Genomic DNA, 67,091 nt, shown 5'->3' on the forward strand with positions numbered 1-67,091 from the left:
GAACAGCTCCAAAACACCTTTTTTCAAAGAATCAAATATATATGTGTGGTGGGTAATAGATTCTAAGATGTATAGTAGTAGTAGTACTTAATTTATGATATGATAAGATGGGCACGTGATGTCGATTAAGTAGCAGCATCATTAATTAACATGTAATTAAGTTATATATAAGACAAAAAAAAAAAAAAAATATTTACCGAACTTCCAGCGGGCCTGCACGAGGCCAATTTGGGGGTTGTGAACAAGGAACGGAATGGTCCGGTGCAGGAAATCCGGCTCGGGTTGGAAATCCGCGTCGAATATGGCCACGTGGTCGCATTCTTTGACGTAGGATCGCTTCAGCCCTTCCTTAAGAGCTCCGGCTTTGTATCCATTTCTATTGTCCCGAATTTCATATTTAATATTTACCCCTTTACTCGCCCATCTCTGGCACTCTGTCTCCACCATAGTCTGTGTGAACACAATTGCAAAATTCAAGTCAATGCTGCTAGTTGTTAATTAAAACTAAAAAATATATTACAATTATTCCACTACATTAGTGTAAAAAGAGTACTGAAATCACTATATCAGTCTCATGGGCCCTTCCTCCTATTGCCAATTGGTTTTAGGATGGAACCCATAGAATTCTATCACGTCTGCATTCAGACAGTTGTTATGAATTTTGCGACAAACCTTGATGGCAGGGTCGGTAGAATCGTCGAGAACTTGAACAATGAGGCGGTCGGAAGGCCAGGATAGACAGCATGCAGCTCCGATGGAGAGCTGGTAAACCTATTGACACAACTTTTAGCGCAGTCTGTAAGGTAGAAAAGATAGATAAGGCAAAACATGCACATTTTAACAGACCTCTCTTTCGTTGAACATAGGGATTTGGACAAGAATCATGGGAAAGGCGAGGTTCCCCTGCTCCAAATCCTCTTGGAGTGGCTCAAATTTGTACCTGGTGCCCGGTTTCCGGCCCGAGATTTTAACAATGGCAATAACGATGGCCATGTAGACGCGTTCGACGAATAGCATGACCGACATTATCAAGCAGACGGCCATGGAGATGTCGAGCAACGGCACCAATACCTTGGACGCCTTCACCTGCCCCAAGACTAGCATCAATTGCTCCTCCGCGCCGGAAATCGCTACCTTCGAAACCCACTCCATTTTGGTGGATTTCTACACTCGAAATTCCACTTTTTTCTTTTTGTTTCAACCACAGCTGTTGAGGAAATCTAGATCTATTACCACGGTGTGTGTGTATATATATAGTGTTTCTTTTTTGTGTTTGGGGAAAGTGTCACTTTCTTACAAAAATGAAATGGGGAAATGAGCTGGAATGTCAGAAAACACTAGCTACAAAAAAGTCAGAAAGAATGAAAAAAAATGAATTGACTTAATAAGGATATAGCTCAATAACTACGACGGCACACACACACGCACTCACTTTCTCTCACTGAAAATGAAACGAAGGGAAATAATTTAAATAGAGGTTAAATGAAGATTGAAAGAAGATAGAGATAACCTACTCATACTAGTAATTGTTTTTGTCTTAAACTACCAATGAACTTTGCTGTTTTTTCCACGAGGCAGTTGGATTGTAAAAAAAACAATTATTGTTCGGACACAGCAAAAAATTGAACAATTTGAGGGTGGTTGTTGTAGCTGTCAATTTAGTGAACACAGCAAGATGGGTTTGTGCCGTTTAGGCTCACGTCCACTACAACATGTTTAATAACAGTACTCTCTCCGTCCCCTTCAAATGTCGTTTTCCTTTTCAGTCTGTCCACACAATGTCACTCTCTATGTCTAGAAATAAATCTCTCTTTTCTCTATTTCCTTATTAAAATATTCAATTATCATTTTCTCTTTACTTATTCTATTTAACAATTTATCCTAAAATCTCGTGTCACTCAAACATGTAGACATTTTGAGTGGGACAAGAGAGTGGTATAAATATCGGAAGCATTCTTGAAAACAAAAATAGGCAACTAGACATGGCGAGTGGGAAATGCATTACACATGACAAACGGGACCTACGCTAACACAAGTTCTCGGTCGCTATTCGAATATTCTTCTCTTCTTTTCTAATTACGTCCTCTTTAGTTACATTCATGGAAAGATAGATAATAGTATGACTAAAATTACCGAGACAGCTTTATTTTGATATGTTTACCCATTCCAAAGGAAGATTACATTATTTTGTATGGAATGAGTTGTAATGAATTATTAGGTGAGTTTATTGATGTGACATCCTCAGTCCATTATTTAAAGAGTCATTTTGACTCGGCACGAATTTTAAGAAAATGTTTGATTTTGATAGGAAAAGTAAATGGAGAAAGTAAATGGTATATGAGATCCATTTTTAATACTCTCTTCGTCCCATAAAATATATGCACTTTTCATTTTCGTTTGTCCCAGAAAAATATGAGCATTTCCATTTATGGAAAGTTGCCTACAACTCATTACACACATACATCAATTTATTTACAACTTATACCACCATAACCCACTATTACAACTCATTAAACACTTGGCATCGTTAGATAGCTATGTCATGTTTTGACTAGTCATGATACAACCATTGATAGTTATCATAGTTTCAATTAGTTAACTTATCTTAATTGGATGTTTGGTAGCTAAAGATAATAGTGTGTTATCCTATTTAGACGTTTGATACAACAAGTTATAAATAAGAAAATTAATTATGATTGTTTAAATTATCCTCATTAATTTAACTTAATGACTAAATTATCCTCGTGTCTTGCCCAAATATTTTTCCTACATGTATTTGGATATTTATTGGAGCTATAATAAAGTTGATCAGTAGAATGAATTCAGGCCATTCAATTTTGATATAGGTTGAAGCTGATATAGTAAGAACAAAAAATGATTTCTATGGCAAAATTTAAAATACTACTAGCATTTTAAAAAATAGAGCATTAGAAAAATTCATTATTCATGGCATGGAGCAGTCGATACAACCAGAATTAAATGAATACAACACAAAATAAATCAACAAAAGAATCAATAGAATATGTTATTGCAAATACAACAAAAAAATTGAAGTAGTAGAATGCGATATTGCAGATACAAGCAAAATATGGTGCTTGAGTGTGCATATACAAACATTCAAAATATCTGCTACTCCTATAATTTAGCTGAAAACTGAAGAGGAAAACAAACATTCAATTGCTGAGAAAAAATCTAATGCCTCTATCTGTCTCACTTGAGTAGGTTATCATCGTATTCCTTTATAAGTACTATACAACCAAATGGTATTGCAGTACATACAACCAAAAATTGAATCTATAGAGAATGAGATAAGAGCTGATTTATCAATTAAAATTCAGCTGTATTGCAGATAAATGGTGCCTACTCTTTTCGGGTATTGCAGATAGATACAACCAAAAATTGAATCAGTGGAATGATATGAGAGTACATATATTAATAAAAAATAGTCTTCGCGGGTATTGAAGATAAATGGAGCATACTCTTTTAGGTGTTGCAGATACAGAGATCAATTTTGTGTGGGTATTGCAGATAAATCATCATAAGAGTCGATATAGATTATGATCCATTAACCCAAGATTTATACTAGTCGATATAGATTATGATCCATTAACCCAAGATTTATACCTTTTGATGATATTTGATCTGACAATTGAACATAAAAACAATAAAATGATAGGGTGGATCTAGCCTCCAAAAACTAGAACCAAAATGATTTGATGGGAGATAAGAGATGAAGAAAGGTGAATTGGATATTAGCCAAATCCATTTATGAAGAAAACAACTCTAAGCAATATTCAACATACTAGATTCAACAAATGACTCCACTACTCAAAGGAATTCACAAACCCTTATGCATACCTATATATGATCATATTTTATTGGATCAATTGATGATCAAACAACCTAAAATTAGGAATTGGATAAAAAGCCTGAAAGGAAAAACAAACTCTCAAGCATCTAATTTAATAAAAAGCAATGAATAAAATGGGAAAAAGTGTTATTTATAGTTTAAGCTCAAAATTCAAGGAAATGACCCACAAAATCTAGGTCCGCATGATTCGCCCGGTCGGTTGTAAGGCGCAAAACGCCCGCCCGAGTGAACTTTTTGCCCAAACGTGCAAAACGCCTGCCCGGGCGTTTCCATGCCTCATTTTTCCTGGCCGCACGATTTCTATGGACTCACCCTCTCTTCTGTCTGACTTCAGTAAATCGTCCATAACTCTCTCCACCGGACTCCGATTAAGGCGTGCAAGGTATCCACGCCAAGCTCTTTCGAAGACGAAGATATTGGTGGTATTTTCAGAGCATTTGGAAGTCATCATGGTAGGCTGATCACTGTTTGAATTCCTTTGTATGTAAAATCCTCGATGCATGGCTTCCATGATCGTATCATGGAAGAGTATTGCAAATAAATCGAGTATATGTTTGGAAGAGTAATTGCAAATTGTAGAACATCATAATCTTTTCCAAGATTCAAAAATGGAATCGCCGGAAAGAGAAATCAGAAATGTAGTAGCCGAAAATCACCGTCAGCAGACAGATTGAGAAAATAACGAAGAGGTCTCTACCGCAAGTTTGAGAGGAAGAAGAGAAATCTAATTACGTATTGAGACATTCTTGTTCTGAATATGGTTAGACAATGGGTAAAAAAGTATTTTCCTAAACCTAACTTGGTAGACCATAGTTGTAACTTAGTAAATAAGTAAGTTATATTGTTGGTTGAAACATAGGCTTTTGAGTGGACTTCATGCGGGCTGGATATGAAACATGGATCACACAGATATGTAACATAGCTACCAAACACACAGATTAACATGGATAAACCTCATTATCTAGCTGTAACATAGCTACCAAATGGTGCCTAATAATAATGTGGGTCATATTATCTACTAACACTACTTTAACTATCATCTCTCTTACTTTACAATTGTGAATTAATTTATGTGCTATTTCAAATGACCATAGTGTATAGATATTTAGTCATTTGTCGTGGAAGAATATTCTTCTTTACCAAAGTTTCAAATTTCCTTGGTCACACAGGGCTTGACCCAGCCAGCCTGACTCAAACTCGAGTTATCTCGAGTCCTAATCGAATATGGGTCATTCAGGGCCCGACTCATCCACCTTAGCTTTGTTACCACTTGTTAGGATCGTCTACTGCACTTTGTTGTTGGTGGTAAAGTTTAGAGACAAACATATTGTCGACTTGATAAATAGTGAATGGATGTTTGATCCTTCGTTGTGGATGTTATAAGTGTTGGAACATATATACTAAAAAGCATATTTCGAGTTTATTATAAATTTGATAAGTTTCTTGTACATTGTAAACTCTCCTTATTTAATGAGAGTAGTAAATGTTTTCTTCATAATGTGTATTTTACTTTAATGAGCATTGACCGTCTTTAATTATATATTTAATTATATATAATTAAAACACCGGAAAGTAAAGTCAGTCTAAGTCTTCTACATTGAAGGCAGGGTTGTGGAACAGGTCATCATAGTAGGTGACTCAGCGGAACCTTGTAGAAGTAACTTTTTCACAACCTAGATAGGCTTTGGCTACCTATCGCGAAAGGTTGCAGTGTCCATCCGAAAGTAATCTTTACCTTGAAAATGACTAGTGACACCGGTGTTGTATAGCATTAAAAGGATCTAAAGTATAGAAACGTCTTTATTGCTATCTACTGAAAAACGAGTTCTTGGAGATTTAATATTTCTTAATCATTATAATAATATAGGACATACGTTATTAATCATACGTTGCTTTGACTTGTCAGTAGGTGCGGGTTTTTTGCAACCCAATATTCATGTTATCTTGGTTAGTAGTAATTAATAACTAGTACGGTGTCAGTTTTATTATTACATTGAATCATGTGCTTTCGCGGTTTGACTATATCCCCAAGAGGTGGTCGAGAAAAGTTCTATTATTTAGAAACCCGGTCGGTTTGGATTTAATCCAAGAATAATAGTAAAAGCAAAGTATATTATTTAATATACATCTCGTACTAGACAAACTGTTGGAAATAAACATATTAATTTATTTAAAGTTCATTGCAAACTACAAATTAATTAATGGATAGAAAGTAAACACTGGAAATAATATTTTAAAGAGGTTAACCCGAATTGCTTGCAATAACGGATTAGATGAGCGGTCAATATTTCTTCTATAGTGGCACAAGAAATATTTCATTGGCCTTATATTGAATTATGGGTTATAATTTAATAGTAAAAAAAGTCCAATAGGTGAGGCCCAATCCAAGCCCCATATATCACTAACCTAGCCCATAACAAACTCTATAAATAGGGATGAAAGAGGTGTGACAAATACACATCACACAAAATCTAAATCTAGCCTCTACACTTGAATTTTCGGCCCTCTCTCTCTAATAGAGGAATTCGTAAATTCCTCTTTGTGTGTTCTTGGTGTTCTTATCTTCTTCTTCACGATCCTTATAATTTCTAATAGATTCCTCCTACAAGGAAGTTAGATCTAGAGTTGGGTCATAGATTAGAAGATCTTTGGTCTTGCAATAAAGCTTCAAGATCTATACGTGGAGAAGTAGCAAGCCACTTCGATTCTTTGGAGAATCACAATTGTAAGATTTAATATTATAATTTAATACACTCTCTGTCCCACAAGAATATGCACTTTCTAATTTTGGAAAGTTTTTTCTCTCTAATGAGGTGAAACTCATTCTCCACTAACAATACTTTAATTACTTTTTTTCTCTATCTCTCTCTTACTTTACTAATTTTACATTAAAACACGTGTCGAACCCAAAATGCATATTCTTTGGGGACGGAGGGAGTATAAAATTATGTGTTTAATTTCGCAATAATTTGTCCTTGTATGATGAAGCATGAAATTGAATCGATTCACATAATCTCCTAAATAGATTTTTTTGTGAATTTATTTAATTTGCAATTTCCGTTGTGCAAACCCCAACAATAAGGGCAATTGAATGAACATTCTTCTTTACCAAAATTTCAAGTCCCCTTGGTCACACAGGGTTTGTTCCAGCAGGGCCCGAATTGAACTCGAGCCTGTTAGAGTTTAGTATACTGAAAGCATCTTTCGAATGCTTGTATATGTAATAACTCTTTTATCCATTTTTACCATTTAATGAGAAAGATTATTTTGTTACAATGTGTTTTGCTTATGTATTGCTTATGTATTTATGAGATGTTGAAATGTGTTTTCCATTTAAATACATAGTTTAAGCAAAATGAGTCTAAATCTTTTGCATAGTAGACGAGTTGTGAGCGGCGTTCACAGTAGGTAACTTGTCGGTTCTTGTAGAAGGAAAACTATTTCACAACGTAGATAGGCTTTGACTACGTATCGTGAAAGCTTGCGACGTCAGTCCGAAAGTTTCCTTACCTAAGGAAATGAATGACGTCGGTGTGGTATAGTACTGAAACGATCAAACAGTGAGATAAGTCTTTCTTGGCTACTTACTGAAAGACGAGGTCTCGGTGATTGTCGTTTCTTAATCATTGTTGACATAACATTGAGCATACAATACTAATTGAAAAGTACTTTGACTTATCAAATGGTGAGGGTATTTCGTTGCCCAAGAATCCTGATAGACTGGGTAATGATCATTAATGTCTAGTGATGCTAGTATTGTTATTGCAATGAATTGTGTGCTGGGAGAGGTCAGTATGATAATATCCTCAAGAGACGTTTAGAAAAAGATTTTATTATTTAGAAAACTGACCAGTTGGAATTTATTTCATGAATAATAAATAATATTTCTAAACTAGACCATTCTTGGAAAAAGAAATTAATTAATAAAAGCCAGATAGCAGACTTGATATTAATTAATGGATATTTAGATCTTAAACACGGGAAATGATTTAATTGAAGAGGAAGTCATGGAATACTCGTAATTTCGGTTTGGACGGATAGTTAATATTATATCTATATTGGATGATAATAATATTTAAGTTTGGGTTTAAATTAAATTACTTTTAATTTATTTAGTGAAAGCCTAAATTGTGGCCCAATCTGATCCTCCACGGATCCCTGGTCTGGCCCAAAATAATTAACATAATACTCCCTCCGTCCACGAATAAGAGTCCCATTTTTCCATTTTGGTCCGTCCACGAATAAGAGTCCCGGTTCATAATTACCATAAATGGTGAAGAGACCCCACATTCCACTAACTCATTCCTCTCACATATCATTTAAAACTAATATATACAAGTGGGACCCCTATTCCACTAACTTTCTTCCACCCACTTTTCTTAACATTTCTTAAAACCCGCGCCATTTAGAAATGAGACTATTAATCATGGACGGAGGGAGTATAAAATAGAGAAGAAGAGAAGACAAACGTAATTTTACTCATTTTTTCATTCTCTCTGCAATTACAGAGAGATTGAAAATTAGCAATTTCTAGGGTTCTTCAACCTAGAGATTTCTGTCTTCAATTCTTCTCCGGATTTTGAGGATTTGACGAGCTTTGCCCACACAAAAGTCAAATTCGAGTTAAAGGGAACATATTAGAAGATCTGTGGTTGAGATCTATTGAAGAAGGTGATAGAATTCAACTCTTGAATTCTTATGGTACATTGTATTTAATTGCATATATATTCAGTATGATTTGTGATTATATGCTTATAAACATGTTTACTTGTTTACCATCTAAAAAAGCATGTTTAGATGCAAATATTTCAATCAAACTAAATAGATCCGCTGCAAAAACCAACATAGTCATCTGGGCCCAATCGAACATGGGTAATTCAGGGCCCGACCTAACAACCTCAGCTCTGATAACACTTGTTATGATTTTTGACTGCACATTAATTTAATATTGTCCGTTTTGGGTTAGGTTAAGCCACGTTCGCAGAATTTGTTTTTTGATCACTCCAAAAAATCTCAAACTAATTGAAACTAGACTTAAATTTTTATATAGCTTCCAACTTCTTTCACTCATTCGATATGAGATGGATTCATAACCCGGGTGATAAAATGATCAACTAATTGGATGATTATTTATAACAGATCTAATTATATAAATTAAATTTTATTACATTATTAAATGAAACTACCTCATAATGATATGTGAATACAGAAGTTTTTTTTTATGGAAAATGATGTCTTCTTATTCATTGCAAACACGTGGCAGAGTGAGTTCTCTTTGCTAAATGCTATATAGCCGTTGTTGTCGTAATTTCCATGGTATTTAATCCTTGTTTTAACGGCTATTTTATGTTTAGTGGAGTAGTACTTTTTGGCATTTACCAACAAACTGGATTAATCATATTTGAGCACTTTAAAGATATAAGTGGTAACGAAATAATTAGCTTTGTTAGTTATGTTATGTAGTTTTGACCCGTCTCATTAAAATAACAACTTTTAATTTTAAAAACTCTTTCTTCTCTAAGTTAGAAGCTCCGATCAATGCTTCAACACTTAATGCTCTAGTTATTTTGTTGTCAAGCAACTCTATCTCCGCTTTAATTCGTGCTTGTTTTCAAATATGAAATATAATCTAGTTTCTTTTTTTTTTATCTTTACGTAATTCTTTTTTGCTTAGCACGTCCACTACAACTTTTTTATATTTAGGTTTGCATCATTGCATGTTTGTTGAATTTCACATGTTATCTTATTTTTGTTCAAATCCGTATGATGGGGAGATTGATTCAAGTTCAATTTGTTGTTTTTGTTATTTCCATTTGGTTAATAGTTGTTGCTCAATTATTATTATATTCCTAGCCCTGTTTTCTGTAAAAAATTCCAGATCTTCTTCGGAGATTGAGTTTTAAAATTTTTGGATTTTGAAAATACGGAGGGAATTTTTGTTCATTTTGAAAAACTTGTACACTAAAACCATTAAGATCATATTTAGACCGTTTAAGTTTATTTAAAAGATTTGATTTTGTTAGTTCATACACACTTACAATTTATTTAAAATAAATTAAAATGATCTTAAAATAATCCTATTTTTGAATGAACTAAAACGCCTTTTGAAATCATCTCCATGTTTAGAAAATCAGCTTAATCTCATCCTTCCATTTTTTAATCTAATAATTGAGATTTGATCTATAGTTATAGTTATGCATTACGATGTGATTATTTTCTTATCACTTACCACATAGTAGATTTGGACCCATGCACTTGGGTTCTTTTAACTACGGTAATTAAAATCCAATATTAATTATTAAAACCCAAAAGTTATAGTCCTTACTATTTTTCAATCTTTCATTTGGATGTTCCGGAATAGAGTAGGACTTTTATCATATATAGTTTGAAATTATTTTTTAATTATACAATAATTAAAGGGGTCTATAATCGGTCTTGAACCGAGTAAGTGCGGGGAATAATATGTATTTTGTGGCCCATGTATTAAAACCTATCATGTGATGCACCTTACCTCCGTCTATGATTATGATTTAAAAAATTCTCTTGTGTGTTTCCATTTTACACCACATTATGCATCTTTTATTCAACTTGTATTTAAAGGATATAAGTAGCGTGTAGAATAAACTACGACAAAAACTTATTCGAATTCTTTCTCACCATGAATTTTAATAAAAATAATGTATTTTGTAGACGAAATTAAAAAAGTGATTTAATGATATTTTGTAATTGTGCTGATAGGAATAAAGTAATTATTATTATGCATAAAAGTAACAATTTGTTTTAGATAAGAAATACTCCAACTGATCTTAATAAAAGTGATAGTACTAGTTTTTAATACCAATATTTTAAAAAAATAATATACCAATAAGCAAACCATTTAATTTATCAATTTGTGGTTCAACTGATTGGACTGATCCGATTATTGGTCCAACCGAAATACTATAAATATATAATTAAATATATATTTATGAAAATTATTAAATTTATTTTTAGTACTTTATACTTAATAAATAGCCACTTAATTTCACAACTACGTAATTAGGCCTGCTTGTTTGGCTGGTTTCGGTTCTAACTGGACCGGTTGATCGTTTAATCGATTTTAATTTTTTGTAAATCCTAGAACCGGAACCGGAACTGGAACCGGTCGGTTCCGGTTTGGAACCGGCCGATTAAGAACTGGTCGATTTCGGTTCCGAACCGGAACCAAGGTGTAATTTTAATCCGATATTTATAATTTTAAATAGTTCATTACTATAAAAATAATAATTCAACATCTTGAATATAACAAATAATACCTAAAAATTCAAATAAATACATGATGAGTCTCGTTCTAGGCCTTGGTTACTGGTCAGTATAACGTGCTTTATTTGATAATATCTGCAAAATAGTTGCTAAAGTGTGCAGGTTGAGGTACTAAATTAGATGAAAAGGATTAGAAGGAATTCGGGTGAAAAAGCAGCAAAAGTGTGCAAACTGGTCAGTATGAGCAGAAAAGGTACAAACTGGCTAGGATGGATGCTACGGAACTGGACACGAGAAGGAAGGACTTGCTTGGAACAATCAACTACTAAAGAGGAGCAAAATTGTCATTTTGCGTGAAGAGGCAGCCCTAGAAATTAGGGCAAGCCACCCTGTAAATAGGAGCTGAACATAAGGGGACTTATCATATTTTTTTTACATCACTAACAACTCATATTTTTGGGGAGAATAGCTCCATTGGCTCTAAATTCCACTCTCTAAATCCAGCAGCCTGCCATGAAGATTCCGGCCACCAGCCGACGGGGAGTCATCATGCCTGAACCATTCCAACCGCCATAGTTCCAAAAGTTCTTCCATTTTCAGTTTCCGAGGAGCCAAACAATCTTTTACTTGCTTTGTCTTTAAGATTTATTTGCTCAAGTACTTGTTTTTCTTGCATTTGACTTGGATTCAAGTAGCTACTTTAGTTGGAACATCTTTTGGGTGATAATCTTGAATGCAATGAAGTTTATTGTGGTTTTATTTTGTGTTTCAGCTTGCTTAAGATTTCATCCTGCCTACCTTAGTTAGATTTAGTCTTTCCTTGAGTTTTACATGTTTTAATCGGTTTAAATCTCTAAAAAATGTATGGAATTCGTTTCTACTTGTTTATGCCACCCTGTCCTATTGACCAGTATGCGTAAATTTCAGTTTTTCTTGCTTTCGTTCTCAATTTCAAGTTAAATATTGCATTTACGAATTTTTGAACTTGAGCATTCATCAATGGAGTTTGTTAGATCTGGTTAGTTTAGCTTGGTCAAGAAGAAAATGTCACAATCAAAGATATGTTGCTTTTGTTACTTTTGGCTTTTGTACTTGCACTTTTTTCAGCTTTTCTGCAAACCCAGCCGTCAGTCTACCATCATGTACTTTGATTCCCTTTACCTTTTGTCTAGCCATTTTTAGTAAGTTTCGTCTAGTAGCTTCTCATATGCATAACTAGGTGTCCAACTTTCACATTCACGTACACATCCAGTAGCATTAAGCATTTAATTACCTACTGGTCAGTATAGGTAGAGTCTCATTTTAATTTTACGCTCAGGTAGAACTCAACCCCAAAAGCGTGGTAGCTAACCAACCCTTCCAAAATGTCTTTGCAATTGCACTTCGCCTACATCCATCTATGTGGGATCGACCCTTACTCCACTATACTAACCAGCAAAAGTGGATTGAGGTATTTTTGTTGACAAGAGGTTTTAGGCATAGACCCAACGACACAACTAGGTCTAGGTACCCTTCTGGCCAGTTGACACGCACACACAAGAGTCGCCGCATAAAAAAACCTCGTTTGTCAATACACAAAAAATACAAACCAACAATATAATAATATTCATGTATGGGTACAGTGATACCAAGTGTAGTAGGCGGACAAGTTTGTTTTTTAAAAACATAGAGGAGTTCTATAATTTAGCAATTTTTTTAAAAAAATGAGTTTTAAAATTGAATTCCATTTTTCCTTTTTTTTTAATTAGACAAATATTCAATGGAATTTCTAATACTAATTGATCTTGTTGTGACTTTTTGGTTTATAACGGAACAGATAATAAATTATTCACAAATAAGTTAAAATTGTATGTAAATTGAATTGTTACGTAAATTTATTATAAATTTAAATTTCTATTATATGAAATGATATTGTATTTGTATAAGTTCTTTTGGAAATTAAAAAAAAAATTGATCTTGTTGTGACTTTTTGGTTTATAACGGAACATATAATAAATTATTCACAAACAAGTTAAAATTGCATGTAAATTGAATTGTTACATAAATTTATTATAAATTTAAATTTCTATTATATGAAATGATATTGTATTTGTATAATTTTTTTTTGGAAAATAAAAACAAAATTATGATATTCTAATCATAGTTGTTAGTTCATAAAAAAATGGATTGGGTAAATAATTGTAGATTCAATGTATCATGGTTTAAATAATCAATATACTTTAGAAAACAGAGCTCACAAATTGGACACTGTTTAAATCTAAAAAACATTCAATGTTTTAAATTATTTTAATTCATTAAGTTAGATTTATTAGTATATTAAATTATTAAAAAAATAAAATTGAAATATAATCCGGTTCCCGGTTAGGAACCGGTCTGTTCCAGTTAGAACCGGAACCGGTTTTATTTTAAAAGTTAGAACCGATACCGGAACAGAAACCGGTTTTCTGGTTCCCGGTTCCCGATTCCTCAATTAAACTACCGGTTTTGGTTTCGGTTCCGGTTAACCGAGGACCGGAGAACCCTTTAAGCACCCCTATACGTAATACTCATGTCTAGATTATTTTATCAATTTGAGTTGAGTTTGTATTGCAATAGTATTACATTTTTTAAAATTTTGATACAATTGTTTACCGTTAAATCCATTTAGGGTTTTATTATTTCCGAAATTAATAATTAGTTTTGCATACAATTATTGAATAGCAGTTGGCATCTGCCGAAGTAATTAGAAACCTGAATATAAAGTGCAAAGGCACCTTAGAAATGTACATGGAATCATTTTTAATCTCGATAGCCAACAATTATGATTACCGCTTTATAATTATGATTACCGCTTTATGAACAATAAAGCCATCTTCTTGGGTACCACTAATTCTCTTTTATCTTTCTAATCAGACAAGGGCCCCCTCTCGTAGATTTTTCTCATTTGGATGGAAAAGGACAAGCTTCTTTATTTCAAAGATACCCAAATGCAACTAAACGAAATAAGGGATGATCATCTTTTACATACCTTTTCCCATAACATGTTTCACATTGCTTGCAACAACCATACACCCATCAAAGTCGACCCAAGGTCATGCTCATCTTCTGTGAATTTTGTGCAAGGTTTAAAAACCTACTTAAATATTACATTAACAACTGTAACATTCGTGCGATGCATGGATAGGAAAATATGAGAGAGGAAAATGTAAACTCTAGTTGAGGTGGAGAGAGTAAAATATGAGAGAGGAAAAGGTAAAGACATAAAGAGAGAATAAAGTAAGAAAGAGAATAAAGTAAGAGAAAGAGAACTAAATAAGAGATGGTTGAAGTTTTGATTTTAGCTAAAAAAGGAAATTGATGACTTGTGGTGGAACAACTCAAAATGAAAAGTTGATCACTTGTGGTGGGACGCAGGGAGTATACAACAATAATTTGTTTTGTATTGAATAATACTCCCTCTGTTCCACAGTAGTTGAGTCATTTTTCTATTTCGGGACGTTCCATCATAGTAGAGTCGTTTCCCTAGTTAGCAAAAACTAACACTTATTTCCTCACTTACTTTATTCTATCTCTTACTTTATTTCTACTTTTCTCTCTTTCCTACTTTATTATCTCTTCACTTAATATATTTAATATCTCTTTCTCTATAATCTCCGTGTTATAGATCTTTGATCTATCGAATTGATCACGTTGATAATGAGAACAGAAGGAAAATAAACCCTAGTTGAGGTGCTAGGGGGCGATTTCCGTCAGAACCAAAATTAAAAATAATTTGTTTATTATTTTTTGATAAATCAAAATACTATAGATTTCTATAATTTATAGAATCCTAAACCTTAAATCGTATCTTGCTAATCAAGCAAGATAATTAAATAAAAAGATAACAAAAGATATGGAATAAGATATGAAAATAGATAAAGTCACAATAGTTTCTGATCATCATCTATAGATAAAGGGGCAGGCCCCTTTTGGGTTCGGGCTGGACGATTCACTAGTGTTGGGTGGGCTCCAACTTGCGGACGAGTTGTGCACATGTCGGGCTGAAGGGGTTGGTAGCGGAAGCGTGCATCTCATATAAATCTAATAAAATTGCGATATATTTAGCAGATTATTTAGACAAAATCAATTTGCATAATTTTCACTTGTATCATGCTCATAACTTGAATTAAACATGCTTTAAGTATAATTGAAACCTAAAACATGATTTTCTACGGAGTGGGAATAATACCTTAATGATTCTCTAAAGAATCGAAAATTGCACGCTACTTCTCCTCGTGAAGATGTCGGGTACTAGACCATAAATCTTCTGGCTGGTACCCAAACTACATTCTGATATTAGTGTGGGCTGATCTCACCGGGATACTGGGATTTAAATAAAGGAGACAGAAAAACCAATCTCACGGAGGAGAGCTGAGAGAAAAATCGTCCTCATATATGTGCAGAGGTGATGCACTTTTTATTAGCATTAAATAAACCTGCAAGTATACACAGTATATATAATATAGCTAAAAGTTAGTACCAGATATCGAACACGGGGAATAAAATCACAGACTGACTACCTTATACTAAGCTTCTTTCACTATTTGGTAAATATAGAATTTTGAAGATTTTTTAAAATAAGAACAACTTGAAAGCAAGTAAACAACTAATTGCGAATAATTAAAGAGGTAAAAATATGAGAGATAAGAGAATTCCAGGGATGTGCGTTCATAGTTATGGTTATACAAATTCCAACTACAATACCCTAGCACAGTTTATACTTCGATAGAACGAGTCACACTAGTTTTGCCCATGCGGTACAAGCGTAGATTAATAACACTAGGGTTGTCAATCCTAGATCCGTAACTCCTTAAAGCTCCTAAAACCCTTAAAAAGTCCCCACTCTCAATTAACAGTGCCATTTTAAGGGAAGCTAATTGTAGTGTCGACTAAGTGGATCTAACTCGCTAACCTCCTCTCACGATTATGTAGCAAGTTATATTAAATCATCATCGAATATGTCACTCAAACATGAAGTATTACGGAACAACTTAGGGAAGAAACGAAGAAAAAACAAAATGGATATTAAATAGAAAACAAAATTGTATAACCAAAGTCGTTACTAACACATCCCTAGAATCCTACGAATTTAGTAACACATAATTGAATAAGTTAAAAATATAGAATGAAGGGAAAACAAAGTGAACATAAGAACTAAAGCAATAATATCCAAAGGTTTAATCCTTGTAGCCTTGATCTTCTCTTGATTCCTTCTTCAACCTGTTGCACAACGAAGAACTCTCTCAATTTCATGCTCTTGAATTATGAGGCAAAAAGAAGATTCAAATGAAGAGGTTTGACGAGGTAAATATAGAGGAAAAATCGAGCTCCTTGAAATAAGGTAAAAAGTGGCTAAGTTTTGTAAATCTTGGGGATAAAGTAGGTCAAATTCGTGCGCCGCATTTTCGCAGTGGGCCACTGCACCTTGGCCAGCGGTCACTGCATAATGGTCTGTAACCTCTGACTTTTGGAAAGCGGTCGCTACACTATGTTGCAGCGGTCGCTGTGAATATTCCAGTAGCTTCGGAAACTCTTCGAGCGATCATTGCGCACTCCCCAGCGGTCACTAGACGTGTTCTTCGTTTCAGCACAACTTTCTCCGGTGCGGACCACTACTGGTACATCGGTCGCTAGGCTCCAGCGGTCGCTGTGCATGTTGCAACGGACCGCTGGACTTCTTGAACGCTCCAGATTTCCAATTTCGACTTTTTCTTGTCTTTTAGGCTCAAATATGCACAAATCTCACAAAACACGTTAAAATGCCAAAATAGAGAAAATATGCAAAATATGGATATGAATTGTGATTTTGGCATTAAAAACAGACCAAATAAAGGTCTTAAAACAGTGCAAAATCCGAGTGTATCAACTCCCCCAAACTTACATTTTTGTTTGTCCTCGAACAAAACACAAAAGAAACAAGAATAGACGCACGGAATGCACAAGGACTAGACGTCGTAATTGCCTCAAAAGATGAAGAATAGATTGAGCATGAATTAACGCAATCAAATCAAGCAAGGCTTATTAGTGCACTTTCATTACTAACTCATGGAACAACTTGAATTTGTGCACTCAGATGTGGCAAACTTCCAAATATGAGAAGTGTTCTTTCTCTCACTTCTCAAAGTGTATAAAGATAAAGTGTCTTTCGACCGCCGCAACACTTCCGGCAACCGCCGGCGCTTAGCGGAGACAAAGACACGCCCGGCGACCGCCGGGAAGTGCGTGGCGACCTCCACAAGGAGTCAGAAGCTACTGGACTGCGCGCGGCGACCGCCGGCCAAGGTGCGGCGGCCCGCCACATAAACGCGGCGCACGACAGCTATCTTCAAACTCAATTTTCCTGCGATCCTGAAGTCCGATCGGAGCGTTCTACACACCATTTTCTTTGTCTTGAAAAGATCTTCAAGTTGGTTCAATAATCAACTGAATCGGAGTTCTTTGAAGAAGGAAAGAAGATATTACCTTGTGAAAGCCAAATCTTTTCCTTCTACGTGAGAGTGAGGACTTTTCAAGGGTCTTAGGAGCTTTTTGGAGTTACGTGTTAGGATTGACAACCCTAATTTTGTAATCAACGTTTGTATCGCATGAGCATAAGCTAGGTGACTCGTCCTTTCAAAGTATAAACTGTGCTAGGGTATTGTCGTTGGAATTTGTATAACCATAACTGTGAACGCACATCCATGGAATTATCTTATCTCTCATATTTTATCTTTGTGATTTAATTGCATTTAGTTGTTTGATTGCTTTTAATTGTTTTTCCTTTCAAAAAACCAAAACTTCTCTTGTTTCTCTAGATAGTATTTGACGCTTAGTACATAATAGCCAGTTGCAACTATATTCCTCGTGTTCGATATCTGGTACTGACCTTTAGTTATACTAGATCTACCCTGTATACTTGCAGGTATTTTTAGTGCTAATAAAAAGTGCATCAAGTTTTTGGCGCCGTTGCTGGGGAATATTTTTGCTTTAAGCTGATATTGTAGAAAGGTTGATTATACTAATTTAGAGTGTAATATTATTTTTCTTTTGATTTTTTTTGAGGTACTTGAGGAGAGCAAGGAGCCAACAATGGATGCGTTTCAATATTGGAGACAGCCGACATGGGCATACACCACCAATGATGAATCCGAGCAAAGGTGTCGTGGACTTGAATTCATAGTACAAGAACTTGAAAGACATAGAGAGGAGAGTTTACAACAAGGAATTAGAATGGAAAACACGATGAAGTCAATGAAGGACTTGAAAACATTAGCAAGAGGATCACTGAGGCGATACTTCCATGTTTTGAAGAAAAACCAATCATTGAAGAAGAAAAGGAAGAACAGCCCCGCACCAATTGGGAGGAACGGTTAGAAATTTGCATCATCGAGGTACAAGAAAATAGGAAGGTGACCAATCAGAGGTTGATGAATTTGGAAAGAAACACCAACTTTTTAGAGCAAGGATTCGCAAGTCTTGTCGCACAAGTGGGGGAATGGGACTACAATGTGGGGAATCTAGCCACTGCAATAGGGAGTAAAGATAAAGAGAAGGAACAAACTGACCCCTCACCTGCCGTTGATCATCCTCAGCGGCCCGCTACACATCTTCACAGCGGTCCGCCGGGAACGTCACAGCCATCCGTGGCCGATTCGGACATAGATGCAGAGCAGCCGCCGGCAGCCGCTGCACCACTTTGCGGCGGTTCGCCGCCTAAAAGTCAGTCCCCAGAGTCGCAGGTTCTTAACGCTGACACCATGACCATGCCTTCCCATGAGGTTGAAGAAGATGAGACAAATAAAACTGTGGTTAATTCTTTCAAACCCTCTCTCTCTATAATGTTAATTCCTTTTATTGCTGACAAAGCTGATTTTGGTGAAGATTCACAATTAAGTCATGCATGGAGGAAAAGTTGGAGCAAAACCGAAAAATCCAAGTTCAAGCTAAGAAGTTGTCCGAAATATCTGAGGTACGATTTGTGTGGGTTCAATCTTTTGTGTCCATTGTCACATTCTGTGTTCGCACAATCTTCTGCTGCAACACTTGATAAGCTCCGTAGAGCATGGGTGAGATATAAAGTCCAATGTTGATAGCTTTCTTGTTTTTAGTAGTTTCTAGTTTTCGCTTTGTTTTAAAATTTTCGTTTTATTATATTATTTTTCGTTTTAAAAAAAAAGATTTTTTCTTTAAGTTTATTTTCATTTTACTCAAAAAAAAAAATTTATAATAATATTCTGGAGCAGTGTTAGCGGTCGCCGCGTTAGTTGCGGCGGCCCGCCGAAAGAAGAACAGTAAGGACAGACCATCCACGGCGGTCCGCTGAACTGCAGTCAGCGACCGCCGCAGCGTGTTAGACGCGAGATTTTCACATAAGGTATGGTATGTTTCTTCTTTCCTTCTTTCATTCTTTTTCTTTCTAACCCTAGCATCCACTTTCTCCCCTCTCTTTAAATTCTATTTCTCCACATTGTTCACACACCCACACTCCAAATTCACATCACTCAATTAAATTCTTTGGATTCTACCAAATTGTTCTTGTGCTCAATTGTCAACCTACGCAAGGTACGTTCTTCTTATAATTTCTGAGCTTTGATCTTGAATACTTTCATTGGATGACTTTGTTGTTTGTATATATTTTGGTAGTTTACCATGGAGTTTGATGGGGGATGATATACTTTTGATAATTTGTTGGTGAATTTGTGAGTTGGATTTATTGGAATTGATCATTGTTGGGTGTGCTGGAATTAACTTCTTGTTGTGGATGAAATTTGAATACACCGTTGATTTGATTGTTGATACGCATAGTTCATGTTCATAGCATTGTGAGGCTATTTTATCTTGCATGACTTGTGTATATACTTGAGCTTATATTGTTTTGCATGTCTTGGTCTATTGTTGAAAATTCTTGCAAATTAGTGGGGGATAGAGATCTTGATGGGGGATGATTTTTGAATCAAGGTGGATTACTTGGTCTTGCATGTGATTATCTTACACCTTGATTTGGTTCAAGTTTGGGGGATTGCCAAATACTATGTGTTGTATCCTACTATAATTTTCTTCATTCTATGCTCATATTGCGAATTTGTAGGTACAAAGGCATCCCAAAGGAATTCCCATGATGGGGGATAACATGAGCTTCAAAGAACGTCAAGCTATAGACGAAAAATAAGCGCTTCTTGGGAGGCAACCCAACCATTTATTTCCAGTTTTTGAATACTTTTGGTTTTTGTTTCGTTTTCTGCTTTGAGAAAAAAAATTTCGCAGGTTCTAACCCTTACGTGGCGACCGCCGCATGCGCTGCGGCGGTCCGCCACCTGAACGCTGGAAGAATTTATTCACGTGCGGTGACCACCGGCCAGGCCGCGGCGGCCCGCCACCTGGGCACAGTATCCAGCGCGATTTTTCGAAATTTTCGAATTTTCACCCCGTCAAGCCTCTACGCAAAATTTTTCAAGGTATGTTTTCTTTTTAGTAGTTCACTCACGTCCCTACCAACTCTACAAACTTATTTTACACTTTGTTGTAAATAAGTTTGGGGGGATGAAGTGGTGGTCCGTGAGTTTATGTTTTTGTTTTAGGATTTTCTTTTTGTTTTAAAGCTTTTTTGCTTTTGTTTTTCAAAAAAACCCGTAGGAGAATTTTGTTGTCTAAAAATATTTTCTTGAATCCATGTCGTGAACTCAAGATGAAGAACTTAGAAACACGCATGCTTAGGGACACACTTTAGATTGAGTTGCCGATGATATTACATTCCATCTATGTTTAAGTGTGGCTTAACGTTTTGATTTGATGGTTTAGTGAAAAAGTGCATAATTAGTGAATTGCTTGTTCGCCTTGAATCGTACTTTCTTTTAATATGAAGTGACATTTCTCCGAATTAAGAACAAGGTTAGTTTCTACACATCTCTGCAAGATCTTAGGCAAGTTTTCAAGATAGTGATAATAAGACTTTCCAAAAACAGAAAAATCATCCATAAAAACCTCTATCACTTTCTCAATCAAATCATGAAAAATGACCATCATGAATCTTTGAAAAGTAGAAGGAGCATTGCATAAGCTAAAAGACATCTTCCTATAAGCGTATATCCTATAAGGGCAAGTAAAAACAAACTTATGTTGATCCGCGGGGGCAATTGCAATTTGATTATAACCAGAATAATCATCTAATAATAATATCCCCCTAATATATTGAGCATTTGATCAATAAAAGGCAAAGGGAAGTGATCTTTCCTAGTGGCTGCATTTAACATCCTATAATCAATGCAAACTCTCCAACCTGTAGCTACTCTCATGGCAATCATCTCACCATCATTCCTGGGCCTTACAGTCATCCCCCTTTCTTAGCTACTACTTGTGTAGGACTCACCCATTCACTATCTGATATGACATAGATAATCCCTGCATCTAGCAACTTAATTACTTCTTTTCTCACTACATCTTGCATGATAGGGTTAAGTCTACGTTGGTTTTGCACACGAGGTTTATGCCCTTCCTCAAGTAAAATCTTATGCATGCATGTGGTTGGACTAATCCCTTTCAAATCACCAATAGATCATCCTATGACAGACCTATACTTGTTCAACACACATAACAACTTTTCACATTCTTTGTCACTCAAGGCTGCGGACACGACAACATGGTAAGTGTTCTCTGGCCATAGAAATGCGTACCAGAGGTGATTCAAGAGTAGCTTCAATTCTACCTTAGGTGGACCTCGCGGTTTCCTAATGCCTTCTTCCTCTCTTCTTCTTCTTCTTCTGGGGTGCGCAACAGCAAGAATGTGTTAGCCTTTTGAGGAATTCTTTCGGGAAGAACCTCGAGTTCTGCAATCATAGCACACACATTAGCATCACAAGTAGATGAATCAGAAGTGGGAGTGAAAGAATTTATAAGACAAGATTGTAAGGGGTCCTAGGTTTGATGGTATGTGACTTCCACTTCCCCCACACAATCTGTGACTACTTGGATGACGCTACATTCTTGATAGCCTTCTGCTCCTTCCTTCCCATGGAATTTCAAAGCATCATAGATGTTGAAAGTGATACTCTCATTATGTAACCGCAATGTTAGCTCAACCTTGTACACGTCTATCATGGCTCCCTCGGTGGCTAGAAATGGTCTTCCAAGTATTAAGGGCACCTTCTTATCCTCCTGCATGTCCAAAACAACAAAGTCAGCGAGAAAAATGAATTCTCCTACTCTTACCAAAACATCTTCGACAATCCTCCTTGGTGGTGTTGTTGTTTTGTCTGCCATTTGCAAGGTGATGCACTTTTTATTAGCATTAAAAATACCTGCAAGTATACAAGGTAGATCTAGTATACCTAAAGGTCAGTATCAGGATATCGAATTTTGAAGATTTTTGAAAATAAGAACAACTTGAAAGCAAGTAAACAACTAATTGCAATTAATTCACAAAGATAAAGTACGAGAGATAAGAGAATTCTAGGGATGTGCGTTCACAATTATGATTATACAAATTCCAACTACAATCCCCTAGCACAGTTTATACTTCGATAGAACGAGTCACATAATTTATACCCATGCGGTACAAGCGTAGATTACTAACACTATGGTTGTCAATCCTAGATCCGTAACTCCTAAAAGCTCCTAAGACCCTTGAAAAGTCCTCACTCTCAATTAACAGTGCCGTTTTAAGGGAAGTTAACTGTAGTGTCTACTAAGTGGATCTAACTCGCTAACCTCCTCTCACGATTATGTAGAAAATTATATTAAATCTTCATCGAATGCGTCACTCAAGCATGAAGTATTACGGAACAACTGACGGAAGAAACGAAGTAAAAACAAAACGGATATTAAATAGAAAATGGAATTGTATAAACCAATAAAAGTTACTAACAGATCCCTAAAATCCTATGAATTTAGTTACACATTAAATAATAAGCTAAAAACATAGATTGTAGGGAAGTCATAATGAAAATAAGAACTAAAGCAAATAGAATCCAAAGGTTGAATCCTTGTAGCCTTGATCTTCTCTTGATTCCTTCTTCAACCCCTTGCACAATGAAGAACTCTCAAATTTATGCTATGGAATTAATTGGCAAAAAGATGAAGGATGAAAGATTAGGGTTGGAAGAGGAGCTTATGAAAGCTCCCCTTTTTGGGGGCTATGGAAGGGTGAATTCTATGAATTAGGTTATGGGATATATATAGGCTTAAGAAGGATTTAAATTAGATAAAAAGTCTCCTCCAAGCAATAGAAAAGATGGAATTTTCGTTCCCCATAGTACAAGGAAAAGATTTGTCTTCACAAGTCCGAAAGATCTTTATTTTTTGTTGTGGCCAAAACTCTCATGTTGTATTCTAACTCCCCCACTTGTGCGGCTAGACTTGCCAATCCTTGCTCTAAAAGGCCAGGTGTTACTTTCCAAATTAAACAACCTTTGATTAGTCACCTTCATATTTTCCTAGATCTCGATGATGCAGATTTCTAGTAGTTCCACCCATTTGGAGCGGGTTTGCTCCTTCATACCTGCACATGTTTCAGAATTATTATCAGCATAATGATCATGTGCATCGTATGAAAAAATCAGAGCAGTCTGGGTAATAATACGATCCCCCTTGGTCGGGGCTGTAGCACTCTTCGTAGTACTCTCCTTGCTACTCATCATTGTATGGATTCTCCTTTCCTGTGAAGAAATCCATTAGACTAAAAAGAAAAAGAAAATAAAAATAAAAATAAAAATCCAAAGTAACAAATTCGTCCGTTTGAAGATATCAATCACAAAGTGAAAATACTCCCAGGCAACGACGCCAATAACTTGATGCACTTTTTATTAGTACTAAATAAACCTGCAAGTATACACAGTATATATAGTATAGCTAAAGGTCAGTACCGGATATCGAACACGGGGAATAAAGTCACAGACTGACTACCTTCTACTAGGCTTCTTTCACTATTCGGAAAACCGAAAGTTTGAAAGATTTTTGAAAACAAGAACAACTTGAAAGAAATACAAGAACTAATTGCGAATAATTAAAGAGATAAAGATATGAGAGATAAAGAGAATTCCAGAGATCTGCGTTCACAGTTATTGTTATACAAATTCCATCTACAATACCCTAGCACGGTTTATACTTCAATAGAACGAGTCACACTAGTTTTGCCCATGAGGTACAAGCGTAGATTACTAACACTAGGGGCGTCAATCCTAGATTCGTAACTCCTAAAAGCTCCTAAGACCCTTGAAAAGTCCTCACTCTCAATTAACAATGTCGTTTTAAAAGAAGTTAATTGTAGTGGCTACTAAGTAGATCTAACTCGCCAACCTCCTCTCACGATTATGTAGCAAGTTATATTAATTCATCATCTAATGTGTCACTCAAACATGAAGTATTACGGAACAACTTAGGGAAGAAAGGAAGTAAAAACAAAACAGATATTAAATAGAAAACAGAATTGTATAACCAAAGTTGTTACTAACACGTCTCTAGAATCCTATGAATTTAGTAACACATAATTGAATAAGCTAAAAATATAGAATGAAGGGAAAACAAAGTGAACATAAGAACTAAAGAAATAAAATCCAAAGGTTAAATCCTTATAGCCTTGATCTTCTTTTATTCCTTCTTCAATCTCTTGCGCAATGAAGAACTCTCTCAATTTTATGCTCTAGAATTAAGAGGCAAAAAGAATAAAGAGGTTTGTGTTGGGGATAATCGCAGCGGAAATTGCAAAATAAATAAATCCACATAAGAATCTATTTAGGTGATTATGTGGGTCGATTCAATTTCATGCTTGAACATGTAGAAATATATAATTGCGCAATTAATCACATAATTTAAATTAAATTATGTTATTGAATACTTACAACAATGATTCTCCAAAGAATCGAAGTGGCTTGCTACTTCTCCACGTGTAGATCTTGAAGCTTGATTGTGAATGCAAGACCAAAGATCTTCTAACCTATGACCCTTAACTCTATAGATCTAATGGGAGGAATCTCTTGGAAATTATAAGAATCTTGAAGGAGAAGACAAGAAAGCCAAATGTGGAGGCTAGGGTTTGTGATAACACCTTTGTCTCCTCTCCTTACATTCTTATTTATAGAGTTTATGATGGGCTAGGTTAGGGATCTATGGGGCTTGGATTGGGCCTCCCCTATTGGACCTTCTTTACTAATTAAGTTATAACTCATAATTTAATATAAGGCCAACGGAATATTTCTTGTGCCACTATAAAAGAAATATTGACCGTCCATCCAATCCGTGATTACAAGCAATCCGGGTTAACCTCTTTAATATATTATTTTCCGTGTCTAAGACTTTCTATATCCATTAATTAATTTGTAGTCTGCTATAGACTTTAAATTAATTAATATCTTTTTATTTCCAAGAGTTTGTCTAGTACGAGATGTATATCAAAATATACTTTTCCTTTTCTATTTATTCTTGGATTAAATCCAAACCGGCCGGGTTTCCGAATAATAGAACTTCTCTCGAACACCTCTTGGGGATATAGTCAAACCACGCAGGCACACGATTCAATGTAATAATAAAACTGACACCATACTAGTTATTAATTACTACTACCCAAGATATCATGAATATTGGGTTGCGAAAAACCCGCACCTACTGATAAGTCAAAGTAGCGTATGATTAAATAACGTGTGTCCTATATTATTACAAAGATTAGGAAATATTAAATCTCCAAGACATCGTCTTACAGTAGATAGCAACAAAGACGTGTCTATACTTTAGATCCATTCAATGCTATACCACACCAGTGTCACTAGTCATTCTCAAGGTAAAGACGACTTTCGGATGGACACTGCAACCTTTCACGATAGGTAGCCAAAGCCTATCTAGGTTGTGAAAAAGTTTTACTTCTACAAGGTACCGGTTGGGCCACCTACTGTGATGACCTGTTCCACGACCCAACCTTCAATGTAGAAGACTTAGACTGATTTTACTTTCCGGCGTTTTAATTATATAATTTAATATATAATTAAATACGGTCAATACCCATTAAAGTAAAATACACAGTATGAAGAAAACATTTATTATTCTCATTAAATGAGGAGTGTTTACAATATACAAGCAATTTATCAAATTCAAAAATAAACTCGAAAAATGTTTTTTAGTATATATGTTCCAACAGTTTGTTGGGGGGTATATATATAGGAAAAATCGAGCTCCATGAAATAAGGTAAAAAGTTTGCTAAGTTTGCACCTTGGCCAGCGGTCGCTGCATAATGGTCTATAACCTCTGACTCTTGGATAGCGGTCGTTACACTATGTTGCAGCGGTCGCTGTGAATATTCTAGTAGCTTCGGAAACTCCTCGAGCAGTCGCTGCGCACTCCCCAGCGGTCACTGGATGTGTTCTTCGTTTCAGCACAACTTTCTCCGGAGCAGACTGCTACTGGTACAGTGGTCGCTAGGCTCCAGCAGTCGCTGTGCATGTTGCAGCGGACCACTGGACTTCTTGAACGCTCCAAATTTCCAACTTCGACTTTTTTCTGTCTTTTGAAACACGTTAAAATACCAAAATAGAGAAAATATGCAAAATATGGACATGAATTGTGATTTTGACATTAAAAACAGACCAAATAAAGGCCTTAAAACTCAATTACCAAAATATGGACCGCTGGACTTCTTGAACGCTCCAGATCGTATTAGCTATCTTCTAAAAAAACTCAATTACTATCTGGACAACCGAAAGACTTTGGGAATTTTTGAATACAAAAAATAATTGAAAGCAATAAACAACTAATTGCAAATAAATCACGGAGATAAAAGTATAGAGATAAGAAAATTTCAGGGATGTGCGTTTACAGTTATGGTTATACAAATTCCAACTACAATACCCTAGCATAGTTAATACTTTGATAGGACGAGTCACTTGACTTATGTTCATGCGATGCAAAACTTGATAACTAACATTAGGGTTGTCAGTCCTAAATCTGTAACTCTTAAAAGCTCCTAAGACCCTTGAAAAGTCCTTACTCTCAATTAACATTACAGTTTTAAGCGAAGCTAACTGTAGTGTCTACTAAGTGGATCAAACTCGTCAACCTCCTCTCACGATTATGTTACAAGTTATATTGAATCATGCATAATTGTGTCACTCAATTATGAAGCATGAAGAATTACTTAGGGAAGAAACAAAGTAAAAACAAAACGAATATTAAATAGAAAAAAGAATTGTATAACCAAAGTCGTTACTAACACATCCCTAGAATCCTATGAATTTAGTCACACATGATGTAATAATCTAAAGACCTAGATTGAAGGGAAAACAATTGGAACATAAAACTAAAGCAAATAAAACCCAAAGGTTGAATCCTTGTAGCTTTGATGTTCTTGACTCCTTCTTCAACTCCTTGCACAATGAAGCACTCTAACTTTTAATCTCTAGAAAATATGTTGTAAAAAGAGGAGTTAGATGAAGGATTAGGGTTGGAGGAGGAGCTATGAATTGGTGAATATTATGAATTAGGTTATAGGGTATATGTAGGCTTGAAAAGGATTTAAATTTGGTAAAAAGTTTCCTCCAAGCAATAGTAAAGATGGAATTTTCATGCCCCATAGTAGAAGGAAAAGATTTGGCTTCACAAGGTAATGTCTTCTTTTCTTCTTTAAATTTCCGTCACTAACTCTACACTTGACAGCTTTGCGCGACTTTGGTAGAACGGTCATAACTTTCTTCACAGAACTCCGATTGAGATGATCTCTGATAGAACCCTGCATGTCTCGAGAAACTTCTCGCAGCCTTCTCGTTGGATGGGGTCGGAATCTCTCAATGGCCGCAATCTTGGCTTTATCAACCTCTACCCCTGCAGAAGACACTTTATGACCTAGAACTATACCTTCTTACACCATGAAGTAACATTTCTCCCAATTAAGAACAAGGTTAGTTTCTACACATCTCTGCAAAACCTTAGCCAAGTTTTCAAGACATTGATTATAAGACTTTCCAAAAACAGAAAAGTCATCCATAAAAAACTTCATCACTTTCTCAATCAAATCATGAAAAATGGCCACCATGCATCTTTGAAAAGTAGCAGGAGCATTGCATAAGCCAAAAGACATCTTCCTATAAGCATATATCCCATAAGGGCAAGTAAAAGCAGACTTATGTTGATCCTCGGGGGCAATTGCAATTTGATTATAACCAGAATAACCATCTAAGAAACAGTAGTAATAATATCCTCCTAATCTATCGAGCATTTGATCAACAAAGGGCATGGCTGCATTTAACATCCTATAATCAATGCAAACTCTTGTTGCTACTCTCGTCGCAATCATCTCACCGTCCTTTCCGGGCACTACAGTCATCCTCCCTTTTTTAGCTACTACTTGTATAGGACTCACCCATTCACTATCCGATATGGCATAGATAATCCCTGCATCTAGCAACTTAATTACTTCTTTTTTCACTACATCTTGCATGATAGGGTTGAGTCTACGTTGACATTACACGTCTTTCTTTATGACACTTTTGAGTGTGGACTAAAGCATCTATACTCACACATAATCTCTTATCACATTTTTCAACCTCACACTTGCTATAATTGCCATCATAGAGCTTCAGGAAGTGTTATAATGTCGAAACTTCAAAATTCTTATCGAAAGCCATTAAGGATAAAATAGTTTTTGGACACTAACAAAGTACATATCAAATGAAGGAAAACTACCTTGTCACTGATGCTATTCCTACCGTTTGAATTAAACTGCATTATAATAATGGGATCGTATTGAAGGACAGCTGGATTATTTCATGTTCTTCTTCTTTCTATGATAGGAGGTGGTTAAAGGTAACAAACAAGAGACTTTGGTCCAACAACAATTAATGCAACATAAGATTTCACATACTGATTGTCCAGTGCCAAGTATCATCCAAAAACATCCTATGTATTAGTCAATGCCTTTGTTTATACTTTATATGTATGCAAAAGACAACCCATAAGCAATTGTAATGATTTGGCATCTAAAAACATCCTACGGAGCATTAGACAAGGACTTTGTTTAATATATATTTACAAATTACAATAACAACTGATAGCAAGTAGTTGCAATGTTGCATATCACAAGAGCTTGGTAATAAGCTGTATTGGCATAATACTCAGAACAGTATCGCAAACCTGAAACGAGTAATCACTACTCAGGATCCAAAAGGAAAACATGACAAACAATTTTCAGTTTATGACAAGTTTGACATATCTAAGATATTTGGCCACATTAAAGAAATCTCTAGACACACAAAACAATACACAAACAAAGAAAATTTGACAACACATAATCATAATAGCATTCGAACGTATGGACTAACACCTAGGCAGGATTCGCACACAATTGGAAAATCCACCCACCAGCTTCTGAGTCCCTCATCAGCCTGTGAGTCATTCTCTCATGAGTTTGAAATTATTCATCCTGAACGGAAGCAATAGAAAGTAAAATCAGTTAGAGCCCTAATCACAAAATCAAATGGTGCACATGAAAGAATCAATCTCCAAAAACCACAAAAATGCTAAAATTGGAATTGGGCAGGGGAGAGTGATAGAGTTGGGCAGGGGAGAGTGGAGGAGATTGTGCGGTTTCATCACACCCATGTTTAGCGCTAATTTTTAATTTTTTTGCCTCTTATCCCTAATATTCTAATCAATGGCGCTTATTTCTTTTCTTTTTGCCGCTGATTTTTTTGCCACTTATTTGCCTAAACAAATCCTTTTAAACTTTAAAATACTACTACTGTGATAAAATATTTTGAAAATATATTGTATGTTTACTTCTATATTGTATAGTAAAATAAAAGCATCAAGCTGCATTGCCAAATATCATTCGTTTATTTATATAATAGTACTACTAAATATCGATTTAAAAATAATGATTCTGATTACTTTCTTAACTAATTCAAATCTAAAGATATAATTAAATTTAGTCGGTAGATTATCAAATCTAAAAAAAACTTCAGTGAATAAAGTTAAACAGAACTAGGTCTCATTTTACATAGTAGTATATCACTCTATTTATATATTCATTTTATATTTTTGGTTTGTATATCTAAATGAATAATGAATTACTTCAATTATTACATGACACTGAATAAAAATGCCAAGCAAGGAGTCCTATTACTGCATGCATTTTAAAGTGTGGTATTAGGAATTGATATAAACGTGGTAAATGGCTGGTGTATGGACTGAGTGTCTGTATTGGCACTTATTATGAAGTATCATAACGTAAATGTCATTTAATGTCAATTTTCTAGTAGTACTTGGCAAGGACGTTTGTCTAAGCCCTAGGCTTTCTAGGGATAAATTCTTTGTTAGGTTTGTGATGTACACCGGCTTGATATAAGCCCTTAAATATGCCCAAGTTTCGGTTGTACTGTGTTTTTTCTCCATCCCGGCTCGCTAGTTTAATTAGTTGGTTGTATCCCTCGGGTATACCCGTGTACTTTCATTTATTTTATTTTATTTATTTAAACACCAAAAAAAAAAGAGAGGAACCGCGGCTTGGCTATGCTATCTCCGTCCCTGCCTCCCTCCTCTCTCTGTCCCCCCACCCCCACCCACCCACCCCAAAAAAAAACCCAAAAACCAAATTGGCTAATTTAAAAATACAAGTAATAAATTTTGGAGTGCAATTTGCAGGTAAATCTGGTGGGAAATGGCTGAAATTATGTTGTTAATTAATAATTGAAAGAGAAATCATGTAGTGTATGAATATAAGAAGAGCATACACGTCTTTTCACTCATATAAACAAATCATCTCATTTCATATCTTAAGCTATCAAACACTAAGGTTAATTTGTATTATCTTACAAAATTAAGATAAATCATCTCACTTTGAGTTATCACATGTTATGACATATAGCCAACCAAACACCCCCTTAAAGGATGATTGCCCTATATCACTACTCTATCTTTATATCTTTTAATATTTCTCAAAACTATTTTTACTAATTTAATTTATATAATATTTTAAAAATAATAAATATTCATCAAAATAATTAAGATTTATTAATTCTACAAAGTTAAGATAGTTTTTCTTAGAATAAGATTTCAAGAATTTATTCTAATAAATTACTACAACATTTTATAGAACCTAAAGTAAAATAAAATTTAATTGATTACAAGCAAATAAAGACTAATATATTAAAATTCAAAAAAAAACAAAATACCAAACCTAAAATTTCAAAAGTTATCGATTTTAACTGTAGTAATATTTGAATATTTTGGACATAGTATAACATATTTATTGAGTTAATTCCCAATTAATCTAGAAATTAAATAAGGTTTGTATCACTAATTTTATGTAATTACAGAAGTTAATTCCTTTATACTGCATTTAGTAAAATAATAGTTTGAATGTTCATTTTTAGGAATGAAGCTCATTTCAACAATACATAGTTAACCTAATCGTCTACAAATTGATATTTCTTCATCTTCTTTCGAGAGTCTTCCTCTATTCCTCGCAGAATAAGTACATTGCTCTCTTTCCCTATTTGAAAATATACAAATAAATAAAGATGAAAACACAATTTTCATAAAAAAAAATTGCAAAAAAAAAAGAACAAATTGGATGCATTTTGCAGTACCATTGGAACTATTTTCAACATTAAAACTGAGTTTTAATAGCGCAGATAGGCAGCGGCGATACTCACCTCCTTCGCACTCGCACTCGCACTCGTGACCGATGACGATGGTTCGTGCCTTTCTTAGAGTTGCACGTCCATTTCACTCTGTAGTTAAGTCTAAACTTTCAAGGGTAAAACACGTCCATTTCTTAGAGAAATAATGAAATTCAAATACAGCCTCAAAACTTTGTTCATGTGTAAATTCTCAAGAGTCTCGTTGATTCAATTGGCCCTTATTACTTTTGTGTTAATTAACATTAATTGTAGAACCCGAAATTCCCTTTTTATATCAACTATTCAAATCCATATCCAAAATTCATAAATATTCAATATTAACCCAAAATTCGCCTTTTATATATGTATAGAATCTTAATTAAGTTCGGTGAAAAGTGGCGATGTGAGGTATGTGCAGCGGCAGATCCAGGTGGAGTCGAGCGGGGTTGGCCGACCCCACCGCCGGCTAACTAAGGCACGGGGAACTCCCTTAGCCGACCCCACGGTGCGCCGGAGCGGGAAAGAGAGCAGCCACAATTCTTGGTGGTCATATGTATGTGAGACCAAGAAATTTATAGACAAAGGATTTGTTTGAATATTTGAAAAGAAGAATTTAAAAAATTGAGTTGCAGAGAGTGAAAATGGAGTTACACACAAGTGAGGAGAGGAGGGAAGAAGACTATTAAAAATCGAAAATGAAAAATTCTCATTGCGAGACCCAAAATACTCCTACGTGTACAAAATTAATTAAATGTGATAGACACTAGTTTCAAATTAGTACCTAGAAATTTAATTACTATTTTTTCATATAATAGATATCTTTTCATATAATGGATTGCTAATTATTTATATAATGGATTGATAATTATTTATACATATCTATCTTATTTATTAAAAGGAACAAAAATACATGATTTTATAATATTAAAAAGTTATGTTTAACAATTTCATAAAATTTTAATTAGTTATGAAAGGCATCATATTATTAAGTCTCATTTAAACAATATAGTTGTCCATCTTAGTACTCTTTTTCCAAAAGACTTCTTATCGAGTTTATAATTTTACATTAACAATGAAGTAATAACCGGATATAATGTTATTTAAGGTGAGTTGCGATTTCTAAGCCATGTATTTTCGACGAAGTATTAAGCATGAAAATAATAGTTTAGATGTTGATAATATTTGCAGATCTGATTACTTTAGTAGGATTTATGAAGACGACAACAGAGGAGGAAGTAACGAAAAGGACGCCATTAGAGTCGAGAAATAATAAAAAATTCTTTACTATATTCGACCCTACGAATTTTATTTTCTAGATCCGCCACTAGGTATGGGGTCATGATACATGAATTCTTTGCCAACTAAATTATTCGTGCGTACACAAAATTTTATTAACTATTCAAATTTAGGGGTGGTGAAACGGGTTACCCGCGGATATCCGCACCCGACAAGTCGGATACCCGTACCCGACTTTAGCCAAATTTATTGTCCCCAATACCCGCCCTGCGACATACCAGGATTACCCGATACCCGTGTCGGGTATCCCGTACCCGACATTGCGGGTACCCGTACCCGACCCGAAATCCTAATAAAAAAATTTGGAAACCATAATAATCGTCATTGTTCCCTAATTTACTTTATTAATATCGATGATAAACTTCGAATAGATTGAGAATAAAAGTGAGGGGACACTCTATAGATAATTCCAGTGAGTTTTCAATTGTATGTTTGTTGGAATATAAAAATGTTTCAAAACAACTCTTAGATTATATAATGTACTCTCACTATTCTGCCTTAATAGGGGCATTTTATTTTCTTCACTCATTTTGAAAAAATAATACTAATATAAATACTCTTCTCTTCATTATTATCTCTCTTACTTTATTTTTTATCCATTCTAACTATTTATTTTTAATTTTTCAAAATGAGTGCGTATATGGCTATTATTATTTAACTATTTACTTTTTTTTCCTCCACTCTAACTATTTGAAACGCCTCTATTAATATGGAACGGAGGGAGTATTAAGAGATGGTATATGGCTAATACTAATAATAACGGGTATTATCGGGACTAACGGGTAATACCCGCGCGGGTAATGGGTATACCCGCTACCCGCAAAACTCTAAAACACACTACCCGATCCCGCCCCGTTTTCCGTTATCGTCGGGTAATAGGTACCCGATACCCCGCGGGTAGCGGGTTGAAATGAGAATATTAAAATCATACCTAAAATTCATAAATATTCAAAACTAAGTTAAAATTCGCCTAATTCAAATTCATACCTTAAATTTATAAATATTAAAATCATACCTAAAATTCATAAATATTCAAAACTAAGTTAAAATTCACCTCTAATATATGCATAGATGTATAGATTTCAAATTAGTATTACCATATCTATATGTTTTAATTTAAAGGACAAGACGAGTCTCCTTCGCCAAGAAAATATGTCATCCTTTCTTTATTCTCCCACCTTTTAAAAAATTTTCAATTGTCCTATAATACTCTCCCTCCGTCTTTCTGTAATAGAGGCATTTCCTTTTCGCACGATATTTAAGAAAAATTATTTTAAATGAGTTAAGTAAAAAGAGGAATAGAATGGAAAGGAAAAAAGATAAAGAGATGTAGACAGATAAAGTAATAGAGAGTAAAATACTTTTTTACCAAAAAATGAAATGATTCAGCTACTGTGGGACAATCCAAAAAAAAATACGACTCAGCAACAGAGGGAATAATTTTTTTGGAGACAAATCAATGTTAAATTGGTGCATAAGTGTAAAACTTTAGTGTTAGCAATAGGGGAGTGTTATATTGCTAACTCAATACCTAATTGCTAACTACAACTAAATAATAGCCATTAGATATTCAAATTAAGGGCCTAGATCATCAACCAAGAAATATCAATACGATCAACAAAAAACGTCAATAAAGCCATAGGATTAATTCCATAAAATATCAATAGGGGTATTAATGTCAATTAACTACATGTTTAGTTATAACTAACTTTTAAAAGAAATCCCAAAACTTTAAATTCATATAACATATATCAATTTAAAGATAATTTTATAAGGATTCCAACGATATCATATATGCATATGTTCCGACGTCAAAATTTGAAAAAAAATTCAAAAATTTTTCAATTTTTTCGTAAAGCAGAAATGTCAACATACTATATAAAATATGTCAATATAATACATGTAGAATGTCAATATAAGCAATGGGTTAACATTCTTAAAGCATCGTATTGACATTCTCAAAGCATTGTGTTGATATTTCCGAAACACTATATTGACATTTTCATCTAAAACCCTAATTTGGCGTTTTTTTTTTATCTTTTTTTATTTTTATTAATAAAAACGAAAATTACACATGGCAAATTGTAGACCACACATTTTCTAAAATCCTATGGCCTTAAATTAGTTATAGTTAGCAATTAAATGATGAGTTAGCAATTGATCACTCCCCGTTAGCAATAAATAGTAACTTAAATGTATATTTATGTGACGGGCGTAGACGACTAACGACATAATTTTTAGTTTACGAAGTAAAAATAATAATAGCACAAATTTGATCAAATGTAATAATTGAGAATTTTGAAAATTTTATTATTTGTCATTCAAATTTTTAAGATATAAAATTTCATAAAATTTCATAATTTTGTAAATAATTAATCCAAGTAAATATACCTTAGAAATTAAGACAGCCCATAAAAGCTTATTTTTAGTAATTGTGATTTTTCATTATAGGGGCTTTGACAGCAAATGTTTGGGCTGGAAAAATCATCCTTGAAATCATAGTATATTAGATATCCCGGTTATGAATCGCAAATAATATGATCAAAAGTTTATTTCGAGATCAAATTTTATTGAAGATTAATTTTTGCATTACTCTATTAAAGTTGAAAATCTAGACAAAAAATAGAAAAAGAAAAAGAATGGACAAATAGATGTACGGCATTTAATGGCAAGGATAAGCGGTAAACCTAATTCGCAAATGAATTGTGATTCGTCTCCCCATAAATCATACTCCTAGCTAGTTAATACGACAGTCGTAAAACATACGGTATCTCATTCTATTCTATGTTTGTACCCCATTCGCTACTCATACAAAACTTTTTTACATTATTTTTCAAATTTTAAATTAAAATATTATAATATTTTAAATTTTAATTAAAATTTATTAAAACAAAAAATTACACAATATCTACACATTAATTATTACTCCCTCCGTTCCACAATAATTGTCACTTTTTTCCATATCCCATAATAATTGTCAACTTCATTTAGACCATAAATGGTAAAATGATGTCTCACATTTCACTAACTCACTAATTTACTCATATTTTATTATAAAATCATATAAAAAAGTGTGTCCCATATTTCACTAATTTTTTTAATAATTTTTCTTTACATTCCTTAAAACCTGTATCAACACCGTGTCAACACCAAGAGTGACAATTATTAGGGACGGATAGAGTATTAAAGAATGCCTTCTTATATTTACTACAGCATACATAAGATTGATGCTAACTAACCACCGGTTGTTACAAATTCTAGATTAAAACTAAACGGAGTTTAACCTATTGAAAATTTATTACAATAATTTAGTATTAAAGCATTCATTTTATTAATTAATACAGCATAGTGACGGATCCAGAAAATTGAGCAAGCCAAGGCTGAAATTTAAAATATATATATATAAATATTAAAATACATAATTTTACATGTAATGTCTGCTCAACATTTACGACACACTAGATAATAACTGTTTCCGGCGAGTCGCCATGTCCTGAAATCGCCGAAGAATGGTTTCATTTGCAATTTTTTTGAATCATTCCTTGGTCTTTTGGAAAAATATCGATGCATAACTACAATCAATAACACCTGTGTTCACCAAAATTTGTCCCACTTTGACTCGGCACGGATTTTAAAAAATTTAATGAAAAGCGAGTTGAAAAAGTTAGTGGATTGTGGGTCTTACTTTTATATATTAATTTTATAATAAAATGTGAGTAGAAATGAGTTAGTGGAATATGTGGTTCACTACTAAAAATGATAAAAGTGAAATAAGACAAATTTTGGGGGACGAACAGAAATGGAAAAATAGGACAAATTTTGGTGGACAGAGGTAGTAAATTTCTTAGTGTTAGATGATATATATTCATACAGTTATAACTTTACAAACATACTATTTAGACAATGTAAATGATTTTATACTAATTCTATTTTCACCTAACTATCTAACTATCAAATCCAAGCCAATTAATCAATTATGATTTATGAAGATTGAAAATTGAAGCATACTGTACAAATTAAATTAAAAAGCATTGAAGCAAATAAAACTTGAGAAATTGAAATTGAGCCCTTGAGATACTCAATATGATATATCACCTATTTACATGAATTCTTACCTAAATCGCGCTAAAGAACTCCGGCAGAGGCAGACGAAATCAATCAATTCGAAAATCTCTAGCTTGTGTAAGGGCTTAGGGTTGGCATTGTTTGATATTTAAATTAAAAGGCCCAAAATAAAATAGTAATCCAATAGTTAATTAAATAGTCCAAAATAAAAAAAAGCCTACTTTTTTCTTCTTCTTCTTCCCCAATTTTCTGTTACAGAAATTAAAATTGAGGGGGAGGACGGGAGGAGTACAGCCTGCACAGGGGAGACGGAGTCGGGGCTCGGCGGCTCACTCCAGGGCGGAGACGGTCAGAGCACGGCGGTATAAGGGTGGTTCGAGGTCCGGCGCCGGGCAAGCCCCCGCTGGCGCGGGGGCTTGGCACCGAGTAGATCCGTCGCTGTATATAGGGATGTCAATGTAGCCCGCAACCTTTGGGCTGGCCCGAATAGCCCGCTAAATTTGTAGGGTTAGGGTCGGAAATTTCTAGCCCGATAAAAATAAAACCCGATAAGCCCGCACCCGATTAACCCGCAACCCGTTAGGGCCAGACCCGAAAACCCGATGGGCTGGCCCGGTAACCCGGTAAAATTTTCATTTTCCATTTTTTTACTCCTAATTCGACACTTCGTTGACTAATTTTATGACATAGATAACTAAAAAAAGATAACTTTCAATTTTATGGTAAATATATAAATTATGTATTGAATTTTTATTAATATAATAATTGTTATATAAACTAATCTCACTAAAAGAATATTAAAATTTTTAACATGTATTAAAATTTTACGAAATATCACAAATATTAGTATTTTATGATTGAGTTTAAGCATATATACCAAATTTATCATAATTAAATATTTTATATTTTATAAATATAACTAATTTTCATCATGATCTATTGGATTGTTCGAGCCTTAACCTTATCGGTAGCAACCCGATTAACCCGTCGGGCTAGCCCGAAACCCGAGCTTTTAGGGTTAGGGCCGAACTTTTACAACCCGAAAGAAATCACAATCCGGCAAGCCCGGACCCGATTGACCCGCAACCCGAGTAGGGTTGGCCCGAAACCCGATGGGTCGGCCCGATTGACATCCCTAGTTGTATATATGTACTAAAAAATTGTGTGAGCAACGATAATGTTAAGTGCATGGACACATAGTGGTAATTCTGACTCCTGGAGCATATATAGATGCGGTTTCAACTATACTATAGATTAAACGCATTGTTAAAATTTTTGAAGAAGTTAGAAGTATTATTTTCTCAATTATTAAACAATCTTATCTGTTTGATGAGTCCCTTACGGAATTACTCTATCCGTCTGCCATTAGGAGTCTCATTTATGAATGGCACGGGTTTTAAAAAGTGTTAAGTAAAGTGAGTGGAAAAAAGTTAATGGAATTGAGGTCCCACTTGTATATATTAGTTTTAAATGAAATGTGAGTGGAATGAGTTAGTGGAAGGTGGGACCCTATTACCATTTATGGAAAAAGTGAACCGGGACTCCTATTCGCGGACGGACTAAAATGGAAAAACGGACTCCTATTCACGGACGGAGGGAGTACTCCTTAAATTGGAGCATCCACGGCGCTCCGGGCCAGACCACACTTGGGTCCAGCTCGGAGTGTTGTAGATGGAGATTGGGTCTGGGCCCGTGACTTGGGCCGCCAAAAGGCCTGAGGCCGTGCCTGTTGCAGTCCGGCTTGGTGTTGCGAGCTCCTGGGACGCGCCCCGTTACGATTCGGGCCGACGTTGTGGGTACAGGCCAGACACAGACCCCAATTTCTTTTATTAAAAATTGATTTTAAAATTTTTTAGCTATTTAAACTCCACAACATTTTCATTCCTTTTACATTATTCCTATGAATTTTCAGAAATATAATTGTTCAACATTTTCAATTTTTATGAATTGTAATTTTTAGTTTATAGGGTTTGTAAATTTTTTTAAAGTTCTAGGGTTTGTATTTTATAAATTCTGAATAAACAATGAATTTTTGAAATATAATTATTCAACGTTTTCAATTTTAAGATTAAAATAGTTTGAAGTGGTGAATAATGCAATTTAATGTTGGTGGCCTGAATGGGCCCTGGATGGGGCCTATAAGGTTGTGGGAGTTGTGGCCTGAAGCATAAAATGAGTTGAATGATGATGTGGAGGAGACTTGGGCCTGGAATTCGGGAAGGGATTGTGGATGCCCTTAGTTCTTTGGTTTTTGATGTTGAAATATTTTATTTATGAGTTTATATAGGACTCACAACTACCGGAATAGAGAGCCTTACCTTTCAATTTTTCTGATCATCAATATTTAAAGCAGCACTTGGGTGAATACAATATTTTATTGATTGCATCTCCTATTAATCCCAGTAGCTGGAAGCAATAAGTTTCTACTGTTAAATTACTATTGTGTTTCTCTTTTTTTTTACTTATTTATTTTATTTTATCAGAAAACAAAATTAAGATTGGAAGTTTGTTTGGTATTACAGTGCAGTGTGCGCTAATGTTCCATCTGCTGCTTTCCAGACTAGCTTTGATTTCCTGTTTTTTGCTCTCTATTAGACACACAATTTTGAATCCACAAACAACCAGAAAATGAAATTGATACAAATAAACAATAGTGTTGTGTACAATTTTCTGTGAAAAAAAACATAATTCCACTACCCTGAGCTCCAACTCTTATGCCTAAACCTAAAAGAATACACTTACTTTCTACATGAAATCTAATTAAAAAGCAGTATAAAAGATTAAGAAATGAAGAGAAAAGTGAAGCAAGAACTTGGAAGCCAAGACTGCCCCATGCTTCCAAATTCAGCAAAACACTAATCGAAGCAAGCAACGAGCAGTTCCTCCACGTAGTGATCTCATGAAGGGACGAAGGTGCCAACATAGCCAAATCCCATGATGATGAAGGCCATTGACTGGACAAAGAGGTATATGAAGAAGTTGTGTTTCCCATACGAATAGTCATAGCAGCCACAAAAGAAGAGGTAGCAACCAGTAAAAAGCTCTACCAATTGGATTCTGTTTGGGGAAAAAAATAGCTATCAGATTCTTGCATATATATATTTATATACGTGATCAAGAAATGCACTCACTGATCACAAACTGTACCTATCTCCAATCCTAAACCGATGTTTCTTGAAAGCTTTGATTGCGGATTTCAACCTAAGGGCCTCCCCGAGTTTCTCAGTGACAATCCATTCGTTCACTCTCCCAATCTCAAACAACCCCATCAGGGTGGCCTTGGCCCGGTGCATTGCCATCACATTCTCGAACAGGATCCAGAAAATAAGCAAATGGACTGACCTACACACACACACATTCAAACTCATGACAACAAACAAAGAAAAGTGAAATGAGGCATTAGGCCAACTCGAATGGGACCTCGGAGTTCCAACTGCGTTGAGGAGGGTGATGATGGTAGGAATGTAAACCGCGCCCCATTTCGGGATCTCAACTTCGGGTATCAACACAGTAGCAGGAAGCACTATGCAGTAGAACAGAAAAGTGACTATATGGGCTATTATCTTCCTTATGAAGAAGAAACTGTATATCACATAAACCTTCTTCCATGCTGTTACTTTCTGCAAATAAACACATGTAGACTAGTTAGTTTGATCATCTTTCCCAATCCATATTCATATTCAGACAAACCTTGTTTCTTATAATCTCACAAAACATCTTTCTAAACAGATTTGCAGGGCCACACGACCAACGATGTTGTTGGTGTCGATATGCCTTGAACGTGCTAGGCAACTCGCTTCTCACCTGCAACAACAAACAACAATCTCAGTATATTTTTCAGTACATCATTTCATCAAATATGCATTTTCCAGTTAATACCTCTAGAGAGCCAAGATACAAAAACTTCCATCCCTTGAGGCTCGCGCGAACAGCCAAGTCCATATCTTCAACTGTCGTACGATCTTTCCATCCTCCCGCCTCCTCGATTGCAGCAATCCTCCACACACCGCCAGTTCCTTGAATTTTCACAAACATCAAAAATTCATTACTACTAAAATGCAACTATATAATATCATAAGAATGTGTGATTATATACCGTTGAAGCCAAAGAAAGCATATGTAGATGAGCCAACTTCTTGCTCAACAGTGAAATGATAGTCGAGCGACATCTCTTGCATTCTTGTCATCATGCATTCGTTCGCATTCACTGCGAAGCAAAATCATTAGTATTTGTTAAAATTAAAGACTAAGCATAAAAATAAAAATAAAGAAATTCGATACCGAATTTCCAGCGAGCTTGAACGAGGGCGAGGGCAGGGTTGTGGACGAGGAAAGGGATGGCTCGCCACAGGAAATCGGGTTCTGGTTGGAAATCTGCGTCGAATATTGCCACGTAGTCGCAGTGTTTAACGTAGGAGCGTGTGAGGCCTTCTTTAAGGGCTCCGGATTTGTAACCAGTTCTCTTGTCTCGGATTTCGTATTTGATGTTGATCCCTTTGCTCGCCCATCGCTGGCACTCCATCTCCACCATATTCTGTTAAATTGAATGTTAGTACATAAATACAATACTTGTGATAATGAAATAGTACTTATTTACGTACCTTGATGGTGGAGTCGGTTGAATCGTCGAGAACTTGGACGATGAATCGATCGGACGGCCAAGAGAGGCCGCATGCAGCTCCGATGGAGAGCTGGTAGACCTCTCTTTCGTTGAACATTGGGATTTGGATGAGAACGACGGGATACGCAGAGTTTCCGTGCTCCAAATCGTCCTTCAAAGCCTCCCATTTGTACCTCTTATCTGGTTTGCGGCCGAAGATCTTGACGTATGTGATGACCACGCCCATGTACAGCCTTTCAATGAACAGCATTACTGACATCGACAAGCACACAAACACTCCCAAATTCAGCAACGGTATGATTAATGGCGCCTTAATTAGCCCCCAAATTACCAGCAATTGCTCCGTCATGACGCTCTGGACGCCGGAAAATGATTCCGGCAGCACCCAAAACCGATCCATTTTTTAGGTATATATATTAACACTATTTCTTTTGATTTTGTTTCTCTCAAATGGGAAAAAACAAATCAATGCAGCTCAACAACCACAACGGCACGCGTCTTTTTTTTTTCTATTTCTTTTGTTTTCTTTTTTTCAGAAATTGGCCAGAAAAAACTTGTTCTCTGGCCTTGGTGAGGAATGCAAATGTTGCTAGAAACGAGATGAGGAGACAGAAATGGATGGAATGGGAGGCAAACAACCTCTTTATAGAAGTTCTATTTTGAGGTTTGCTAAATATTTTACTACTACAAATTTTCATGTTATTTTCTGTATTCTGAGTGCTAATATTTCGCGGGCTAATCTGTTTTTTAACAAACTCATGGATCTTGACGGCTGAAAACGACTCTTCAATTGCAAAATTTCCGCCGCGGATATAGTTTTCCTACACTTATTTTGCTGATACACACTACAATTCACAGACACAATCAAATTTCATCAGTAATAAATATTTATTTGATGGAATGATATAGTTGTTTTTGTTATTTAATTTAATTTTTTACTACAAAGGTAGGGTCAGGGCCCAGGGTGGTATCAAGACATGTCTATTGGTCATTGGATCAGCTCAGCAAGCTAATCAAATTATATGCTGCCGTCCAAAAAAAAATTAGACCAATTTTATGATTTTTAGACATTCATTTTAGACAAATTTTTAAATATGGAAATTTTTTAACATTTAAATGTGCTACTAATAATATGATCTATCACAATTCACTAACTCCACTTCTCTCTCTTTTTTTTCTTCTTTTACTTTACCAATCAGACATTTTTAATTATATTTATAGAATGAAAAATATTTAATTATGAGAATTTTTAAATATATGGTTAAATTATAAAATAAATTATTTGAAACGCTTTATGCGATTGGTATTTTGACTTGAGATTTATTAAACGTAATTATATGTTAAAAATTTTACACTATTGGGAGTAGTATTTAGTTATGTTTGTTTTTAAAAAATATTTTATAAGGAAACTGAATTTTTCTATTCATTTACTGTATTTATTATTGTAGAGTACTTCTTGTATAAATAAAATTTAATAAAAATATCATTTATTTAAGTGTTGTAGTTATCAACACAAAAGAATTCAATATAGACCACTTATTTGATAAAGCTTGGCCGTGCCGTTTATATATGAAAAAACACAGCATATTACAGCAATTTCTTGGAAACAAACTGGGACAGAAATTCACATTCAAAAGTTAACTCAGGACTAGACCGTTATTCTAGTTAATTAATATTCAAGCGAGGATCAACTTGAAGACGCGCCACCCCTTCCTCCGCCAGCTTAGGCGTCTCCACCTCTCCCACCACCATCTCATCGCCCGCATCCTCCTCCACGTAGTTGGGATCCTTGTGGTCAATCGCGGGCTCAGCCTCCTGCTCGGCCTCAAACTCCCTCTGTGGGCCCTCCCACGTGTACTTGCCGCCGTGGCCTTTCTTGGGCTGGTGCTTCAGCGGCAGCCCATCGGCCGGATGGCGGTCCAGCCTCCCCACACCCTTGTCGGACATCTTCCTCTCCACGTACTTCACCGTCTCGGCATCGTGCGTCCGCAGCTCAACCTTCTCCAAGTGCTTCCGCCCTTCGTCGGCGCCGCACTCCGCTGCGATCACCACTTTGTCCTGTTTCTTGTCGACCACCGCCTTCATCCTTGCTTGCTTTATATAATACACGTGTGTTTGTTGGTTTTGGAATGTTTGGTGTTGTTGATGAAGAATATTGGGAGGAATGGTGTATTTATAATTCTGGGATTGGTGTAGAAGGTGCTGGAAAGGTGTGGGCAACTGTAGAAGATGAGTGTGTGCGACAACTAGAATGTTCCCGGTGGTTCGTTGCGTGTCCATTGACCATCTACACAGATATAGTACTAGTTTGTAGTATTAGTAAATTGTTACACTTGCATAAAATAATCTCTAGGCGAGATATACAACTTCAAAAATTGGTATTCCATATTTATGGGAAAAAACCAATAATAACAATGAAAATGTTGACTTTCACATACCTATATATAAACCTGTGGTATCTATGGAATGAGTTATCATATTAGCAATTTCAAATAATGATTAATTCTCAGCTATTAGGTTAGGTTAAGAGATCTAATGAATAAAATAATATCAAGTGTATTATATTTTAAATTTAAATAATTTTAAAATAAATTTGAAGGATATTTAGGTCAATTATCTCATCAAAATTATCCCAAAAACTTTAAATTTAGTAAATTTTTTTATTTAAATTATTTTTTCGTAAAAAATACTATCAAATTAAAGGTAATTTTATAATGGTTCTAACGAGATCTCAATTACATATGTTCCGACGATGTTCGGATGATGAAATTTAATAATTTTTATTTTAGTTTTTGTACATGAGGATAAGTGTATTTTTTTTTTACCAACAAATGCAAAAAATCTCAATATAGTGTACGTAAAATATTAATGTGTTGATATTTTCGTATACTTGTGTTGAAATACTCATTCCTTGTGTAGATATTTGTAATACACTATATTGATATTAAAAAAATCCACGAAAATTATCATATGATAACATAATGACGATATTACCCTTTTGCTGATATTTTGTCTACTACTCCTTTCGTCCACCATTAAGAGTCTCATTTGTTGGCTGCACAGGTTGTAAGAAATGTTAAGAAAAGTAGGTGGAATATGAGTCTCATTTGTATATAATAGTTTTAAATGAAATGTGAGTGAATTGGGTTAGTCGAATGTGAGGCTCTATTGTCATTTATAGTAAAAGTGAACATGGACTCTTATTCGCAGATTGACTAAAATGTAAAAACAGAACTCCTCTTCACAGACGAAGGAATTATTTATTAAAATTTGTAGGTTTTAATCTTATCCTCTCATTTTAAAATATAAATATGTATATTTAGTCTTAGTTTTGGATTATGCATCCGATGACCATTACGACCATCTATAGAATAATGTAACATTTGACAAATAGGGCGCGGCCAATTTGCATATTTTAATCTTGTTGAGCGTAGTTATAAAATATATCCTCTCGTCCGAGCATCTCTAATGGAAGAAATAAATAGTAAGGTAAAATTTTATAATTATTATATTTATGTTCTTTTAAAAATCATTTTTATCTTTTTATGAAAGATTATTTTTAAAGAAAAAGATATTTGATTAGGTATTATACTTTTTTCAAAGAGATATTTTTATCTCTTTATTGTAGTAAAATCTTATGACTACCATATTTGCATTCTTTTCATGAATAATCATTCTCCAATAGGGAAAGTATCCGAGAAAGTTATTATGTCTTTATGCTTTGAAGGAATGCATCTTTTACTATATTTTTATTTTATAAAATAATTTACTTTTCAATATACTTTTTCCCTGTGGAATTTGTTAGTACTTTTTTGAAGAGTATATTTTCGTTTTAGAGACGGTAAATAGATTATACTCTCGTTGTTCGCGAATAGGAGTTACGTTTTTCTATTTCGGTCCGTCCGCGAATAGGAGTGCTGGTTCATTTTTACTAAAAATAATAATAGACCACACATTCCACTCACATTTAGAGATGGCCACGGTTTACGGTTTGGGCGGTTAACCGCAAAATCGTAACCGGTGGTTACAAGTTTGAATCGAAGCCGTGAGATTTAAATGGAGCCAGAACCGCCACCTTTGGAACCATGGGCCGGTTCAAGTTATACAATTTCAAAAAACAAAACCGTGTCGGAACAGCAAAAAACTGCTGAAAACCGGAAAATCGAACCAGAACCGCAAAAATTCACCGAAAAACCGTCGGTTCAGAACCAAAACCGTAACCGCGAAATACGCTCAAGGTTCGGTACCGATTCGAGATTTTTCGGAACCAGTGGTTCCAGAACGTTGGGCATGTCTACTCACATTGCATTTAAAACTAAAATATATACAAGTGAGACTCATATACCACCAACTTTTTTTCGTCTATTTTTCTTAATATTTCTTAAAACTCGTGCCAAAAAGAAATGAGACTCTTATTAGCCGACAAAGAGATTATATCTTTTCTATATAGCTTACCCCTTGGAGTTGCTCTAATATATCTCACTTTAACTCAGCACATATTTTAAAAAATGTAAAGAAAAATGAGTTGAAAAATTAGTAATGTGTGTATTCTGCTATTACATACTCCATCCGTCTTACAATAGGAGTCATATTTAGTTTGAGCACGAGTTTTAAGAAATGTAAAGAAAAGTGGATTGAATAAGTTAGTGAATATAAATCCTACTTATATATAGTTTTATAACAAAATGTGGGTGGAATGTGAAGCATACTTATCATTTATGGTAAAAGTGAAATATGACCCTTATTGTAGAATGAACGAAATGTCAAAATTGGACTCTTATTATAGGATGGAGGGAGTACTTCTTATAATAAAGTGTGAGTAATCTTATGCCATTTAACTTCCTTGCTTTTTTTTTAGTAGTGAGTTTTCTTTTGTACTTTCAGGGTTCTTGTGCCTGAACTCTGTTGTTTTTAAATGTACATGGCTGGAAAGCCGGTAGTTGTAACTCATGTTGTTGATAGTATGACCGACAATCTTAGGCCTACTCGTGCTGAGGCTGAGAAGCTTTTCAAACGCAACTAATGAATTAGTTTTGAAAGTAGCACTTGAACATGGAAAGGTTTCAAGAGTGATCAAGTCACACGACCGAGTTGTGATCTGCCAGAAGGTTGGAGATGCATCCATAGTAAAGATTATTAAACTCGAAGATTAAACACGTTGACTGCCTACGATCTTCCACGGAACTCATTTGCGATTGGCCATATCGTAGACTTAATCAATGGCCGTACCGTAGACTTGATCAAATACGTTTGTTGGGGTTGGTTTTTTTGGTGGTTACCAAGGATATCTACCACTGGGGCTAGTGACTACCATGGGTGGAACAACTAGTCCAAAGATTTAAGGCTGCTCCATATTTTTTAGGGTTATTTTAATAGCGCTGGAAAAGGATAATAAGCCTTTTGATTGCATTGTTGCCAATTAAGGATGATGTGACATAGAAAGAGAAGCTATAATTGTAATTTTAACAAGCAGAGACTGTTCTCCAGAAACAACTCTATACACAATTAATTAAATGAAAGACTTTTGCAAATTTAAATCTTAACACACTTATTAATCTGTGTAGAGTGTCAATCGATGGACAAAAATTTATCCTACTTTGATCCGGCACGGATTTTAAGAAATGTAATGGAAAGTGATTTGAAAAAGTTAGTGGATTGTGGGTTCTAGTTTTATATATTAGTTTTATAATAAAATGTGAGTAGGAATGAGTTAGTGGAATATGGGGTCCCCTACCAAAAATGATAAAAGTGAAATGAGACAAATTTTGGAGGACCGACGAAATGAAAAATGGTAAATTTTGGTGGACAGAGGTAGTATTATATACTAATACAAATGCAAATGTTGAAACAAGAAGCGCCCATGGCCTAATGGATAAGGCGTCTGACTTCTAATCAGGCGATTGTGGGTTCGAGTCCCACTGGGCGTGCATTTTACAATTGTGTTAAAATTTTAGGTGTATTTCTTGACAATATGAAAAGGAGTCGATATATATTGTCATGGGCCGAACTTAAGATACATTGTCCCAGTCTGAATCTCTAGCATCCTAATTTTTTGTTTCTTGCCTGGCCGCTTGCAACATCAACTACTCGTGTATTTGTGTCTCTCCAGTGCCTCAATGCTACGTATAATCTTTACCTTTCACCTTCATAGTCACCAAATCTCAAATATTAAGATGTAACATTCTGTGTTCAATTATCATCTATTGCCAATAAAGAAAACAAAACATCTTTTCCTTGACCAGTAAAACTCCTAAATTAAGCAGTTAACTATGAAATTTGTAAAATGTAGTGTAAATAGCTATAGCTAATTAGAGCAAACGATCCATCAGCTGTACAAAAGATTAAAACTTTTCTTATCATCATCATCCAGTAATGGAAGAGGGATCAGTCTTCTTATTGGAAGATTGATGCTCCATCAAATCAAGCTCCTTGTGCCTGATGAGCAGCAACATTCTCTCATTCTCAAGTTTAGTCCTCTCATTGATGAGCTTCTCCCTCTCCATCTCCCTCTCCTTCTTGCTGCTGAACTTGAGCCACTTGAGCCTTTGCTTCTCCAGCTGGAACGACTGCGAATGGATCCCGAGCCTCTCCTCCTCCAGCGCCACCATCTTCCCCTTCAGCCACTGTCTCTTCTCCGCCATCGTCCTCCCCCCCTCCCTCGCCATCTCCGCATCCAAATGCTGAGCCAATGGCACCATCGTCCCCGCCCCCTTCCTCGTCCTCGCCCTCTTCCTCGACGACAATCTCTCATCATTAACATCATCCTCTTGCTCGTCATCATCAACATCATCCTCCTGTTCGTCATCATCAGCATCATCATCCCCATCATCAACATCATCCTCCTCGAATTCGTCCTCATCCCGCAATTTAGTCCCATCCTCACCCCCTCTGTTCAAATTGGGGGTTTTCTCCACCGCAGCGTGCAGGCACGCGGCGGCATTCATCTCAGTCGGAGGCGGCGATTGAGAATGCTGCATCGCACCACCGCCGCAGCTGTTGTGGTAAGCGCACATCTCCCTGAAATACAAGTGCTTGGAATTGAGCAGCTTCTTCACCTCATCCTTAACCTTAGGCGCCAAATCCATGGAATCGAGAAGCGATTGATTCTCCACAACGCGGCAAGAGGTTCCCTTCCCCAAAATGTCATTAACCCTCTTATACCTCTTATTCAAATCGTTGAATTTATCCTCGCATTGCTGCGGGGACACGTAGAAACCCCTCTCCATCATCGCCCTCGACACCGATTTCCACTTCCCCTTCTTCTGCAGCACCCCGCCGCCCTTCTTCTTCCCCCCGGCCTCCCCCGCCTCCGCCGCCCCCACCTCGTCGCCGATGTAGAACACCACCATGATCAGAAGCCTCACCATGTTGTCCGTCCACTTCATCCTCTGCCACGGCGACACTCTCCTCTTCCCGTCGTCGGCCGTGAATCCCGATTCGTCGTCGTCGCTCAGCGTCAAGCTCTGGTTCTTCGATTTGGGGTAGGGCAATGCCGCCATGGGGCTGTGCCGCTGCTGCTGCGGCGGCGGAATGTGGTGTGGATTTTGGGGATTCTGAGCTGGTGGTAAATTGTGGTGGAGCGACATTTCGAGCCCTAACATATTAGGCTGCAAATTTGAGTAAATCCCACTCGATTCCATCCAAAAACTTAAAAAGATTCAATTTTTCACATACATATAGCGTCAAAATAGGAAATTAAGAACAATGAATGGGACAAATCGTGATTGACCAGATTGTTGATTGATGCTGACCGCGTTTCTAATTCAGCATTGTAATAAGCAGAAAAGGTCAAGAAAAGGGGAAGATAAGAAGAGGTGGTTTTGGTAGTAAGAAATCAGGGGAATGCGATATGTATAGAAGGGGAGAATCGGAAATCATCATAATGTGGGCGTTTGTGGAGAAATCAGGGTAAGGGGCAGATGGTTTTGGTGGAAGAGGAGTAGTAGTTTTAGCTTGTTGTTGATTGCAAGACAGAAAAAACAGCTATTTGCCCATGGTTTTGGTGGGTTTTTTCTGGAGTGTGAGGTCTATTGTTTTGTGGGGTAGAGAGAGAGAGTCCACAGGTTTTGGCAAAACAAGCATCTGTGTTCAATGAATTTGAAACCCACCTTCTAAGATTTGGTGTGATCTGGGCCGTCCGTTTCAGATTCTATGAGAATTAGATTTAGTGTCAGGGTAAATACGTCATTTGCAAAGTGCGAGGCCATTGACATAGTATAGGTGGAATTTTTTATTATGTGTTATCTAACTTATATTGTCCTTTTGTTTCTAAAGCACAAAGTAGCTTTTACATATTATACTCTTCCTCAATATTCTATATTGACTTTATTGTTTTATAATTTGAGAACACATTTATATCCAATTTTGGGGTTTTTAAGAAAAAGCGAAAAGATGGATTAAAAAAATCAAATTTGAGAAAATATGTATATCCAATTTTTAATTAGGTTTTTGAGAAAAAGTGAAAAGCGGATAAAAAAAAAGTTAAAAAGTCAGTATCGATTTTTATATACTATATACTAGTGTTAATATAAAAAATATTCACGAAACTTATCATATGATAACATAATGACGATATTATCATTTTGTTGATATTTTATCTACTATTTATTGAGATTCGTAAGATTTAATTTCACGATACTTTGTAATACACTATGTTGATATAAAAAAACATTCACGAAAATTATCATATGATAACGTAATGACGATATTACCCTTTTGTTGATATTTTGTCTACTATTTATTGAGATTCGTAAGATTTAATCTCATCCACTTATTTTAAAATCTAAGGGTGGGGATTTAGTCTTGATTTTGTATTAGGGTGCTATAAGCATTAGAATATGACCCAGGGTCGCGTTAAAATAAAACCAACCTTCTAATTCAGAACCCAGAACTATCTCAATATTATGTATTAAAATTATCAACACAAAGACAAAACTTTCTCAATAAATTTGTGTTGATAAAATTATATCTTTGTGTTGATAATTAAATTTACATGTTATGTTGATAAAGTTATATCTATATGTTGAGAAATCTCTAACATAATGTTGAAGTTCTGGGTTCTGGATTGAGAATTAGTTAGCATTTTAATTACCCATGTAATTCAATTATTTATTTGTATTGGGTGGGTTTGTGTTTAGAATTTGGGAGGAAAAAATAGGTGACATTCACAGATATATTTAATAGATTAATTTAAGAAAATTAATTCTGTAGATGTTAATATTATTAACATGTTTTTTGGCAAATACAGTTTATTTATTTTCTACGTAATACATGGAAAATTAATAAAATATTTATTTATGATGATTCGGTTTAATTGATACTATAATACAGTATAGTGTGTTATTTAATTAAATGGCCTCATTTATGTTATGTACTGGTGAATTAATTGAGGTTTGAATTTTAATGTAGTGTGTTTATATTTTAATGTTCAACGTGTTTATTTTTTTGAATAAATAATATCTTTAATATATGAATATACTAATGAGCAAATTTGGTTATATTATTTAATTTTTATAAATTATTTAAAAAAAATGTACCGGAGTTAATATGTAATTTTATATATTATTTTAAAAAATGTACCGGAGTTAATATGTAATTTAAGTAAAATATATAAGTATAATTAATACTTATAAAAAGTAGTAAGTGAATATTGAAAGGTTAGTTTGACTTTGAATTTGATATGAATAACTAGAGATGGTTTTACTATATTGAAAAAACTCAAATTTTTATTTATGGACGTATTAAAATAATAAAATGAGATATTTAATACTACTAATTATATACGTAAATCATGAACATCGTCAAACTCTCCCACTTATAATTTTATGTAATGCGTATATATTCATATCTCCCTTTATTTATTTTGATAGCATTATTTTTATTTAATTAATTTATCCTCACAGAACTGGGCTATATATTTTTTTAAATGGTTTTGTACACTATTAACAAGGGGTGCGTTAAAATGATAACACCTCTTAAAGTAACATCATACCATCATTCCTAGCCAATCATTTGTACATGTGGATGAATAATCAGCTGCCATGTGGCAATCATAAAAAATGCTTAAACGTAAATTTTCTCGACCAGCAATATCCAATACGCTACACAACAATTTACAACAATTTTTTCTCAGTCAGCAATATCCAATACGCTAGACAACAATCTATAGTTTTGTGTTCATTTATACTATTCTTGTATAGTTTTTATAATATTATTGAATATGTAGTGTCACGGTGTCACTTTAAGAGGTGTTGTCATTTTTTAACACAGACATTTGTTAACAATATATATAAATCAAATAAGAATCCTACAAACATCTTTTTTAGTCGATCAAAGTTAAATGTGTATAGTTAATTTTCAATTGTGATTTATTTTTTATCATTACATACTTTACAAGCACACTCGAACATAGTGGCCGATTATCCTAACTAGTATAACACCGGCAATATGCACGGACTATTATTCTATTTTGATATTTGTTTAATTTTTAAACAATTAAGCAATATCTATATGACATAAAGAAAATAATATCAATTTTAGTAAATTCATAAATAATACTCCATCTGACCCTTAAATATTGTCACAGTTTGACCGGATATAGGTTTTAAGAAATAGTATAATGGAAAGTGAGTTGAAAAAGTTGGTAGGATGTGAGTCTTACTTTTAAAATATTAGTTTTATAGTAATAAAATATGAGTGAGAATAAGTTAGTGGAATGTGGAGTCCACTACCAAAAATAGTAAAAAGTGAAATATGATAAATTTTGTGGAACATACGAAAATAAAAAAATGTGACAAAATTTCAAAGACGAAGGGAGTAGTATTGCTTATGATAATACACAACTCCGGTGATATTGCTAATAATATAGAAAATAATATAAATATATATACAAAACTAAGAGCATCCACATTCGTGCTCTTTGGCAAGAGCACGGACGTGGGTCCGGACCCACTTTTACTCCGTGCTCTTAGAGAAGAGCACAACACCCACATCCATGTTCTTCCGTAAAGACAAGCTCAAGGGTCCCACCATTCTATTATTCAATTTAAATACTTCAATTACTAAAAACATTTCTACAATATAAAAATACATTAAAATATAAAAAATAAATAATTAAATCCTAAAAAAACAAAAATTACATAATTAAAATCCTAAAAAATAAAAATTACATAATTAAAATCCTAAAAAATAAAAATTACATAATTAAAATCCTAAAAAATAAAAATACATGATTAAAATCCTAGAAAATAAAAAAATACATAATTAAAATTCTACAAATTAAAAATTACATAATTAAAGACTAAAAATTACCCCGTGGAAGACTAGTCATCTATCCCCAATGTTCTTCGGAGACCCCGTATCATTGCCACATGTGTTGCAAGTTGGTCGGGAGTCATGCTAGACCTATCGGCCGCATTGAGTTGACCCAAGAGGGTCCACAACGAGTTGGTCGGGGGTTGAGGTGGCCAAAAGGGAGCGGGAGCGGGATCGGGGGCGGATGGAGTCGGGGCGCGACGGCAGTTGGCCGTCGCCTACTTCCTTCCTTGCGGCCGGCGGAAACTGTTCGGGCCAGCGTCGGGGCTACCCAAGTTAGTTCCGGCAAGCTGGTTAGCCACCTCATCGAAGGCACCATCGGATAGGGCTACCGACCTCGACCGTTTGCTGGAGGAGCTGGAGGAGGATACTACGCTTCCCTTATACTTCGGATGATGGCGCGACTCCTGCCAACAACTGAGGTACATGAACGGTTTCAAATTCATGGATTGGTAGGTCGCTAAGGCAGCACTGATGATGTCGAGCTCGCTCTTGCCGCTCCCCGCCATCCGCTCTTCCTGGGGGTAATACCCCTGGAGCTTGTGGATTTCGTCGTTGGCTCTGTATATGGCATTGCGCACCATACTCTCATTGCGCATGATGGTTCCAGCCGGCCGGTATTCATTGTACCGACGAGAGACGCGCCACCAAAATCTATCCTCGGTTTGGTTCGTGCCAACCTCGGGATCTTCGGAGATGATCATATAGGCTTTGAATAACACATCCTTCTCCGCCGGAGTGTACGGGGTTCGGGTGCCACGAGGAGGAGGAGGAGGAGGAGTAGGAGTTGGAGTATAAGCAGTTTGAGAGCTGCCCGATCCGGGTTCGGACATCCACCCGCATCGCTCGGGGGAGTCTTGGTCGTCCACCGGGTAAAGTCGGTAGCCACCCGGAACTTGAGAACCTTGGGTTTGAGGAGGGGCTCTGATTCGAACCAATCATGGTTCCAACCGCGGAAGCCGGAGGGGTGATCGCCGGTGCCGGACATTTTTTTTGTAAGAATGAAGTGAAAGATTGAGAATTGATGAGAGAATTTAGATGAGAATTGTGTAGTGTGGTGTGAAATTTTTTATGTGGAAGTGGGGGTATTTATAGATGAAAAATGTGAATTTTGGGGGAAAAAATTGAAAAATAGAAAGAAAACGGATATAATTTTTTGGGAAGTGTGAAAATATTTTTTTTATTTATTTTCAATTTTTTTAAATTAAAAATGAATTCAAATAAAATAAAGAAAAACTGAAAATGCAAACGGCTATGTCGTTGGCCAATCCCGTCGCGCCATGTCAGTGTGCTCACTGACACGGACGTGCTCGATGCATCGAGCAGCGGCGCGTCGCGCCAGCGGCACGGACGCCGTCTGTGCCAGCAAGCACCGCTGCGGATGCTCTAACATTGTAAATTCATAATGGTGGTGCTATCTCAACCGATCGCCGACGACAATCTCGCCCCCTTCTCTTCATACATTGCGCGTTCGTCTTCTCTATGTATAATAGTACTCCTCCCGTTCGACTCAAGATGTTCATATTCTTGAGGACACAGAATTTTAGGAAGAATTATTAGGTAGAGAAAGTAAAGAGAAAATGGTAGTTGAATATTTTAATAAAATATAAAAAAAAAGATGAACTTATTTTCAAATAATGAAAGTGAATATTTTGAGTAAGACAAGCTAAAAAAGAAAAGTGAATATCTCGAATGAGACGGAGGAACTACCACTTGCTCTTCCCCTCACGTCCATATCCTTATTAATTACCTATTTTAAAGCATTATAAATGATATACTGCATAATAATTATAGTGGCGCGTTATCGATCCATTAAATTCACGTTTAATAAAATAAATACTATAAGCAAATAAGGAGAAGGAGAGATCGAGCAGGAAAAAAAAAAGAAGAGAGAAAGTGGGGACTGCATAAATCTCCCCATAGAATATTAGGGGGGAAATTAATGATGGTCTTAAATTGCTTTTATATTAGTACACTTACTCTTCCCCTCACGTCCATATCCTTATTTTTTTCTCTCTAAAACCCATTATCATAACAGGGGTAAATTAACGTATTTCGAGCCATAACAAAACTAAACCCATACTAAACATTCAAAGCCCAATCTATTGAACCCAACAAATGGCTCCTAAACGAATTCTAGCCAGAGAAAATGAAGATATGGCCATGTGTACCATACATAAATCACATTTGGGCCAACTGATATTGAGACTGTGTCCCTATCACTTCCTTATCCTATAAAAATTCTAGAAAAAACGAAATCGACCATCATCCTAAACTCATAAATTATTTGTTTTTTTATATTAAACATTACCATTGAGTGATTGAAGATAGATAGAAACAACAAAAATATCATAACCAAGTACACGTCTGTGGATAAACATAAATCAGTTTTGAGATATGTTGAATCATTGATTGCCGTGAGCAGCCAATATTATAAGGTTCGGCTAATTTGTAATGAAAATATTGAGGAGGTAAATAGTTTGGCTAAAACTATACATCCGAAATCATTGAATAGACAGAAATGAAGCATTTATTTTTGAGAAGCAAGGATTGTTGGTCAATTAGGCATTGACCAACACACCACACCACACCACACACAAAAACAAGAATTCTGGAGAGATGGTCAACTAGGCATTGACCAAAACACACCACACAAATTTATAGAGCAAGAATTTTGGGGAGAGGTGGTCAATTAGGCACTGACCAACACTTGGCTCACAGCAAGAACTTAGTCTCTAGGTATTTTCTTGCATCTAACTAAAATTCATTGGCTGCTGCAAAAATCTAAGAACCCCATGAACTCGTGATTGTGTATCATCTTCACGCTTTTATCGATCCCGATCACACCTGCCGAGAGAGACAGAGCAACGTTAACGAACTCTGTATGAAAGTTGCTAGCAAATAAAAATATTGTAGCATCAGTTGATAGTTCTTACCCATTGTGAGAGCACTAGCGAAAATGACACCGGAGAGGACGAACACGATGAGGGAAGCCCTTTTCAGGATGGTGATCATCTTTCGTATGAAATATTGACCCCAGAAGCCCGCCAAGATCGACACTGCCATCAGATACAGGGCTGCAAAGCAAATTTCGAATTCGATTAATTATTCTCACTAGAAATAACAACATGGTGATTGCAAACACACATACCATATGGCATTGGAAATCTCTTGAGAAGATAAAACTCCACCACCGATAGAGATGAGGAGAACATCATCACAAACGTTGCCGTCGCACTAGCAACCTGCAAAACATCATCCAGTTAGCCAAACATGAATAAGAGCATATCAACAATCATTGATACGGAAAATAAATGACGTACCTGAGGGATCACCCCAATCTCGAGCAAGAGGGGTCCGAGAATAAAACCTCCACCAGATCCTAACAGTCCACCAACGGTACCTCCCAATACACCACAGAGGGCACAGAAGGTGATATTTGTAGCATTCCATTCGATTGCTGCCTCGCATACATGTTCTTGAATTCCAGCCATCCTCCTTTTTTTGCTTTCCTTGTACAGTTTGACGCATTCATAGCCAAACACAACAAGCGCCACCGGGAGCTGGATAATACAAGGAATATTAACGATTATACAATAGTTAAGATGATATTATATTCATAGGTAATTCTTTTACCTGTAACAAGGTAAGCGTCCAATATACAGGACTACAAGCAGCCGTGCCATTCTGTAAACCAAAACATATTAAACAATATTTTAGTCATCATTATCAGCCAAATAATTGTGTTTGTTTTCGAAGAGAATGTTGCAGGGAAAACTGTAACTAGACTTGCCTTGATCACTTGAAGAAGCAAGAAACAAATCCATACAAGTACCAACACCGACATTCTCTTGATGTCCGTGTTATCCTTCATAATTTGCTGAAACATGAGGCAATGTTAATTCGACTCAACTTAGTAAATGAAAGAAGCAAGCAAAGAGCACGACATTCATCAAATATACTGACCGGTGCTGTTTTTTGTTCTTTAGGCACCAACGGCTCATACGCATCAATTAGCACTGACAGGGCAAAATAAAGAAAAATTATCATATGGTCACTTCTTGAGCTCAAAATGCTACATTTTGTCATAAATAGACTTACATTCTCCACGCGAACTAGCAAATCCTCGTCGGTCTTCCATGGATTTCTGCATTAACCATCAAGTCAACAACCGAGATTTTTTTTAAAACAATATGAATAGTACGTTTAAAATATTCCTAGTAAAATAGACAACATTTCAGTTGGTCATGTGACTAAGATGCTTCCTATTTAAAATTTTTGTTAGGTAATCACTCGCTTTCCAGACAGCTGAATTATCTACCATCTGATTTGACCAAAGGTTTGTAAATTTAAGGTCATTAACATAGATCATAGGGATTGAATATTATAGTGACAAATCGCAATTAAGCAAACAGCGAAACGAGTATTAAATAAATCAAAAACCTTACCTTTAGCATAGTTTCCTCCTTCCACATCCCAATCGCCTTGCAAAAGGATCTAGAAGAAGTCCCTGTTGGAAACAATGAAGAGAGAATAAAATTGTCAAAAGCATACCCCTGTTTCAGTGCAACTAAACCAGTATGACTACTCTTAAACACAAGCATACCTAAGAACAAAATGATGATTAAGACTGTAATTAGCCAATAGGGGAAGACAACACTCAAAGAGACACCAAGGGTGATGCCAAGCATGAGCATCGGCTGAAACAAGAGAGCCAAATCATAATCAAGTATGGGCACTTCTCTGCATGGATGAGGCACCCTCAAGTTGTACCAAACAGAAGATGCAGATGCCCCCATGATCATGCCTGCACACAATTACACAAACCTCCCTGTTTACTCAAAAAAGACTTAACTTCAAATCAAATTGGAGATAAATCTAAGTTAATTATTACACTTGGAAATGGCAGCAGCAGACTTGGTGTCAAAGCCAACAATCAGAGTGAGCATGGGGACAAAAATGCCACCCCCACCAACACCACCCACTGTTCCACAGGCTGAACCCAAGAACCCAATTACGGTCGCCAAAACAACCCTCCAACCAAACTCCAATTCCTGCCAAAGCCCACCAATAAAAATACAATCTTTTCAACAAAATCACAATAAAAACACAATCTTTCAACAAAATTACAGGATCTTGAGCATGCAATAATGTATGAAGAGAGAATTAGGCCACAAACTTACAGGCCAAACATGGTCTTCAGATTCAAGATTGTGGTGCAAAGCATTGGATGTGGAAGATGAAAGAAGTAACGGTTTTGCATCACCACCATTTGCATAATTGTTGACGAAATAGACGGAAGCAACAGCCAAAGAGAAGGCCGTCAGCAGGTAGACCACCAGCCCTTTAACAGCCATCGATGTTAAAATCACAACTTCTCCTTTTCTTCAGAGAATCAAACGCCGGAGCCCTTTTTTTTAGTCTCCCACCTTTTGATGAGTGGGCAGTTTCTTGCGGCGTTTGTGTATGCCTTTTATTTGTTGATGAATTTCGATAAAACAGTGTGTGCGATTTTTTCCTAATAAATAGACGAAATCCCAAAATTCAATTTGGATACAAACTCAATTCTCACTAAAGATTCGTTTTATTTCTGACATTCTGTATCACATAAATATCCTCTATATATGTACATTTTCCTCTATTTAAAATTTAAAAATAAATATTTATGTTAAAAGGTGGAATTAATTAATTCGTTCATTTTCTACTAAAACATAAAAATAAGTACCAAGTAAATTTTAAAACTTTCAAAAATACATTTTTATTTTAGGTCCACGTCTCACTTCAATTATTTAATACAGTACAATTTAAAACAAGGTAGTACTGAAAAATGTTTATACAGTTTCATTTAGAGATTGAAAAAAATCTCAATTTCAATAGGGCCATAATGAAGTTGGTCAGATTTCTGTTTGTAACAGTTTAGAGTTAATCCTTTAAAATGTTAGCTTAAATCTCAAATATTGTATGTTTTGTCTCGTTCACACCACTCTTGGATAGTATTCAATTCATCCTTTATAAAATTCATAATATAAACATGGTATGTAATTAACTCGGTTTCCTTGATGTAAAATCGTATAAAATCTCATTGCATTTATCAATAATTGCACTGTATAAATAAAATTTTAAGATAGGCCAAAATCTACTTATGAAAATTCTGTAAAAAAGTATGATGGAACAAATTATTGCATACCATAATCTACTTATGGAATATTCTCGCATCCAATGAGAAACAGTCACTCAATAAGGAATTTTAGTATAAGGAAATAAGTATAATTGAATATTCAAAAATCATGTGGCTAGCTATTTGCTGAGCATGTGACTCACAGCTCACAAAAATTCAGTTCTGTGATTACTATTTGGACATAAATTGCTCATAAGGTCGTCAGAGACGCCACCTGGCAGAAAGCTTATTATATGCGTTTAAGTGAACTAAAACTTATGCGTTTATCTCACCAATGAATTCTGGACTTTAAAAATATTCTCAGACAACTCTGGACTAATCGTTTATCTCGAAAATGGACCATTTTCAAGATAAACGCTTAATACTCATGAAACAGTGAAAAAAGACCATTTTCGAGATCAACGCTTAATCCAGAGTTGTCTGGGGATATTTTTAAAGTTCAGGATTCATTGGCGAGATAAACGCATAGTCCAGGGACTATTTTTATAGTTCAGTCTTTTACTAAAACATGTAAAAAAACGAGAGGAAATAAGTAACATTTTCATCATTGTAATAGCGCCCAATCTTAGGTAATAACACTTAGGGCCCGTTTGATAAGTTAGTAATGCCTGGATATAGATACTTATATAACTATTTCTAAGTGTTTGATATCATATTTAACCTATTATGTCAGCCCGTGGTTTTCTCTATGGCCCATCCGAACTCGCAAATTTTTCCTTAAAATACAAAGATATGTATCTCACAAATTTGGTCGGATAGCATTTCTAACTCATTTATTATGATTTATTAATACAAAATCTAGATAATTTCTTGTCTACCAAACAACAACGAAAAAACCTTCATCTGAGCTTATCTTGACACGAAGCCCGCATTTCTTTTCTTATTTAACAAATTTTATTATAACTCATCTTTCTTATCAAACGAGCAGTAACTCGAAACAAATTAATATTTGCTACTATTAATTTATAAATATGTAATTGTATAATATCTAGTCATCAATTAATCTGTCACGTCACCTTTTTTGGGAGAGGATTCGATGCACCACTGGTATGTAGTCAAAAATATAGGCTAATGGGGCAAATATTTGGTGAAATAGTAATATAAGTGTGAAGAAAATGACTGGAAAAATAATGACTTGTTTGGACTTGATACTGAATTTATGTAGACAGATCAATTTAAAGATACGGATCTTCCTATTCCGAGATTTCACTCCATAAACACATTTTTTTGTTTGCAAAAGTTATTGGATTAAGATTTCTACTATCCCCAGTTCATATCATTATATAATATGCGTCTGAAAATTGACACCAGTTCTTCACAAATTCCAGATCAAGATTTCCCTAATATCGTAATCACAAGCCATATATATATATTAGGTGGACTGTTATTTTTAACATGAATTAATCCCTAATTTAAATTATATAGGCAAAATAAGATATATAATTCGCTCCATTGAAAAAAAAATCCGATGAGATATGGTCCAAAAATTACGTAAAAGTATAAGAGTTTAATTAGTTTTGATGAAAAGAATAATTAATGGAGTATTATGAGTATTGATAATGAACGTGAATATGAATGGAAGTGCTATGAATGAAATATACGAATTGATATAGATATATAAAACTCACAAGTATGAAATATCGCTTTCTTTCGTTCTTAATTTTTTTCAATCATTATCATATTTTATGTTTTTTAAATAAAAGTTAAAATCATCGACCACTTGTAGTTGTAGATGACATATTTTATCTTTTTTTAAAACCGAGTAGTAGATGACATATTGAGGCTACTTATTAGTTTAGGAATATGATAAGTCGCCATAAAATAAATACTATAAATTATAATTAGTCTGACACAATCCCCATCGGTTCCGCTTTAAAATAAACGATGAATTTAATTAACGTTTTCGTCAATCATACATTTATTCTTCTACAAATCGAATTTGTTAACTACTATAGTACGGTGCATTTCTGCAAGAATATTTGTCCTCTTTTTTTTCCCAAATATTTTAGAACCCACACCACAACTACTAACTAGTTGGTCGGCCCTTTAATTTCGAAAGAATTAATGTTCTTTCATAGAATATTAATTAGATTTTTACACACATTGATAAGCTTGTGAAAGTAGAGTGAATGGCTAAAAAGAAGTAAATGTATAATTTGATGCATCCTTTTCATTTAGACAAAATTTGATTTACTATAACTTATTGTAGATGTGTTCATATACACGTGTATATAATATGCAACACAGCTCGAAAATTTGAAATTGCATAATCAAGTCGAAACATGGATGCTAAATATGATTAGATCTGTTTACCATCTCCAGTCTCCACCATTCAGCCCAACAGATATTTATCAATTAATTTGAACAAATATTTAAACATTTCTTAACAATGACTAAAGTTAAAACAATTCGAATGGAAATATTTGTTTAATTCAATACGATTAATGTAAACATGGTACTTAATTATTATTGTATACGTTATTCCACTAATATTTAATTAATAATAGTAGTAATCTTAATAATAATAGGTAGTACTATATGATGAGTCATGAGAATGAATGAGTGGGCTTATTATAAGTGATGGTCATTATTTACGTTGTCATTGTCAAGTAAATGACTACAAATGGGAAAGTTATTTTGTGTATTTATATTATACAAATGTACAAGAAATAGTTTCAAAACCTTTTAAATGTGTAAAACAAGTACTCTAATTAACTACTACTACACCCTATTCATAAAATTTTTCCATTTTGAACATTATAATTCCATTCCATATGTAAAATCGTTTCATTTTTTAGTAGAAAGTATAACACATCACATACTCTTACTTTTTCTTCTTTTTTCTACTTTGGGGGATTCTGTCTAGAAAAGTAATCTGATTCCTAAAATTTTAAATTCAAGTGTTTGTTTCAGATTTTAATCAAACTGGGAAAGTAATCAGAATCCGAGAACAAGGAAAGTTAGTACAATTTTCCAGGATTCTGAATCCTAGCTTTTCTTAGTTATTCTTTTTCCCAGTTTTAGGATTCTTACATATTTAATGCAATATAGTATAGTTTTATTATTATTATTATTATTATTATTATTATTATTATTATTATTATTATTATTTCGAATATTTTAAAAATAATTTAAAATTATAAATCATACTACTTAATTTTAGAAAATAAATAACTATGATTAAAATTATCATAGTTATAACTTATTTTATAATAATTCAAAATAATAATTAATAATATATTAAATAATTAAAATATAATTATATAATATAAATCATATGATAAATAATTATTATTATTTTTATAAATTAATAATTATTAATCAATAAAGTCATAGTGTAATTTTCATTTATTAAATTTATTCACTTATAACATCCTTAAATATTACTCCCTCCGTCCCTCTTTAGGAGTTCCGGTTTACCATTTTGGGGTGTTCACTTTAGGAGTCTCAGTTGAAATATTCCATAAATGGTATTAGGCCCCCACATTCCACTAACCTTTTTCTACTCATATTTTATTATAAAACTAATATAAAGAAGTAGGACCCACATTCCACTATCTTTTTTCACCAACTTTCCTTTACATTTCTTAAAACTCGTGTCGAACTCAACCGTGACTCCTAAAATGGGACGGAGGGAGTATAATTATAATACTAATTATTATTATTATTATTATTATTATTATTATTATTATTATTATTATTATAATAAACGAGTATAATATTTCAAACTATAATTTTATGTATTAAGTATTTTATATTATGATAGATAATCCATATTTAAACTATCCATTGTAATAATAAATATAATACTATAATAATTATTATTCGTAATTAATAGTTTATTAAGAATTTTAGATTATTATTCTTTTTTATAAATAAAAAATAATAAGTATATTTTTAGTTTGGTGTTAAAATTAAATATAAATTTAAAATCTTGATATTTTCCAAACACAGGAAAGTAAAGTTACTAGGAATCATATTCCCGAGATTCATTTTCCCAGAAATCATTTTCCTTGCCAACTTTACTTTCCCGTCAACCAAACATGGCCTTTATTCTTTTTACTTTTTCTTCTCTATACTTTATTAATATCTTTTTATTTAGAATGAACTATGCAAATGGTACCTAAATTATGCATTTTGCACGCCAATGGTCCTTAGATTTTAAAAATATCATAGGTCCTACACGAAGGTAGTAAGGTGTAATCACATTCTTGGTACTTTTTCATTATTCATCACAACTTTTGTACCAAAAATACCCCTCGGGCAAGTAGGGCATTTTTGGACTTTCAATTTAGGTAATGATATGATATTTTTTTTTCTCTCTCTAGTGTTTGATATGATATTTTTTCTTATAGTTTGAGTGCCTAAAATGATATTTTTCACTTCGATTTATAAATCACTTTATATCAATTCCTCTTTTTCTCTCTTTCTTTAAAACTTTTAGAAAGTAAAAAATTAAATAAAAAATACCATTAAATTCTTAAATATATAATTATAAAAATTAAAATTATAAATTTAATTATCAAAATAACTTGTAGCTAAATTTAATTTTATTGTAATTCGATTATTTTTAATATTAATAATTAAAATTTAGGTTTAATAAAAAAAATTAAGATTAATAAAAAATAAAAAATTTAGGATTAATTATTTTTTTAATTTATAATGTTAAATAAATAATCAAATCAAAATCAAAATAAAATTTAGCTAAAAATTACTTTGATGATAAAATTTATAAATTCAATCTTTTATAATAATATATTTAAGAATTTCATTATATTTTTTATTATAATTTTTTACTACTTTATAATAGTTTAAGAGAAAGAGAGAGAAAGAGGATTCGACATAAAGTGATTAAAATGTAAAAGTGAAAATTATCATTTTAGACACTCAAACTATAAGAAAATTATCATATCCAATACTAGAGAGAGATAGAGAAAATATCATATCTAGTACATAGATATGAGAGTTCAAAAATGATCCCCACGCCTTATGGGCATTTTTGGTACAAAAATTGTGATGTATTGTGAAACAATACAAAGAATGTGATTATACCTTAGTCTAGAGACTTCCTATGATATTTTTGAAGTTTAAGGACCACAATTGGCGTTCAAAACGGATCGTTTAGATACCATTTGCGTAGTTCACTCTTTTATTTAATAATACATTAAACACACTTTACTTAATTTTGTGTCAGAAAGAAATGTCTCCACTGCTATGGAACGAAGAGAGTATATTTTTAATTTAATTTTTGCTTTTTAGCTGAGCACCTTGCGTGGGCATATCTTCCCCCACGCGCCCTCCACCCACACATGGCGAGCTGGCATTGGGGGGTGACGCTGACTCGATGCCCGCAATTGGACGTCAAATTTTATTGATTTTAATTTATTTTAACAAAAACATAAAAATTAAAAAAAATACCAAAGTTAATAATATTTTTCCAATTCCATAAATGTTAAAGTTTCATGATCATTTTCTTAAAAAAATATTTTTTTATTATCCTAAACTCTTCTATATATACCTCATTCACTGCATAAATTTTTTATACCAATCAAACATTATCTCACTAAATATTTAATTACGTAGTTTTCATATTTTTTTATTAAATATATGAATATTATATTTAAATAATATTTCATCCTAATTAAATTAAATTTGTTTAGAAAAAAAAATTGAAATGAAATAGGAGTCTATGAATAGTTAAGAGATGAAATGAATTGGAAACGAGGATTGAAGGTGTTACTCCCTCCGTCCCCCATTAAGAGTCACATTTTTCCATTTCGGTCCGTCCCCAATTAAGAGTCACACTTCATTTTTACCATAAATAGTAAGTAGGTTCCACATTCCACTAACTCAATTCACTCACATTTTATTATAAAACCAATATAAAAAAATGGGTCCCACATTCCACTAACTTTTTCAACCAACTTTTCTTTACATTTCTTAAAACCCGTGTCCGTTCAAAGAGTGACTCCTAATAGGGGACGGAGGGAGTATCTTGAGATGAAGCGAAAAAATGACGTGGAAACCATAAATAACAATATGAGATGAATAATGAATTAGAGAATGAAGTAAAAAGTGGTGTGCATACTCTAAAAACTTAAAAGTACTATCACATTTGGTGCTTACCTTTTACTCTGAACTGTCGTATCATTAAAATAGAAACAAAAGACGTTAGTTTTGGGAAATTTCATGGAATCTTCCTTATACGATATATAGCCTCATCTGCCCATCCAATGAAATTATTCTGAATTTTCCTCAAACTAAAATTGTTTGTAATTGATGAAAAAACACAAGATTGTGAATTGTGATTATCTAGACATTTTGGATTATAGTACATGGAGATAACTTATTATACAGGTGCTGTAAACAAATGGGGTCATCAATATAATTAAAAATAATGAAATTTGAGAAATAGACAGTCCATCCTAAATGACTATATTTTTATAAGCATAAACGTATAACAAAATTGAGAAGTTAAAAGTTTTAACTACTACTCCTACTACTCCATCCGTCCCATAAAAGATGTCACACTTTCCTTTTTTAGTTTGTCTCACAAAAGATGTCACATTTTCTCTTTTGGAAAAAATTCATTCTCACATCAATTATAAAATTATATTTTCTCTCACCACTTAACACACAAAATAATATCTCCTATAATCTCGTGCCATTTTCCAAGTATAACATCTTCTTTGGGACGGAGAGATTACTTGTTATTAGTAATCAATTATACATCCGTTAAAATCGACCCAATAGTGCGTTGGACCTAATATATATATGTAATTCCATGTAATATTTTAATCATTAATAGGATCACTAGTCAATCATGCAAAAGTAAAAGTAATCTTTTGAATTTGACTAAATTGATATAAACATATGTGAATACCATTTCGGATGTTTTAGTCTTGTTTATTTTGTTTTATATACTAGTAGTAGTTGGCAATGCATTAAAAATGTTATTAACAATTTAAATTTACGAAGCTCATAAAATCAAAGTTCAATTTATTATTTTGTACCAATTCATGGTTCAACCAATTTGACCAATCGAACCAGAATATTATACTCCCTCTGTCTCATTAAAAATGCAACGTTTTCCTTTTTTGGTTGTCCCATTAAAAATGAAACGTTTCCTTAAATGGAAACAACTCTATCTCTACTTTTTCATCTCTCTTACTTTACTCTCTCTTCATTAACTCACAAAACAACACTACATAAAATCCCGTGGCGATTCTCAAATGTTGCATTTTAAGTGGGACGGGTAATCAAATATTAACCTATCCTAAAATGCTAAGTTACTAACAACTATAGACTATACGTTTTAGAGATCTAATGATCTCTAATATTGGAATGTATAGTTTTATTTGTTTATTATTAATGATTACAATTACTATTATATTTAGAATATAAGATTGTAATATCAATACAGTATATTAAAAATATTAGCATTCCAATATAAATAAATTGATTAAAATTACATAAATAAATACATTCAGATTTGATGGTAGGAATTACGCAACACCCCCATCATGAAATTGGCTCTTTGTGGTATGAGTTTTAAATTTTTAACATGACAAATATGCAATTTAATATAGTAGTAATAACTAATAAATTAATACACAATGAGATGATTGAAAAACTATTAAAGCCAATTAAATGTCTCACCTTTTCAGAAGTAGTGATGAAAATTGACGTGGCTATCACGAGGTAAAATTTTCTAGGAGTATATAAAATGTTGTGTTTTAGATAAAATAAAAATTTGTTAAACTCACTCCATTTCATAAAATAAAATAAAATAAAATATAAAAATATACTTACTTCATTACATAAAATAAAATAAAACATAAAAATATACTTACTTCATTTCATAAAAATATAAATAACTTTCTTTTTCACTTATTCGATTTTATCTCATCATG

At 34.4% G+C, this 67,091-nt stretch overlaps 5 protein-coding genes and 1 non-coding gene across 8 annotated transcripts in view; 1 reads left to right on the top strand and 5 right to left on the bottom strand.

Annotated features, from left to right (window-relative positions):
* The window catches only part of LOC125203773 (glucomannan 4-beta-mannosyltransferase 9-like), a 3,568-nt gene extending 2,206 nt beyond the window's left edge, over window positions 1-1,362 (bottom strand). Inside the window, exons 1-3 of the mRNA XM_048102214.2 lie at window positions 847-1,362; window positions 673-771; window positions 198-450 (exon numbers count right to left, since the gene is read on the bottom strand). Coding sequence (XP_047958171.1) covers window positions 198-450; window positions 673-771; window positions 847-1,152 — 658 coding nt within the window. The 5' untranslated portion in view covers window positions 1,153-1,362. The remainder of the gene's footprint in view (window positions 1-197; window positions 451-672; window positions 772-846) is intronic.
* Window positions 1,363-39,685: 38,323 nt separating this feature from the next.
* On the bottom strand, window positions 39,686-42,278 carry LOC125207760 (glucomannan 4-beta-mannosyltransferase 9-like). 2 transcript variants are annotated; one of them, XM_048107238.2, is made up of 8 exons: window positions 41,668-42,278; window positions 41,348-41,600; window positions 41,163-41,273; window positions 40,946-41,082; window positions 40,757-40,870; window positions 40,487-40,686; window positions 40,214-40,408; window positions 39,686-40,123 (listed from the first exon to the last, which is right to left on the bottom strand). In XM_048107238.2, the coding sequence occupies exons 1-8, from the start codon at window positions 42,085-42,087 to the stop codon at window positions 39,964-39,966; spliced, it is 1,590 nt and encodes a 529-aa protein (XP_047963195.1). In that variant the 5' UTR covers window positions 42,088-42,278; the 3' UTR covers window positions 39,686-39,963. The 2 variants fall into 2 exon arrangements, with proteins under 2 accessions (XP_047963195.1, XP_047963194.1); XM_048107237.2 differs by having other exon boundaries at window positions 40,214-40,686.
* Window positions 42,279-43,223: 945 nt separating this feature from the next.
* On the bottom strand, window positions 43,224-43,975 carry LOC125204766 (plant/protein). Its single transcript, XM_048103494.2, has one exon. It carries the CDS (start codon window positions 43,965-43,967, stop codon window positions 43,353-43,355), a length of 615 nt encoding a protein of 204 aa, XP_047959451.2. The 5' UTR covers window positions 43,968-43,975; the 3' UTR covers window positions 43,224-43,352.
* A 3,566-nt stretch (window positions 43,976-47,541) lies between these two features.
* On the top strand, window positions 47,542-47,614 carry TRNAR-UCU (transfer RNA arginine (anticodon UCU)). Its single transcript has one exon. It is a non-coding gene; the product is annotated as a tRNA-Arg (tRNA).
* A 283-nt stretch (window positions 47,615-47,897) lies between these two features.
* LOC125204289 (sequence-specific DNA binding transcription factor) lies at window positions 47,898-49,744 on the bottom strand. 2 transcript variants are annotated; one of them, XM_048102894.2, is made up of 2 exons: window positions 49,362-49,744; window positions 47,898-49,281 (listed from the first exon to the last, which is right to left on the bottom strand). In XM_048102894.2, the coding sequence occupies exon 2, from the start codon at window positions 49,271-49,273 to the stop codon at window positions 48,050-48,052; it is 1,224 nt and encodes a 407-aa protein (XP_047958851.1). In that variant the 5' UTR covers window positions 49,274-49,281; window positions 49,362-49,744; the 3' UTR covers window positions 47,898-48,049. The 2 variants fall into 2 exon arrangements, with proteins under 2 accessions (XP_047958851.1, XP_088916415.1); XM_089060289.1 differs by having other exon boundaries at window positions 47,898-49,744.
* A 5,768-nt stretch (window positions 49,745-55,512) lies between these two features.
* LOC125207663 (Sulfite exporter TauE/SafE family protein) lies at window positions 55,513-58,565 on the bottom strand. The gene is made up of 12 exons (XM_048107097.2): window positions 58,184-58,565; window positions 57,895-58,054; window positions 57,607-57,807; window positions 57,449-57,510; window positions 57,102-57,147; window positions 56,967-57,019; window positions 56,794-56,880; window positions 56,637-56,687; window positions 56,324-56,563; window positions 56,152-56,245; window positions 55,937-56,077; window positions 55,513-55,847 (listed from the first exon to the last, which is right to left on the bottom strand). The coding sequence occupies exons 1-12, from the start codon at window positions 58,355-58,357 to the stop codon at window positions 55,765-55,767; spliced, it is 1,392 nt and encodes a 463-aa protein (XP_047963054.1). The 5' UTR covers window positions 58,358-58,565; the 3' UTR covers window positions 55,513-55,764.
* Between the last annotated feature and the right edge of the window lie 8,526 nt (window positions 58,566-67,091).

Source organism: Salvia hispanica, chromosome 6 (assembly GCF_029641045.1).
Source record: "Salvia hispanica isolate PSC_SH4W2 chromosome 6, Shi_PSC_v1, whole genome shotgun sequence".
Classification (NCBI taxonomy): Eukaryota; Viridiplantae; Streptophyta; class Magnoliopsida; order Lamiales; family Lamiaceae; genus Salvia; species Salvia hispanica.

Coding starts and splice junctions, on each gene's coding strand:
- LOC125204289 (XM_089060289.1), bottom strand. CDS start 49,327: ATGGAATCGAGTGGGATTTACTCAAATTTGCAGCCTAATATGTTAGGG.
- LOC125207760 (XM_048107237.2), bottom strand. CDS start 42,087: ATGGATCGGTTTTGGGTGCTGCCGGAATCATTTTCCGGCGTCCAGAGC. Junction 41,274..41,347: donor TCAAGCTCGCTGGAAATTCG/GTATCGAATTTC, acceptor TTTGCTTCGCAG/TGAATGCGAACGAATGCATG. Junction 40,124..40,213: donor CGGTTTAGGATTGGAGATAG/GTACAGTTTGTG, acceptor TTCCCCAAACAG/AATCCAATTGGTAGAGCTTT.
- LOC125207663 (XM_048107097.2), bottom strand. CDS start 58,357: ATGGCTGTTAAAGGGCTGGTGGTCTACCTGCTGACGGCCTTCTCTTTG. Junction 57,511..57,606: donor AATCATCATTTTGTTCTTAG/GTATGCTTGTGT, acceptor TGTTTCCAACAG/GGACTTCTTCTAGATCCTTT. Junction 55,848..55,936: donor CGCTAGTGCTCTCACAATGG/GTAAGAACTATC, acceptor CTCTCTCGGCAG/GTGTGATCGGGATCGATAAA.
- LOC125204766 (XM_048103494.2), bottom strand. CDS start 43,967: ATGGACACGCAACGAACCACCGGGAACATTCTAGTTGTCGCACACACT.